Consider the following 72,089-nt stretch of genomic DNA (forward strand, 5'->3'; position numbering starts at 1 on the left):
ATAATCAATGAGGTTTCTATTTTAATTTTACTTAAATAAAACATTTGAGTAGTTTTTCCACCACTGTAGATTGGATAATGTTCCCTGGTTGGAATTATAGTTCTCAAATGGTTGTGTAATGTGTATACATTCTTGAGTTGTTGTCCAGCAGGTGACAGTAAACTTTACTGTCACCTGCTAACTTTTGAGCACACGGAGGACTTCCTCAGTGAGGAAATGGAATCTAGTGAAACAAGTTAACACACAGTGAACAGTTTGGTGGCAGCGACACTATTCTAGTCTAGACTCTCTAGTACTCTCTCTACAAAACCTTTCAACAAGACGTTTTACACATACTGACAAGTACAACTTAAACATTGGTAAGTACTTTAATGATTTATTATCCTAACAAGGAAACCTGCTTCAGTCAGTCTGTCTGTCTCTAATTCTGATTTATTTTTCTCTCACACAGTACATGACCATCATAAACCTGTATTTCATATTCCTCAAATATAAGCAGTCTATTTGCGTGCGTGTGTGTGTGTGTGTGTGTGTGTGTGTGTGTGTGTGTGTGTGTGTGTGTGTGTGTGTGTGTGTGTGTGTTTTGTAGGGCGCATCCAGCTATCTGAATAGGTGACAGGTAGTCTGTGTGCTTAAATATGAAAGTGAATGAACAGGTGTGAGATCTGTGAGAGTCTGTAATCCTTCTAAAAGTCATGTAGTGATTATTTTGTTGCTATTTTCTTGTAGTGTCTTAATGTTGATCTTGCGTCCTTTTAATTTGTTCTTGATCATGTTTTTTTTTTAATCTGGTTTAATATTATGAATGTTATTTTTCTTTTGTTCTCTATTTTATGTAAAGCACTTTGGGCTGCATTTGATGTCATTATAAAACTGCTATACAAAAAGAAAAATCTTCTTTGGCCTATTGATAATCACCTGTCAGGAGAAGTGATCATTTCCTCTCCCTGTGGCTGAAAGGTGGATTTTCAGGTCTGTTTTAAAAGACAGTGATCTGCATTCTGCCTATTTGCGGGAAGGGCTCAGGACATTCCACGTCTGGGTGGCAGTGCTGTAGAAGGAGAATTAACCCATGTTTGTTTTTATAAGTGGGTGGTACCAGATTGTTGTTCTAGCCCACTCTAGTATTGTGGCTGTGGGTGTCGCTCACTTTTTTGAGGTACAGTCAGATACTCGGATACCTGTGAAAAGTAGCATCCAACTAAATTTGTTTCACTTTTATTTTCAGTGTGTAGAAATGGCGTCTGCCAGCAGCAGTCTCCTGTCTGAAGAGCAGTTCCTGTGTTCTATCTGTCTGGATGTGTTCACTGATCCAATCACCACTCCATGTGGACACAACTACTGCAACATCTGTATCACAGATTACTGGAACAGCAGTTATGTGTGTCAGTGTCCACTGTGTAACAAAACCTTCTGTAATAGACCAGAATTCTCTGTTAATAAAGTCCTCTCTGAGATGGCCGATCAGTTCAGGAAGTCAAAGCAGCAGAGACAAACTTCCAGCACAAACCCAGAACCTGCTGAACCAGATGAAGTCTCCTGTGACGTCTGTACTGAGACCAAACCCAAAGCCCTGAAGTCCTGCCTGGTGTGTCTGACCTCCTACTGTGACACTCACCTGGAGCCTCACCTGAGACTCGCAGGGTTAAAACGACACAAGCTAATCGACCCTGTGAAGAACCTGGAAGATATTCTGTGTAAGAAACACGACAGACCTCTGGAGCTGTTCTGTAAGACTGACCACATGTGCATCTGTCACTTCTGCACTGAGCCAGACCACAAGTTACATCAGATTGTATCTCTGAAAGAGGCCTATGAAGGAAAGAAGGCTGAGCTGGGAAAGACAGAAGCTGAAGTTCAGCAGATGATCCAGGAGAGACAAGTGAAGATTCAGGTTGTGAGACACTCAGTAGAGCTCAGCAGGAAAGATGCAGACAGAGAGACAGCAGACAGTGTGCAGGTCTTCACTGCTCTGATCAGCTGTATTGATAGAAGCCAGGCTGAGCTAATTGATGTGATCGAAGAGAAGCAGAAAACAACAGAGAAACAGGCTGAAGGCTTCATCAAAGATCTCCAACAAGAAATCACAGAGTTAGAGAAGAGAAGCTCTGAGCTGAAGCAGCTCTTACACACTGAAGACCACCTCCACCTCCTCCAGAACTTCACATCCATCAACTCCCCTCCACCCACCAAGGACTGGACAACGGTCAATGTCCATCAGTCTTCATATGTGGGGACATTGAGGACAGCTGTGGCTCAGCTGGAGAACACACTCAGTGAAGAAATAAAGAAGAACCTGCATCATGCTGAGCTGAGGAGGATCCAGCAATATGAGGTGGATGTAACTCTGGACCCTGATACAGCACACCCTCAACTCATCCTGTCTGAGGATGGAAAACAAGTGAGTTGTGGAAACATGAAGAAGAATCTCCCAGACAACCCAGAGAGATTCTCTTACTATGCCAATGTCTTAGGAAAACAAAGCTTCTCCTCTGGAAGGTTTTACTATGAGGTTCAGGTTGGAGGAAAGATTGCCTGGGATGTAGGAGTGGCCAGAGAGTCCATCAAGAGGAACAGAGGCATCACACTGAGTCCCAACAATGGTTACTGGTCTGTACGGTTGAGGAATGGAAATGAGTACAAGGCTGGTGCTGACCCTGATGTCGTCCTCCCTGTAAGAGAGGAGCTCCAGAAAGTGGGAGTGTTTGTTGATTATGAGGAGGGTCTGATCTCCTTTTATGACGTGGAGACCAGAGTTCATCTCTACTCCTTCACTGGCTGCACCTTCACTGAGAAACTCTATCCATACTTCAATCCATGTAATAATAGTAATGGTAAAAACTCTGCTCCTCTGATCATATCTCCTGTCAATCACACAGATTAGACTAATCCAGATGAAAAGTTTTTTTTTTCTTCATTTAAAACAAATGTGTGTATACTGTTACAGTATACACATTTCTTTTTTGCGGCTTTCGCCTTTATTTTATATTTTTTATGGAGGGACAGACAGTAGGCTGACAGGAAATGGGTAGAGAGATGGGGGATCGGGAGTCGAACCCGCGGCACACTGCCAGACTGGATTACCAGCCAAGGTGCCTGGACCACTGAGCCACGGCCCAGGCCAGTATACACATTTCTATACAGTATTACTGTATAGAAGGGTTCATTCTGGTTTGCCAGTCAACTTTAATTTCAAATAAATCCATTGTTTGTGGTTCGTAACGTAATGAATTCTATCAAAACACACTTTATTTACCAGCCTTGGTAAATAACGTTTTTGGGGAGCAAAACGGTGTGCAGAATTATTCACTTAATTTTATTATAGCCAAATACTTTCCCCCATTTTCTTTTTTCTGCTTAAAATATATTCCTGACTGTTTAGAATTGTCTATTTCTTTCTCGGTACAAGACTAGATAATTATTCCATTATTCATTATTTTATGGCATTCAGGTTTAAGTTTAACTCTACATTGTTGTTCATTAATTGGCAAGATTGATATCTACCAGGAATAAAAGATAATGTTATTGTCAGTCTTGTACTAATATTCTAGAACATTTAAGTGCAAATAGGAATGCAGTGATTCTGCAATGATTATGTCATGATGTTATCGTCTCTCATGTACAGTAGTAATGATGTTATCAATCATAGCAGACAGACAACATAAATCAGTTATTGTACATAATGTTCATATGACTGTAAACTCTGTGAATTGTTCTCTCAATGCAGACATTATAACCACTTGAACCCTAGTATCCTTATTCTGGGGGAACGTTCACCGAAGACAGCTTACAACACGTAGATCTGCTATTTCTGCTTTTTTTTTTTTTTTTTTTTTTTTTTAATGTTTGCACATTTTTCAACATGGAAACCATTGATGATTATGCAAACATAATTGCGATTAGGCTTAGATCATGTTATAATTGTGACAGGACTAGCAATGCTACGCGTTGTGAGCTTGTAGAGCTGCTATTTTTGGTGAAGTGATTTTGTGTAGAGGGTGTGAAAAAGGGCGTACCAAGTACAGTGCCAACTCGGGTCTGTTTTAAGACTTGTGATTTGGGGGTTCTGGGGTACAACATGTCACATTGATGACTTTCATATAGTATATGTTGGTGTTCATCTCATGTGGAATTCTGACAGCATGTTTTGCATGTATGGGATTTGCTAGTGAGGAAGATTTTTATGTTAGAAACAATGGAAAATACAATATTGTTATTTGGTGGATTTACAATAAATGTTCATGGGGAGATTATCCAGTCTTAGTGCTTTTTCTGGTTTTGTCTTCGTAGCAGATTTTGTACTGACCTGTACTTTTGAACTGTTTTTCATAACATTTTCTGCTAGTGAGGAAGATTTTGATGTTTGAAACAATGGAAAATACAATATTGTTGTTTGGTGGATTTACAATAAATGTTCATGGGGAGATTATCCAGTCTTAGTGCTTTTTCTGGTTTTATCCTCGTAGCAGATTTTGTACTGACCTGTACTTTTGAACTGTTTTTAATAACATTTTCAGTCAATCAATCTGCCTCACACTGTGACAGACGATAGCCTTCACTGACCACCAGCGGTCCCGATAGGCCTATCCTTATAGCCTCCACCTGTTCAGAATCAACTTTATTGTCACATCACAGACAGACAGTTTACAGATGTAAAAAGTAGGTGGACATTTATCCAGAATATCAAAATATCTACATAGACCTACATTATCTACATAGACCTGTGGTCATTCAGGGCTACTCTAGCTCTTTGTGGCACACTTTGACAGAAACGTCCACCACAAACCAGCATGGTGATGACCCCTGCCTTGAGGCATCAGGTTAGGGTGACACAATTTGACTGATTAAAAGTCACTGGAAATGTTTTACAATACAAACATGTACCCTAGTGTCACCACTGAGTGTTTCTCCTGCAGCACAGTTATGACAACGGGAGCTAAATAATTTTACTATGGGGGTCACAGGACAATCAGGACATAATCATTACTATAATGAGGACCACCTGTCTAATAAAAGTTTAGGCCCTCGGAGTCCATGACGTCGAAAGGGATTCAGGATAGATGGGCACTAGGGACACCTGGGTACCTTGGCTAGCCTCTGTTGTCGTTAAATGTTATGTAAAGTAGGCATGATGTGAACATGCACCGTACATCATTATCAGACTTAGTTTTATCCTTCAACTTCTTGTTTATGCCCCAACATGTTTGGATATACAGATGTAGCTTATAATCATACATAGACTAAAAAAGTCCCCTTTTTACATTTTGGGAATAAATAGCCAATTTAACACAGAGGTGCCCACTCTTCCTTGGTGCCCAATCTGCCCACCTATCCTCTTACCGTACTGTAACTAAACTGTGCCCATGATATGAATAACTAAATGTCTAGCGGCAGATAGATTTATTTCATCTTTCTATAGAGCAAATATAATGTTCCCAGCTAGGAGGTCAGGGCCAGGCTTTTACACTTAATAGCAAACTGGAACTGAGTTGAGTCTGTATTGAGTATTTCCAATTTCCAATACTTTTACTTCTACTCCACTACATCTGGGATCCAAATATTGTACTTTTACTCCACTACATTTATTTGAAAACTTTAGTTACTAGTTAATTTGTAGATTCAGATTATTATAACTAAACATACAGTAACCACTTCAGTCTTCAACCCTAGGCTATACATTTTTGCCATTTGAAAATAGCCGATCTACAAGCTCACAATGCGTCGGATGTGACGTATTGTGACTATCGACTATTGACTATTTTCAAATATGTTTATACATTTGAAATCTTGAAATGGGACTCACAATGACTAGCCTACTTTTACTTTTGGTACTTTAAGTACATGTTTTGATGCCAATACTTGTGTACTGTTACTCAAGTACATTTTGAATTCCGGACTTATACTTGTAACAGAGTAGTTCTCCATTGCAGTATTGATACTTTTACTTAATATAAACATGTGAGTAGTTTTTCCACCACTGTAGATTGGATAATGTTCCCTGGCTGGAATTTTAGATGCTGGAGTTCTGAAATGGTTGTGTATACATTCTGAGTCGTTGTTGTCCAGCAGGTGGCAGTAAAGGGTTAACAGCTACAGTTCCTCAGTCAGGAAATGGAATGAAATGAAATCTGGAGAAACGAAAGTTAACAGATAAAAGTTTGGTGGCAGCGACACTCTCTATAGTATAGAGTCTCTAGTAGGCTTACTAGGCTATACTCTCCGAGTCTACAGAAGACAGAACCTTTCAACAAAAGTCTACAAAACCTTTCAACAAGACGTTTTACACACATACCGACAACTTAAACACTGGTAAGTACTGCATTTAGTTAATGATTTAAGGAAACCTGCCTCTGTCAGTCCGTCTGTCTATTAAACTCTAATCCTGATCCCTCACATGACAACCCATCATAAGCCCGTTTTTCACTTTCCCAAATTATTTAGCCTAAATTTAATTAATTAAGCTATATTAGTCCGTTTTTATGATTTCAGCTGAGCTGCTGTGTGCAGTGTGTGTGTGTGTGTGTGTGTGTGTGAGAGAGACGTGTGTGCGTGTGCGTCTGTCATGCGCGCGGCTGCGTGTGTGCGATTGATTACTTTGCATGGACAAGCACAGCACTCACACACAGACATTGATCCCTGTGCAGTGTGTGTGTGTGTGTGTGTGTGTGTGTGTGTGTCTGTCTGTCTGTCTGCCCGCCCCTCTGCCTTACTCAAATAACACATTCCTCCAGTTTTAACATATTTAAGATCACTGGCTCCCGGTAACCTTTAGGATTAAAAAATACGAGGTATAAATTGTGTAGCACCTTAATTAATTCCTATGTTTCTTGTTGCCTGCCCAAATATGTTCCAACACAGTTTTATGTTTATTCAACCTTTCAGCCTGATCACAGGTTTAAACAGACAGGGTGCCATTAAAACACTGCATTATTTTGTTGATTTATATAAAACTTCTAATCTAAAATGCAATAGCCTATCCAAGAATCCAATAACGTAAAAAGCGAATCTAAAATCTACTATCATTTAAGAGTCTGCACAACCCGTCTCCTTAGGTCATCTAAGTGCCGCTGGCCTCCTCGAGGTGCCAACAATGAATTATAAAAAACATGTGGAAGTATCTTTCTGCTTTTATAGACCAATTTGGCTTGGAACAAGCTCCCATTACGTGATGACCACATATAGCTTTAAAAGCAAAGACCCACTTTTTACTCTAGCTTTACCTGTAAATGTACATTAGTATATTATCTTTCAATAGGTAAAGTATGTGTGGTTCCTTATTGAGGTAGTCTGTGTGGTTAAATGTGAAAGTGAATGAACAGGTGTGAGATTTGTGAGTCTGTAATTCTTCTAAAAGTGTATTTCATTTTTTACCCCTCTATCACACAGAACTATGTTTTTTGTGTCCATATCACTACGCCCAAAAAATAGTTCCATGTGATAGAGGGGTCAAAGTTGAACGAAAGTTGCGCTAATATTTTAGAAATAGGTCAACAATACAAATTATGTTAGTTTTGTGAATTAATTTACTTTTACTGCGTGGCCCCAGTGCCCCACACAAAATGACCGGAACTACTTAATATTGACCAAAACCAGAGCAGAACTCCCACCACGGGACTCGGGCAATCGATTAATACAGTTGCAACCACTATATTAATGGCAAGTATTTCATACAGCTTAAGTTAAAACAAATCTGAACTATCCCTTTAAATTGTGTTCTTGATCATGTTTTTGATCTTATTGTTTTTAATCTGGTTTAATATTATTAACGTTATTTTTCTTTTATTGATCTCTTTTTTATGTAAAGCACTTTGGACTGCATTTGATGTCATTAAATGTGCTATACAAAAGAAAATAATCTTTGGCCTATTGATAATCACCTGTCTAAAGGAGAAGTGATCCTTTCCTCTCCCTTTGGCCTGCTGAAAGGTGGATTTTCACTTTTTCAGGCCTGTTTTAAAGGACGCCCAGTGATCTGGATTTTTTAGGGAGGACGTCAGGGCATTCCACACTTGGGTGGCAGTGCTGTAGAAGGAGAATTTACCTACCTAAGTGTGTGGTACCAGATCGTTGTTCTAGCTCCCTCTAGTATTGTGGCTGTGGGTGTCAATCACTTTTTTTTAGGTAATTAGTCAGAGACTCGGATACCTGTGAGAAGTAGCATCCAACTAAAATTGTTTCACTTTTTATTTTCAGTGTGTAGAAATGGCGTCTGCCAGCAGTCTCCTGTCTGAAGAGCAGTTCCTGTGTTCTATCTGTCTGGACGTGTTCACTGATCCAATCACCACTCCATGTGGACACAACTACTGCAACACCTGCATCACACATTACTGGAACACTAGTGATGTGTGTCAGTGTCCACTTTGTAACAAAACCTTCTGTAATAGACCAGAATTCTCTGTTAATAAAGTCCTCTCTGAGATGGCCGATCAGTTCAGGAAGTCAAAGCAGCAGAGACAAACTTCCAGCACAAACCCAGAACCTGCTGAACCAGAAGTCTCCTGTGACGTCTGTACTGAGACCAAACTCAAAGCCCTGAAGTCCTGCCTGGTGTGTCTGACCTCCTACTGTGACACTCACCTGGAGCCTCACCTGAAACTCCCGGGGTTAAAACGACACAAACTAATCGACCCTGTGAAGAACCTGGAAGACATTCTGTGTAAGAAACATGACAGACCTCTGGAGCTGTTCTGTAAGACTGACCACATGTGCATCTGTCAGTTCTGCACTGAGTCAGACCACAAGTTACATAGAACTGTATCTCTGAAAGAGGCCTATGGAGGAAAGAAGGCTGAGCTGGGAAAGACAGAGGCTGAAGTTCAGCAGATGATCCAGGAGAGACAAGTGAAGATTCAGGAGGTCAGACGCTCAGTGGAGCTCGGTAAGAAAGATGCGGATACAGTCGTAGCTGTCAGTGTGCAGGTCTTCACTGCTCTGATCAGCTGTATTGAGAGAAGCCAGGCTGAGCTCATTGATGTGATTGAAGAGAAGCAGAAAACAACAGAGAAACAGGCTGAAGGCTTCATCAAAGAGCTGCAACAAGAAATCACAGAGTTAGAGAAGAGAAGCTCTGAGCTGAAGCAGCTCTTACACACTGAAGACCACCTCCACCTCCTCCAGAACTTCACATCCATCAACATCCCTCCACCCACCAAGGACTGGACAAAGGTCAATGTACATCAGTCTTCACATGCAGGGACTGTGAGGACAGCTGTGGGGACTGTGAAGACAGCTGTGGCTCAGCTGGAGAAGACACTCAGTCAGGAGATGGAGAAGAACCTGCATGATGCTGAGCTGAGGAGGATCCAGCTATATGAGGTGGATGTAACTCTGGATGCTGATACAGCAAACCCCTCCCTTTTTTCTTCTTCCACTCTGTACATAGTGGGTTTTTTTGTGATATTGAATTTTGTTATTATTTTTTCATATGAATTGAATACATAAACGAAAGGTGCGTTCAGACTTGAATTTAAATATTCGCCTTGATTCGTCCAGTTCAGCAGCTAGAATAGACTTATCTACAGTTCCATTTGAATCAGGACAGAATGTTTATGTAGATGGATCCTGCTCAAAGCCAGATGACGGAGTTTATCTTTGTGGATATGCAGTTTGCCAGCTCCCAGACACTGTCCTTGAAGCGCATTCCTTGCCATTTATATCAGCGCAGCTCTGCTGTAGCCAAATACTTTTTTCTTAAGATTATTTAGTTTAAAATATATTCCTGTCTGTTTAGCATGTCTTATTTTCTTTCTCGGTACAAGGACTAGATTATTATTGTCTCCACCAGGCCGAAGGCATGGGGAGAGAGTATGTTTTGCACTCCGTCCGTCCGTCCGTCCGTGTGTGTGTGTGTGTGTGTGTGTGTGTGTGTAGGCCGAAGGCATGGGGAGAGAGTATGTTTTGCACTCCGTCCGTCCGTCCGTGTGTGTGTGTGTGTGTCCGTCCGTCCTTCCGTCCTTCCGTCTGTGAACAGCTAATCTCCGGCACCGTTAACCCGGTCAATGCCACATTTTGCACACACACTCCCTGGATGCCAACGATGAACCTCTGCCCAAAAATTTCCACAACGGCCTGTTATAGCGCCACCAGGAGGCCGCTTTGTGCAAAACAAGTTTTTGGACAGTACACCTACAGATTTTGTCCAAACATCACGCAAATTGGTACACAGTCTCTCTATAGCCATTCAACGAAACGGGTCTTTCAGATTTCTCCGACTCCATCCTGATTGGCTAAGATTGGCTTCCAAAGTTCGCAGGAGTGCTCATTTTCAAACAAAATGCTGCAAATCATGAACACATCGTGTTATTTCCGTGAAATTGTGCACGCACATTCCCACTAGGCAGAGGAGGAAATGCCACATGAACATTTTCAACTCAGCCTCATGGTGGTGCTATAACTGGCCGAAAAGTGTTTTTACCTCTAACTGCACGGATCTGTGGATAACTTTGTATGCCAACTCCCTAGAGGCCAAGGAAAAACCTTTGCCTGGAATTTTTCACATCTGCTCTTTATAGCGCCACCAGGAGGCCGACATATGTAAAACACATTTTCTAATATTACTCCTTCAGATTTTATCCAAATTTCACGCAAATCGGTACACATGCTCTCCATAGTCATGTGATCAAGACGGGTTTGTTTGATTTCTCATAATCCACCCTCATTGGCTACGATTGACTTCTAAACTTTTCAGGAGTAGCCCGCTTTGTACCCGTTTTGTACAAATCGCCACAACTACTCAACGCAGCGTCCGATTGTGGTGAAACTGTGCATGCATATTCCCACTAGGCTTTGGAAGAAATGCCACAGACAGTTTTCAAATCAGCCTCATGGTGGCGCTACAACAGGCCAAGCCGCGTCACACACACACACACACACACACACACACACACACACACATACACACAGGTCTCCTGGTGGAGACCTGTGCCCAGAAGGGCACTTTTTCTAGTCTTTGGACTTATTTTACTTACTTGACTGCCAAATGATTGAAGGTAGGGGTGTAACGATACATTTTAACAGCAATACGATAAGTATCATGATACATGGTTGATAATACGATACATGATGATGGATGATATTGGTTGATTATGGACATACGATACAATGATTTAAAATCAATACAGTGACTATTTAGCAAAGAAATTAAATCTGTGTGAAACATGTGGATAGTGCAGGTTTTATAAGGGAAAATGTATGGATATAAATAAGCAAACAGTGATTCACTGGCAAACATAGACATTATATTTGAACACGTTATGGACAAACCCCTCCCTCTCTTAGACCACAGGTCAAGCTTGCCTTGACGACGTGAACCCCCCGCCCGCCCATCCCTACGTGGAGCATGCAGCCATGAGCTCGTCGTCGCTGTGGAGCCAGGAGAAGCCCAGCGGGGGCTTCCGGGAGGACTGGCGCTTCTTCATGGTGGTGAAGGAGTGCACGGTGGAGAAGCCCCCCCAGAAGACCCTGCGGGTCCCGCGCGGCAGCCTGGGCCAGGCCTGCCAGAAGCGCAACAACCTGGGACGCACACTGCCACCCAGCAAGGTTGCCCCTCATCTTCTGTTATTACTATTGTACAAAAGCATTATTCAACCTGCTCCATTGTACTCTTCTGCATGTGTGTATATATATAATATATATATATAAAATACAAACAACTTACAAAGACATACCATACTTTACAACAGAGGTTCCCAACCACCGGACATGTGTCACTGGTACGCGAGAAGGGAATCCCAAGTTTTCACGACCGTCACCAGGATTTTCCAAACTGCGGTGAAAAGTTGACTGTCCGGTCGAATGAAAATACCAAGGATTCGTCAGCAGACGCGTCAGTGACTGATTTATAAAGGGCTTCGAGTCCGTGTTACTTCCGTGTTGCGTAGCATAACAGTGTCATCACTGTCCAATCCTTGGTATCTTTAGCGTTCATGTGTAATCAGCCTCAGCAAACAGCAGCAGCGGACAACAGCTGCAGCCTATTTTATAAAGATCGTAATTCGTGCTAAATGAAACAAAACACTACACGGTGACGGTACAGGATTATTATTTCATGTCAAAACATTCAAGTACTGTATCAGAAGATGATGTTACCCAGGTAAAGCAATGCGTCACTCTGCATGTTTAACTAAAGTTTTCCACATTCCAAAGTAATTTCTGAAAAAAGACATAAGCCTAATCCTTTTTTAAATACTATCATACTATCATTGTTGAAATAATGCCATTTAGGTCAATGATATAACATTATGTTGTGATATAATAATATAGCAGCGGGTAAACTGTCTTCCGTGAGAACGTTAGGTTTTGGTACGATGACCTCATGCCATCTCGAGTTTTGTCCCCTCAGCCATTGCGGCAATAAACAAACTGTAAGCTGATAAGATGGTTCTGTATACAGTGGGGGCCTCATGTTTTTGTATTGTCTTGGTGTTGTGTTGTTTTGATGTGGGTGTTTGAACAGACCTGTGAAGACGAATATCCTTCTGGACAATAAAGATTCTTATTATTATTAAGGGCAAGCGGAGCCTCCGCATCCTCAACAAGACCAACGTGGTGCTCAGCCTGGACGAGCGCGACGTTCTGGAGCTGGACGAGAAGCTGGCCGAGCTGCTCTTCCCCATCACCAACTGCGAGGAGCGCTATGCCCTGCTGCGCAACAAGCCGCGGCTGGAACGCGCACGTGACATCGACTGCGGCTCCAAGGTGCGTGTGCAGCTGCGGTCCGGTGACGAGCCGCTGCCTGGGGTGGTTCGCTTCAAGGGCTCACTGCTTCCCGACAGGGCTCTCTCTGGGATCTGGTTTGGCGTGGAGCTGCTGGTGAGTGAGAACCCTCTCTTGTCACGCGTACTGTACCTGTGTTGTTTGTTTATGTCATTCACATTAGGGCTGGGTATTGCCAACAACCTCACGATTGATACGTATCACGTATCATACACAAACAGCTGTGGGTGCGGCTTCAGTTCAGGTGGATCACCACCCATCACCCACCAGGCAAACCAGGCATACTTAATGGTGGGCGTGTCCACATAAAAATGACATTTTAACAAATAATGTATAATAATAATACCTGATGATCATGTTTTAGGGTGGAAAAAAATCACGGCACTCCATCTTTAAATGATTTGTGAGTCGTGAAGGTCGTAAAAGTTTGAGAACCTCCGGTATTGTAATTGTATACTGTAGCAGACGTGAAGTCCACCTCTCTGACAGTGTGATAAAACTGGTTCCAAAAACAGTTCCAAATGTGATGGAACCGATTCCTGTTCCTCAATGTCGAAGCTGCTTCTTCTGATGCCTCCGGTTCCGGATCTCATCATCCCAATCAGACTTGTTGGATGCATATATTAATTTGTATCATGCCATCCAGCTGTCTTTTGTCACAGTGCAAACTGTCATCATTCAAGTCTGTCATGCAACATACTATGCAGACGGGGGTAAAGCTCTGACATAACAAAGCGTTGCTTATTGTAGCACAATGTTGGGTTTCTCTCACAGAATGGAGGCTGTAGGCTCCATGAGTGGGCTGCTGCTTGGACACATGCAACTCAACTCTTGCTCAGTATAATCGGCACTGCACATTCTTCTTCTCCAACTGCTGATTTATGTGATGATAATTGAGCAATGCCCTGGCATTTAACTTTAGTCATTTTTCATAATCTAAATCAGGGGTTCTCAACCCGTTGGTCGCGACCCCTCGGGGGGTCGCCAAATTATTTTAGGGGGTCCCCAAATTATTTTAAAAAAAAAAGAAAAAAAAATGTTTGTTTTTTTTTCACGATTTTTCAAAAATAGCAGACCTACAAGCTCGTAGTGCGCCACTCGGTGGCGCGCTATGAGCTAGATCTGCTATTTTTCAATAGCTAAATTATAACATAATGCTTAAAACACCAAAAGGGGTTCCCGCCCAAAATGGGTTAAGGTTATTGTAGCAGTCAATTTATATTGGGGGTCGGGAGGGGGCGGGGCGGGGGTCCCGAGACATTGCCAAAGCATTTCTGGGGGTCCCCGGCCAAAAACGTTGAGAACCCCTGATCTAAATGTCTGGTGTGGGCCATATAATGTGGGTAGTTATATAATGTGCGCTGAGCTGACCAGCACTTACAACTCATAAGTTGTTATTCATGATTATAAACATTATAACGAGTGTTATAAATGCCTAATGGAATTATAATGCATTATAAATACTCTTATAATGCATTATAGACACAACCTTAATAATATACAGTGTTATTACATTTTGTTTTTTAACAACCTCACAACGTGTCATATTGCATCGTGTTGTGATATTGTAAAAGCTGTTAATTTAGCTGTTTTTGAAAATGTTTGTAATATCAAAGTATACAATAAGGCATATGTGATTAACACCAGGAAAAGACAAACCTATGATACGGTATGCCATATAACAATATCCCCAATCCCAGAAGACATCCAGGGGTTTGACACTAACACCTGCCCGCCTGCAGGTAAATACAATGGTAGAGCAGGTGAAGTTTGCTAGCAGGTTGCCCGACCGGGCAGGTGCACATTTAGCCTGGTTAATAAACCAGACCGAAGCAGCCGTTGGCAAAAAAAAAATTGCCTGCCAGCGGATTAGGGTCTGGCGAGGCTCAGTAGCACGCCTCTTTCCTACAACCGAGAACAGGTCGGGCCAATCGGGACACGGTATGCAATATGGGCGGGCTTTGGTACAGTGACGTTCAATGCTTGAGACCTTTGACTGACAGTAGCTCTGACCAATTGCGTCAAAGAGAAAATGTTTGAACCCGCCCCCCGGGAAATGAAATCCAAGTGGAGCCAGCCCAGACTAATATACCGCGACAGTGTTGTGTGATATTAGTCTGGCTTATTAGCCAGGCTAGTGCACATTATGAGTGGGGATGCAACCGTCTTCAGTTCACTATAAACACAACACAAGATATAACTGTATTGAACATGGTCAGAGCGCTCTGCGTCTCTCCCTATCTCTCTACCAAGTCCCTCCCCCCCCCCCACCACACACACTGAGCGTGAAGTGGCTACGGCACGTGCTCCAGTGAAAACAGCTACAAGCTCACAATATCACCACGTTGCAAAAGCCATGAGTTTTCTCAAGCCAGGGCTCAAAGTTGCTGGTCGCAAATGCACCTGAAATTTTTATCTGTGCGACTTAAAAATATATTTGGGAGCACCTGTGCGGCTGTCCATGTGGTGCATGTCAAACTGGGGGTCCTTGAAATTATCTTATCTTTTCAAATTGGGGTCTGTGGGCTAATAAGTGTACATTTCGGGGTCCTTGCCATGAAAATGTTTCCCTACCATGCATTTGCATTTGTAAGGCTATACTTTCATGTTATAGTGCTGTTTTTATTCAGTAAAAAAATCCTTACAAAAAAGCATTAATATATTCTAAAAGTTAAAATGAACGGTAATTAACAATATTTTTGGGGGGCAAGTGGCCATGACCTGAGGGCAAGTACTGTATACCATGTACTTGCCCGACGGGCAAGTGCTTCTGAGACCTTGGTGTCAACCCCCATCTCGTCTCATATCACAATATCCATCGATATATTGCCCAGCCCTATCCTCTTTCCTCTTTGGACTGAACTGAGTCTATTCTATTCAACCAATGTTTCCAAGTGAAACACAGATTTGTGCACGCACGCACGCACGCACGCACGCACGCACGCACACAGTTTCCTCTTTCATGGTCATTATAGGATCTATACAAAATGCAATATTGCAGCTATTGCAATCGCAGATTGCACTTTTAAGGTGCTGTGGATAAGAGCATAAGCTAAATGCCTAACTATTTATATAAAGCACAGTAGTTTCGGTCCTGTCTGTGAACATCCCTTAAATGGTTATTATTACTTTGTGTCTGGCACGTATGGTCACATTGGTCAGGTACAGCTACACATGCAGCAAGTTGTGCGATGCCAACTGCATGAATCAACCCTTGTACTCATAGACCAGACCTGTGGGCGGCAGTGGCTCAGGAGGTAGAGCAGCCGTCTGGGAAGTTGGAACGGGAAGGTTTCTGGTTCGATTCCTGGCTTCATGTCAAAGTGTCCTTGACTGAGACACTGAACCCTTAACTGCTCCCGGTGAGCAAGTGAGAATGGATGAATGTGACGCACTGTAAAGCTCTTTGAGATAGATAAGGTAAGATAAACAAAGATAATCATTTTATTGATCCTGACACTGACAGTACTATTGGCTCAAGTGTGCAAGTGTGTCATAGTAGCAGCAGTAAGACTGAAACACGGTAACAGATAAAACAAATAATTAATAATAATTTATCAAATAAATGGGCTTAGACAAGGCACTTGCACGGTCTATGACTATTGTATGTAGTCTTTAGTCTGTCCATAAATAGAAGTTTAAATGTACAATTGTTACCAGGCAGTGAAGAAATTGATGAATATACAATGTTCAATTTAGGCATTTAGCAGACACTCTTAATCCAGAGCAATTTATCAGTGCTCTGTTGCTGGCGGCCCTGGGCTCCTACCAGGGCCACTAGCAAGGTAAACACGAGGTAATTATACCATTTCTATACATCAAATGCATAGAAATGGTAATCTAAGATCATAGGTGTATATAAGAACCTATCATCATCATATCGTCATATGAAATAAATAATCTGTACGTTGAAACTATACAGTGAATTGCATCGTATCACTCCAAAAGTCACTATTATACAGTAGCATGTTCCTGTTATGACAGCAATCTGGCAGGTGTCACTGTTTGTTAATGACAATAACTCTTTCACTTGTCGTCTCTTTCACAATCACACTGTTCGAATAGTTCGACCACCTAATCCCCACGGCCCATGGTCACTGTTGCTGCGTTATGGGAATGCATTTTATATCGTATTAATGCATTTGTGTATTTTCTGTAATGTTGTTTTTATTATTGTTGTAAACTGACTGCCGGTGTGCCACAAATGTCCATTTTATTTCAAATGTAATGTAAAATGCATTTAGCTTTGTCTTTGTTTTGCTTTCCCCCTTGTCTTATCACCTTGTGCCATCGTTTTTCATCTCATCTCTTCACTCTTCACATTGGTATCATGTCCATCACCAGGAGGAGGGCCGGGGCCAGGGCTTCACGGAGGGCTCCTACCAGGGCCGCCAGCTCTTCCGCTGCGAGGAGGAGTGCGGCGTGTTCGTGGCCCTGGACAAGCTGGAGCTGTGGGAGGACGAGGAGGACGAGGAGGAGGAGCTGGGCGAGCTGGAGGTGGACCATGTCAATCTGGTGGATCAGGAGGAGCAGGACTTCCCACGGCTGGAGATCAACTCGCGGGTGCTGGTGCAGACCCGTGAGGGCCCCGAGAGGGGCACCATCATCTTCTGTGACCTGCTGCCCGGCAACGAGAGCCTGGGCTACTACTGTGTATAACCAACATTTGAAGTGAACAGACCTCCTGACCTGTCTAGTTGAGTAAGTAGCATTATTCTGTATTTTAGCAAACTGCTGTTAGTGTAACTCTAAGTGCTTTTGTATTAGTAGTATATTATTAGCTTGTGTAGTAGTCAGTAGTTTATAGTTGTATTGTTTGTGTTCAAACAGTAGGCTAGTAGACTAGTTTAATTAGTTTCACCCTGTAATAGGCCACTTGATAAGTAGTATAGGCCACTTGATTTCCTTGGGAAGTGTGAAGTGAGTGCTTTAGCCAGCACTCCTGGCAGACGATTAGCAATCAGTTGGATTGGCCTTATACCACCAGGTGAAAGCGTCAGCTGTTAAGCGGCGTCCAGCAAACGAAGGCCAGGCGAACAAAGGCGACAGGCGACTTTGTCAAAGTCCGACTCTGAACGACAAGCTGTAGCATTGATTAGTGACATATATAGTAGTGTGATAGATATAGTAGTGTATTGTAGTATATGTTTAGTGATCTACAATGTGTTTTCTTCCTATTCCTGTCCTCTCTTCTTCCTGGCGGTCGCACAAACACTGGGTTACACCCAGATGTCGCGACACAACTAATCTCATCTATCCTACTCTTTCAACTCACGTCGAGCAAGTGGTAACGGGAGGGCTTTGGAATTGCCACTCGGCTGTGGTGGAAGGCAAATCTGCTTTCATCTCAGCTTACGCATCCTTGCTCTCCCTTAACTTTCTTGCTCTGACTGAGACCTGGATCAGACCAGAAAACACTGCTACGCCCGCGGCTCTGTCAGATGTGTACGCTTTCTCTCACACTCCCAGAGCCGTGCGGACAGGTGGTGGGGTTGGTCTGCTCATTTCCAGAAAATGGAAATACTCCCCTGTTTCACTGTCACTATTCTCTCCTACCTCATTTGAATTTCATGTGGTCACTGTTTCTCATCCAGTCAAGCTCACCATTGCAGCTGTTTATCGCCCACCGGGCCCTGCTGGTGGCTTCCTGGAGGAGCTGGACCATCTAGTCTCCCACTTCCCTGTCGATGGCTCTGGATTCATCCTTCTGGGTGACTTCAACCTCCCGACTGAGAAGCAGCTAGACCCACTACTTTCGTTTCTCGCCGCCTTTGACCTAGTTCTTTCCCCATCTCCTCCTACCCATGAGGCGGGCAACCAACTGGACCTGATCTTCACCAGAGGCTGCTCTATTGCTAACCTGTCTGTCACTCCTCTTTCCAGTGAAAAGGGTAAGAAACTCTCTGATCACTACTTCATGTCCTACTCTCTCTCTCTCTCCTCTCCCCCCTCACAGCCCCTCCCTACCCACATGATTTCCTCACGTCACAATCTTCGCTCACTTTCCTCCACTGATCTTTCCTCTTCTGTTCTCTCTGCTCTCCCTGCCCCTGAATCCTTTGCTCTTCTATCCCCTGATACCGCCACAGATCTTCTTTTCTCTACTCTATCCTCTTCTCTCGACCATCTCTGTCCCCTCACCACCAGGCCTGCACGCCAAACTCCACCTGCCCCCTGGTTGTCGGACTCAGTGCGGACTGAGAGACGGAGCCTGAGAGCGGCTGAGCGCAAATGGAGAAAGGGCAACCTCCCGGAGGACCTTCTCACCTTCCAATCTCTCATTTCTACTTTTTCCTCCTCTCTATCAGCTGCTAAAGCTGCTTTTTTCTGCACTAAAATTCAGGCTTCTGCTTCCAACCCTAAAAAACTCTTTGAAACTTTCTCCTCTCTCCTACAACCACCACCCCCTCCTCCCTCCTCGTCCCTCCTCCCTGACGATTTCGCCAACTTCTTTGACAAGAAGGTGAACGATATCCGATCCTCCTTCCCTCCTCCCCCGGCTGGTGCCCTGCGCACTGCCCACACCCGTCTGCCTGCCACCCCCCCCTCTCTACCTTCATCTACTCCTCTTCCCCCCCCCATCCCCTCTCTATCCCACTTCTCTCCCCTCTCCCCTAACGAGGTCCTTCTCCTTGTTACCTCTAGTCGCCCCACCTCATGCTCTCTGGACCCGGTCCCAACCACTCTGTTGCAGTCTATTGCACCTGAACTTCTTCCCTTCTTAACCCACCTTATTAACACCTCTCTGACATCTGGCTACTTTCCCTCTACTTTCAAGACTGCCAGAGTCACCCCCCTCCTGAAGAAACCGACACTTGACCCCTCTGAGATCAAGAACTACAGACCGGTTTCCCTTCTATCCTTCCTATCTAAAACTCTCGAACGTGCTGTCTTTAAACAACTGTCCTCCTATCTCCACCAGAACAACCTCCTGGACTCCAACCAGTCTGGTTTCAAAGTGGGTCACTCGACAGAGACTGCCCTGCTGGCAGTGACGGAGTCGCTCCATGCCGCTAGAGCGAACTCTCTCTCCTCCGTCCTGATACTCCTGGACCTGTCTGCAGCGTTCGACACGGTGAACCATCAGATCCTCCTCTCCACCCTCGAGGGGATGGGTGTCTCAGGCTCTGCACTCTCCCTGTTTGCATCCTACCTGACGGGTCGCTCCTACCAGGTGATGCTGAGAGGGTCTGTGTCAGAACCACACAGGCTCACAACTGGGGTTCCCCAAGGCTCGGTTCTGGGTCCTCTTCTTTTCTCTCTCTACACTACATCTCTGGGTGCTGTCATCCACTCCCATGGCTTTTCCTACCACTGCTATGCCGATGACACCCAGCTGATCCTCTCATTCCCCCCCTCTGATACCCAAGTGGAGGCACGCATTGCTGCTTGTCTGGCTGACATCTCGGCGTGGATGTCGACAAACCACCTGAAGCTCAACCTGGACAAGACCGAGCTGATGTTCCTCCCGGGGAAGGGCTGTCCGCACCGAGACATGGCCATCACCATTGATAATGCTGTGGTGACCTCAACTCGGACTGCGAAAAATCTGGGTGTGACCCTGGACGATCAACTGACGTTCTCGGCAAACATCGCATCAGTGACAAGGTCCTGCAGATTCCTCCTCTACAACATCAGGAGGATTCGCCCCTTCCTCACGGAGAAGGCAGCCCAGGTGCTCATCCAGGCTCTCGTCATCTCCCGCCTGGACTACTGCAACTCCCTCCTTGCTGGTGCTCCGGCATCTGCCATCAGACCTCTGGAGCTTGTTCAGAAAGCTGCGGCTCGTCTGGTGTTCAACCGCCCCAAGTTCTCCCACACAACCATCCTTCTCCGTTCTCTACACTGGCTCCCCGTAGCGGCCCGCATCCAGTTCAAAACCCTGGTGTTAGCCTATAGGGCAGTGAAAGGAACAGCTCCTTCCTATCTCCGGGCTATGGTCGATGCCTACACCCCTGCCCGACCACTTCGGTCTGCCACCTCGGGGCGACTGATTGCCTCGTCACTCAAGGGTCCTTCTGGCCGATCCACACGGTCACGACTCTTTTCTGTTCTGGCCCCACAGTGGTGGAATGAACTCCCCACTGATGTTAGGACAGCAGAGTCACTGCCCATATTTCGCCGCAGGTTGAAAACCCACCTCTTCAGGAAACACTACCCTTCCTCTCTGCCTGACCTACTTGTTGTTAACTAGTTGTACGAACGTTTGTTTTCTATTGTTGTATTGTTTATTGGATCTTGTTTAGTCGATACACTTAATTGTTTTAGCTCATGCTCATTTGATTTAGCTATTTTGTCTCATCCGGTTAAGGAAATAGGTAGCTGATATATTGCACTTTTACCTTAGCGCTAGGTATACTCTTGGTTGCTTGTTTTTGCAGAAAATGCACTAAAGACTTCTGGTGATTAGTAGTTTTTGTTCCCTACCTATGTTGAATACACTTATTGTAAGTCGCTTTGGATAAAAGCGTCTGCTAAATGACTGTAATGTAATGTAATGTACGTAGGCGTCGACATGGTGAGAGGAGGGATTAAGAGACGAGCAGGAGAGAAGTGGTGACACAGAAAACGTGTCGGGGAGAGCGAGAGAGAAAGGGAGGAAGAGAGAATGGGAAAGTGGTAGAGATGGGGGAGTCACCTCTAATTGTTAGTTTTGACCACATTGCTGAAGTCCAAGTCAGCGCTGTAAGGTTTTTGATGAAGTTCTTTCGCTAGCACCAAGTGAACAGTTTTAAAAGCTGCTACGGTTAATTGTGTCAAATAATTGCGATTAACAATTTGATTGTGTTTCTGTAGTTGAACGTTATTCTGTTTCACTTTTAAGCTTTGTAAAAAAGGTGCATACAGGGTAGAGGGCAGCACGGGTCCACCCGGAACTGAATACCAAGAACCGAGCCGGTTCGGGCCCAGACTTGTCCCTCGGGCAGGGTCGGATCCATTCCAAATTGCCACGGGTCTCGTTTGGATCGTCTGAAATGCAGTTACTCGAAATTATCCGTGAGGATCCGAGCTTTATAACCCCCTTCAACTTTAAAAATAGGTTTAAAAAATAGACATGCGTGTGTTGTAATTATTACATTCTAAAGTCCATGTCTGTTGAACAGAGTTAAAGATGAGGGCTGGGTCTCGTCTCTCTCGCTCTCTCTTTCTCTCGTCATGCTTCTCGATGTGCCGTCTCTCTCTCTCTCTCTCTCTACTCTCACCCCAATCCCGACAGCACACACACACACACACACACACACACACACACACACCCCTTGAGCGAGCGAGGTAAAACGCAAAGCAAAAAACCTCTCCCCATGCCTTCGGCTGGTGGAGACGACTACAAATCAAAGCGAGCAATGTGGGACAGTTTTGTTGCTCTGGTAAGAATGTCGGTGCGCTAAAATGCATTAATATTATGCAACCCTCTGCTGCGCTGTCTCGAGATGCGGGGTGCACGTCGCTCATAGAGAGCAGTCTCATGTCATGTAACTCAGGGGTTCTCAACCCGTGGGTCGCGACCCCTCGGGGGGTCGCCAAATTATTTAGGGGGTCCCCAAATTATTTTCAAAAAAAAAAAAAGAAAAAAAGAAAAAAAAAAGGGGTTTTTTAAATTTTATTTTCACGATTTTTCAAAAATAGCAGACCTACAAGTTCATAGCGCGCCACTCGGTGGCGCGCTATGAGCTTGTAGATCTGCTATTTTTCAATAGCTAAATTATAACAATGCTTAAAACACCAAAAGGGGTTCCCGCCCAAAATGGTTTAAGGTTATTGTAGCAGTCAATTTATATTGGGGGTCGGGAGGGGGCGGGGCGGGGGTCCCGAGACATTGCCAAAGCATTTCCGGGGGTCCCCGGCCAAAAACGTTGAGAACCCCTGATGTAACTGACGAAGCCGGTCCCGTTTCGGACCGGGTCCAATTTTATGGACCCCTGCTACCCTCTAATACAGGGCAGATGTGACAAATAACTTACATCATTTCATAACTTTGTAGTTCATATGAATTGTGTAACTAGCTGATCTACAAGCTCAAAACATGTCACGGTGTGATGCGTTTTGAGGTTGCAGATCTGCTATTTCCACTATTTTTGAAAATGTTAGAAGATATATGAACGTTTTTCAACATGGAAATGATGCGATTATCTCAAATAATTGGCGATTAGGCGATTATGTAATAATTGTGACAGGCCTAATCCCAGATGTAATTCCATGCAGGTGTTGTGCCTAGTAAAACCTAACTTGAGTCAAGTCAATGTTCTATAGCAATCTCACTGCAGTCAATGTATACAGGATATGTGCATGCATTAAGTGAGGGACAAATCGAGTTGCAAATCGAGTGGCAAAGTGAGTTTAACATTGTTTATTGCAATCAGATAGGACTTTTCTGTTTGCTTGTATGTGCTGTCAAGGCCAGAAAGTATTTTTTTTGCCACTCAATAGGCGTTCTCACATAACTTCCGGGTATTATGATGATGTCATGTGCATACCCTCTATTAGTTGAGCCAAAAGAGTGATTGTACAACTCTTGTAATGAGGTTGTCTCTATGTCACCTTTTCTGTAATACCTATATCACTGTCAAATTACAACACAAGGCCATAAAACCTAATGTTCTGCCATGCAGAATCCTGGCAGAAATGTCCTAAACATAATTATGTATATGTATCTTGGACCACGGTGAAGACAGTACAATGAGTACAGTACAGTATACGAATACAAAACGAGACAACAAAGGTGACAAAACTGAGAGTCTGTCTGGGGGACCAGTAACAAGGCACAATACATGGTATACAGGCTATATATTTACCAACTCAAAATGTTATAAAGTGCACTTTGGTATTCAAAAGTGAAGGTCAAGAAGTTCAGTTATTGATCAATGCAGGATCGTACATCACTTCTAAACTATTCATCATAGAAGGATCAGACTAGCATTTGAAGGCTTGCCCTTAGCCATTACCCTTTCCTTATTCTTTCCTTGACGTACCGGTAATGATGTAAATTGATGTTAAAGTTACTGCTGTTGGCTCATCTTTAGTATCTTGTTAGCACAAGAATCTGAGGTTACAGAATACATTGACTGTAGCCAGAGTCTTAGCATTTGTGAAATCCCAAGCCCTGATATTATTACAAATAAAATATTTCTCATCAGACAGGTTATTGTCCAGCCTGGGTGAAGAAAGCACATATTGGTAGTCCAGGCATTTTTGTTTCTTCACAAATTCATGGAAAGCGAACTCAACATCAAAGCAGAGTGAATCTGTTTTGTTCGATTGGATTGGAGTATCGAGCTAATCCACGCACCTGCTTAGACCAAAGGGTTCCGGTGCAGAGAAGTTGGTAGCGGTACACCGGTGAAAAGGTTAGAAGTGTTTTGCGGGCATGTGCAGCTGGCATTTACGCTTGCTTAGTTTTTCCAGGCTGGAGTTTTAAGATGAGAGGAAGAGAAACTGCAGAAGCAGAAAACCTGTAACACTCCACATTAGAAGAGTATTCTTATAGGTGCAAGTGGAAATAAAGGAATTGCCAGCAAACAATATATGTCCTTTTCACATGGTTTATTACCTCTGGCGAACAGACAACGGACACAGATGGGCCATCCTCAGCGCTCAGTGCAGTGCTGAAATGCTGGCTATTCCTTTATTTCCAGTTTTAAGATGCCTAGTCATAGCAAAAAGATTCACAATATACAGTACATATAAGTGAGACATTTGACTGCTGGCCGTTCGCAGCTGAAATCAGCAGCAGCAGCAGCAGCTTCTGCCCACTCGCAGCATCTGAGCCTCCCTCCCACACGGAGGCAAGGCAAGTCACGCGGGGAGTGAGGTAAAGACTTGAGCACTGTATGACCCAACGATGTGGCAGGGGGCCAGCGGGCAGCCTAGGAGGAGAGCCCACTGCTCTGCTTCACTCCACAGCTCCCCATCCTCGCCCTGCCTTTTCTAGATAGCTACTACTACAGCAGCAGCACCGGCCAGCCTCGTACACACACACACACACAAGCGTGGTCCCAGTGGAGAGAGGAGCCTCAAACTAGGAGAGCGGTAAACTGTGGTAGCTGCGTTTGCAGAGGGAGAGGTGCATGTTGGGTGGCATGAGGTTCCATCGCTTACGTGGAGTGGATAAGAGGAGCTGGGATGTTTTGGCAGTGCTAGGAATCTAGCCAATACACCATGTTTGAATAGATGGGTAGAGAGACAGCATTATCTTTTACTGATTTTTTTTTTAAGCCTGGGGGAGGAACTGAGTAATGATGGTGCCATGGCAGGCTGACACTAGTGCTGAGCGATCTTGATCAGACTTGTATACATGTTTTTTGTGGGGGGGGGGGGGGGGGGTAGCGAGATGAGGAACGCCTGCTGCGAGGGTCACACTACGTCTCTTTCTCCAACTCTTCCAGGACAATCCAATCGGGGACTGGGACGGTGTGTTCGACGGGAAACTGCTGTGTAACTTCGCCAGCTTGGAGCACACTCGCCTCGTCCCCATCTGTGACGTTATGCCAGGTGAGTTTGTGGCACTGTTTAATTCACTACAACACATTGGTCGCTTGAATCTGTGCATTTCTGAGCGTTGGGGAATTGTGAGGGCTGTGATCCCAGCCCCACAGTGAGATGAGACTCATCTAACCCACACTCACATTTGCATTGTACTCTAACCTCTAGTATTGACATTTGCAATGATTATATTATATTATAATGCATAAAACACAATCAGTATTAGGCTTGGTGACAATATGCACTGTTGTACTAATTCTGTTCTTTATTTAGTTCCTGAAATGGCAACATATGGGGCAGGGGGTGGAGTCAGCTGTGATGCAGAGGACCATACCAACATACGGGATTGAGAAGGGGGGAAGTGGGATTGTTTAGTGATTCCAGTTGGCTCTGATTGCTGTGCACCCCTTTGTGTGTTTATTGGTTTGGTCCACCACTATATAAGTCTCCATGTCATGTCATTTGAGCAGGTCTGTTAGTGGAGTTCATTTCCTGTTTGGTTCCACGTTATTTTCATTTGAGTTATATTATGTTGACCTCTTATGGGCCCTACAACTTTTGTTGAAATCTTTTGTTAATGATTTGTCACTTTTTGAAATTAAACCAACTTTGAGTTTGGAAACCTGTGTTATCCTTAAGCTTTGACTGCTCGATCCCTCACAGGAATCAACAGCGAGCCACAGTGTTTTCTGGTCGCAGCAGCGCTGAGCCGAATCTGAACGCTCCCGGGTTTGTGTTTGGCTTGCAAGCGGCGAACAGGGGGCCTTTTGTGTCCATGGCTCACTTGTTTTTGAAAGTCAAGTGAGATACTCAGGGTCTTTGTTCTCCGCGTCAGCTTGTTGATTTGTTTGTGTTCCGCCATGTCCTCTCCTGACGAAGCCCTAACTTCAAGCAAAATTAGATTGTTTATTATTTTTTACTAATATACTGCCTACTTAAAACTCTTTACTTTGAAACCCAAATGCATTGTACAATCGATGGCAGGCCTCATGAAGTGTACTTAATCATAGTGCAAAGAGACAAATCTAACCCCAAACAGAAATAATTATTTATTTTGCAAGTTGCTATTCCTGCCTTATTGGACAGCTCAATGTTTATTTGTGAATCTTAATGTCTACAGGGATACTCTTGGCTGCCTTGCTTCTGTCTTGCTTGTTAGGGATGTGTAATGAAATTCTCATAAGTTGTCTCTGACCTTAAGACATAAGACTTAAGACTGAAAAGTGACTTTAATGCGACTTGCAAACAATCATGGGAAAACTTGGGAATGACTTCGTAAAACAAAGGCTTGATCTCAATTACTGGCCAGACCAGCTAAGACATTTCTACACACACACACACACACACACACACACACACACACACACACACACGCAGGATTGGCCCGTTTTGAACAAAAAGCCTCAAATCATGAACGCAGCGTGCAATTTACTTGAAATCTTTCACGGACTTTCCTACTAGGCTGAGGAATATATCCCACCCTTTTCACATTGGCCTGTTATAGCGCCACCAACAGGTGGATTTTTGCAAAACACATTTTTTGAACAAAATGCCTCAAATCATCCAATTGCCATCCAAGGCGTAAGAAGAAATGGCACCCTTTTCACATTGGCCTATTATAGCGCCACCAGGAGGCCACAACCTGACCTGGCCTGGTGGAGACCTGTGCCCTGAGGGGCACTTTTTCTAGTTATATTTGATTTTATGGCATTCAGTTTTAAGTTTAACTCTACATTGTTGTTCATGTGCAAGTTTGATATCTACCAGGACTAAAACATAATGTTGTCACTTGTCAAGTCTTGTACTAATATACTATAACATTTAAGTGCAAACAGGAATACAGTGATTATGTTATTGTCTCTTATGTACAGTAGTAATCTATGATGTTATCAATCATAGCAGACAGACAAAATACATCAGTTATTGTACATAATGTTCATATGACTGTAAAATCTGTGAATTGTTCTCTCAATGCAGACATTATAACCACTTGAACCCTAGCATCCTTATTCTGGGGGAATGTTCACCGAAGACAGCTTACAACATGTCACGTGTTGCAAGCTGGTAGATCTGCTATTTCTGCTATTTTAGAAAATAAATCAACAAGGAAACCATTGATTATGCAAAAAAATTGGTGGAGGTATTTTGTGTAGAAGGGGTGAAAAAGAGTGCACCAAGTACAGTGCCAACTCAGGTCTGTTTTCAAGTATAGAGGGTATACGTTAAGACTTTGGGGGTTCTGGGGTACAACATGTTGCAAAAAAATTGCGATTAGGCACATTGATGACCTTCATATAATTAGTATACATTTTATGTTGGTGTTCATCTCATGTGGAATTGTGACAGCATGTCTGGGATTTTCTAGTGAGGAAAATTTTGATGTTTGAAACAATGGAAAATACAATATTGTTATATTTGGTGGATTTTACAATAAATGTTCATGGGGAGATTATCCAGTGTCCAGACTGTTCTTTATTTATTATTGTTGTGCAGAGACCTCAGGCTCCATTTTCGTCACCGCTAAACCCCTTATCCCTAAACTGCTTTGCCTTTTTCTTTTTTACTATTTTGGAAAAACATTTTTTAATAGTTAAACTAGCCAATCTACATTGACACGTGAGCTTGTAGACTGGCCATTTTAACTATTCAAAAATGTTTTGCAAAATAGTAAAAAAAAAAAAAAAAAGGTAAAGAAGTTTAGGGATAAGGGGTTTAGCGGTGACGAAAATGGAGCCCCTCGTGTCTCACAGACTGACACAGTGTATTCCTAGAACTTGAAATGTCCTTCCTGGTAACACTTGGGTCATTAAACCATCTAAGCTACCAACAGCCGTTAAGAGATGTGAATCCCTAGACTCCTTCAAGACCGCTCTGCTCTCAAAGAGCACCTATGGGTTGCTGCAATTTGAAACTGGCCCCTGTTAAAAAGTTAAAGTCCCCCCCCCACCACTTTCCCATACTGTACATACTGTACACTTCACCGTACATCATTATCAGACTTAATTTTATCCTTGAACTTATTGTTTAAGCCCCAACATGACTGGATATACAGGTTTTGTAGCAGCTGTAGAAATATTAGACCTTAATTGTCTAATGTTAAAGCATGTTCTTCTAATCATGCAAAGTATACTTTTCTTAAAAACAAACTTTTTATATATTTTGGGGAAAAATAGCCAATTTAACAGAGAGGTGCCCACTCTTCCTTGGTGCCCAATCTGCCCACCTATCCTGTTACCGTACTGTAACTAAACTGTGCCCATGATATGAATAATTAAATATGTCTAGCGGCAGATACATTTATTTCATCTTTCTATAGAGCAAATATAATGTTCCCAGCTAGGAGGTCAGGGCCAGGCTTTTACACTTAGCAAACTGGAACTGAGTTGAGTCTGTATTGAGTATTTCCAATTTCCAATACTTTAACTTCTACTCCACGACATCTCGGATCCAAATATTGTACTTTTACTCCACTACATTCATTTGAAAACTTTAGTTACTAGTTACTTTGTAGATTCAGATTATTATAACAAAACATACAGTAACCACTTCAGTCTTCAACCCTAGACGGTAGACCAAACATTTTGGCCATTTGAAAATAGCCGATCTACAAGCTCACGTCGGGATGTGACGCATTGTGAGCTTTTAGATCGACTATTTTCAATTTTGAAATCTTATAATGGGACATTCTTCACAACGAGTAGCCTACTTTTACTTTTGGTACTTTAAGTACACGTTGATGCCAATACTTTTGTACTTTAACTCATGTAACTTTGGAATTCTGGACTTATACTCACTTGTAACAGAGTAGTTCTCCATTGCAGTATTGATACTTTTACTTAATATAAACATGTGAGTAGTTTTTCCACCACTGTAGATTGGATAATGTTCCCTGGCTGGAATTTTAGATGCTGGGGTTCTGAAATGGTTGTGTACACATTCTGAGTTGTTGTCCAGCAGGTGGCAGTAAAGGGTTAACAGCTACAGTTCCTCAGTGAGGAAATGGAATGAAATGAAATCTGGAGAAACGAAAGTTAACAGATAAAAGTTTGGTGGCAGCGACACTCTCTAATAGTATAGAGTCTCTAGTAGGCTTACTAGGCTATACTCTCTGAGTCTACAGAAGACAGAACCTTTCAACAAAAGTCTACAAAACCTTTCAACAAGACGTTTTACACACATACCGACAACTTAAACATTGGTAAGTAGGCCTACTGCATTTAGTTCATGATTTATCCTAACAAGGAAACCTGCCTCTGTCAGTCAGTCTGTCTATTAAACTCTAATCCTGATTTCCTCACATGACCATCATAAGCCCGTTTTTCACTTTCCCAAATTATTTCCTAAATTTAATTAATTAAGCTATATTAGTCCGTTTTTATGATTTCAGCTGAGCTGCTGTGCGTGTGACGTGTGTGCGTGTGCGTCTGTCATGCGCATGCGTGCGCACTGCGTGCGGCTGCGTGTGTGCGATTGATTACTTTGCATGGACAAGCACAGCACTCACGCTAGGTGCTGCCACACGGTCAAAAGAGCTGCGCACGTTCTCGGCTGCGCGTAGCTTAAAGCTTGAGTTTTTAGACAGCTGGTGGATGGAAATTAAGCTCCACCTCCGCCGAATACTTGCGCGACGGCCAGATTCCCGGAAACGCTCTCCTCCGCTCAAGTCTTCCGCGGAGGTGGAGCTTAATTTCCATCCACCAGCTGTCTAAAAACTCAAGCTTTAAGCTGCGCGCAGCTTAAGAAGTGCGCAGCTTAAGAAAGTTTTGCGCTATGGTGTGGAGACGGTGACACAAGGTGCTGCCACACGGTCAAAAGAGCTGCGCACGTTCTCGGCTGCGCGTAGCTTAAAGCTTGAGTTTTTAGACAGCTGGTGGATGGAAATTAAGCTCCACCTCCGCCGAATACTTGCGCGACGGCCAGATTCCCGGAAACGCTCTCCTCCGCTCAAGTCTTCCGCGGAGGTGGAGCTTAATTTCCATCTACCAGCTGTCTAAAAACTCAAGCTTTAAGCTGCGCGCAGCTTAAGAAGTGCGCAGCTTAAGAAAGTTTTGCGCTATGGTGTGGAGACGGTGACACCGTCTCCACACCATAGCGCAAAACTTTCTTAAGCTGCGCACTTCTTAAGCTGCGCGCAGCTTAAATTCCGAGTTTTTAGACAGCTGGTGGATGGAAAAGAAGCTCCACCTCCGCCGAAGACTTGAGCGGAGGAGAGCGTTTCCGGGAATCTGGCCGTCGCGCAAGAATTCCGCGGAGGTGGAGCTTAATTTCCATCCACCAGCTGTCTAAAAACTCAAGCTTTAAGCTACGCGCAGCCGAGAACGTGCGCAGCTCTTTTGACCGTGTGGCAGCACCTACAGTCATTGATCCCTGTGCAGTGTGTGTAAGTGTGTGTGTGTAAGTGTGTGTGTGTGTGTGTGTGTGTGTGTGTGTGTGTGTGTGTGTGTGTGTGTGCGTGTGTGTGTGTGTGTGTGTGTGTGTGTGACTGTGACTGTGTGTGTGTGTGTGTGTGTGTGTGTGTGTGTGTGTGTGTGTGTGTGTGTGTGTGTGTGTGTCTGTCTGTCTGTCTGTCTGTCTGTCTGTCTCTGCCTTACTCAAATAACACATTCCTCCAGTTTTAACATATTTAAGATCACTGGCTCCCGGTAACCTTTAGGATTAAAAAATACCTTTAATTGTTTTTGAGGTATAAATTGTGTAGCACCTTAATTAATTCCTATGTTTCTTGTTGCCTGCCCAAATATGTTCCAACACAGTTTTATGTTTATTCAACCTTTCAGTCTGATCACAGGTTTAAACAGACAGGGCGCCATTAAAAACACTGAATTATTATTTTGTTGATTTATATAAAACTTATAATCTAAAATGCAATAGCCTATCCAAGAATCCAATAACGTAAAAAGCAAATCTAAAATCTACTATCATTTAGTCTGCACAACCCGTCTCCTTAGGTCATCTAAGTGCTGCTGGCCTCCTCGAGGTGCCAACAATGAATTATAAAAAACATGCGGAAGCATCTTTCTGCTTTTATAGACCAATTTGGCCTGGAACAAGCTCCCATTACGTGAGACAGGTAACGAGTCACGACCACATATAGCTTTAAAAGCAAAGACCCACGTTTTACTCTAGCTTTACCTGTAAATGTACATTAGTATATTATCTTTCAATAGGTAGAGTATGTGTGGTTCCTTATTGAAGTGTGTATCTACTATCTATCTAAATAGGTGACAGCTAGTCTGTGTGGTTAAATGTGAAAGTGAATGAACAGGTGTGAGATTTGTGAGTCTGTAATTATTTTAAAAGTGTATTTAATTTTTTACCCCTCTATCACACGGAACTATGTTTTTTGTGTCCATATCAATACGCCCAAAAATTAGTTCCATGTGATAGAGGGGTCAAAGTTGAACGAAAGTTGCGCTAATATTTTAGAAATAGGTCAGCAATACAAATTATGTTAGTTTTGTGAATTAATTTACTTTTACTGCGTGGCCCCAGTGCCCCACACAAAATGACCGGAACTACTTAATATTGACCAAAACCAGAGCAGAACTCCCACCACGGGACTCGGGCAATCAATTAATACAGTTGCAACCACTATATTAATGGCAAGTATTTCATACAGATTAAGTTAAAACAAATCTGAACTATCCCTTTAAATTGTGTTCTTGATCATGTTTTTGATCTTATTGTTTTTAATGGTTTAATATTATTAACGTTATTTTTCTTTTATTGATCTCTTTTTTATGTAAAGCACTTTGGACTGCATTTGATGTCATTAAAGGTGCTATACAAAAGAAAATAATCTTTGGCCTATTGATAATCACCTGTCTAAAGGAGAAGTGATCATTTCCTCTCCCTTTGGCCTGCTGGATTTTCAAATTTTCAGGCCTGTTTTAAAGGACGCCCAGTGATCTGCATTTTTGAGGGAGGGGGTCAGGGCATTCCACACTTGGGTGTCAGTGCTGTAGAAGGAGAATTTACCTATTTTTAAGTGTGTGGTACCAGATCGTTGTTCTAGCTCCCTCTAGTATTGTGGCTGTGGGTGTCAATCACTTTTTTTAGGTAATTAGTCAGATACTCGGATACCTGTGAGAAGTAGCATCTAACTAAAATTGTTTCACTTTTTATTTTCAGTGTGTAGAAATGGCGTCTGCCAGCATTCTCCTGTCTGAAGAGCAGTTCCTGTGTTCTATCTGTCTGGATGTGTTCACTGATCCAATCAGCACTCCATGTGGACACAACTACTGCAACACCTGTATCACACATTACTGGGACACTAGTGATGTGTATCAGTGTCCTCTATGTAAAGAAACCTTCAATATGAGACCAAAATTGTCTGTTAATAAAGTCCTCTCTGAGATGGCCGATCAGTTCAGGAAGTCAAAGCAGCAGAGACAAACTTCCAGCACAAACCCAGAACCTGCTGAACCAGATGAAGTCTCCTGTGACGTCTGTACTGAGACCAAACCCAAAGCCCTGAAGTCCTGCCTGGTGTGTCTGACCTCCTACTGTGACGCTCACCTGGAGCCTCACCTGAGACTCGCAGGGTTAAAACGACACAAACTAATCGACCCTGTGAAGAACCTGGAAGACATTCTGTGTAAGAAACATGACAGACCTCTGGAGCTGTTCTGTAAGACTGACCACATGTGCATCTGTCAGTTCTGCACTGAGTCAGACCACAAGTTACATATAACTGTATCTCTGAAAGAGGCCTATGAAGGAAAGAAGGCTGAGCTGGGAAAGACAAAGGCTGAAGTTCAGCAGATGATCCAGGAGAGACAAGTGAGGATTCAGGAGGTCAGACACTCAGTAGAGCTCAGTAAGAAAGATGCAGACAGAGAGACAGCAGACAGTGTGCAGGTCTTCACTGCTCTGATCAGCTGTATTGAGAGAAGCCAGGCTGAGCTCATTGATGGGATCGAAGAGAAGCAGAAAACAACAGAGAAACAGGCTGAAGGCTTCATCAAAGAGCTGCAACAAGAAATCACAGAGTTAGAGAAGAGAAGCTCTGAGCTGAAGCAGCTCTTACACACTGAAGACCACCTCCACCTCCTCCAGAACTTCACATCCATCAACTCCCCTCCACCCACCAAGGACTGGACAAAGGTCAATGTCCATCAGTCTTCACATGTGGGGACATTGAGGACAGCTGTGGCTCAGCTTGAGAAGACACTCAGTCAAGAGATACAGAAGAACCTGCATGATGCTGAGCTGAGGAGGATCCAGCAATATGAGGTGGATGTAACTCTGGACCCTGATACAGCACATCCTAAACTCATCCTGTCTGAGGATGGAAAACAAGTGACTTGTGGAAACATAAAGAAGAAACTCCCAGACAACCCAGAGAGATTCTCTCTATATGCCGATGTCTTAGGAAAACAAAGCTTCTCCTCAGGAAGGTTTTACCATGAAGTTCAGGTTGGAGGGAAGACTGCCTGGACAATAGGAGTGGCCAGAGAGTCCATCAACAGGAAGGGAGGCACACCAAGTCCAAACGATGGTTACTGGACTATATGGTTGAGGAATGGAAATGAGTACAAGGCTCTTGCTGGCCCTGCTGACCTCCTCCCTGTAAGAGAGGAGCTCCAGAAAGTGGGAGTGTTTGTGGATTATGAGGAGGGTCTGGTCTCCTTTTATGACGTGGAGACCAGAGTTCACCTCTACTCTTTCACTGGCTGCACCTTCACTGAGAAACTCTATCCATACTTCAGTCCATGTTTTAGTAGAAATGGTGAAAACTCTGCTCCTCTGATCATATCTCCTGTCAATCACACAGATTAGACTAATCCGCAGCGAAAGGTTGTCTTTCATGTAAAACAAATGTGTGTATAGAAGAATTCATACAGGTTTGTCAGTCAACTTTAATTTCAAATAAATCCATTGTTGTTCGTAACAGATGTATAAATATATATTATATTAATCTATCGAAACACAAATCTGTATGTGTTGTAGCCAAATAAGCAAAACATGTTTAGAATTGGGACTAGATTGTATTTGATTTTATGGCATTCAGGTTTAAGTTTTACTCAACATTGGCAAGATTGATATCTACCAGGAATAAAGGAATTTAATAGTGCAAATAGGAATGCAGTGATTCTGCAATGATTATTTTATTGTCTCTTATGTACAGTAGTAATCTAATATGATGTTATCAATCATAGAAGATGGACAAAATAATCAGTTAATAATCATAATGTTCATATGACTGTAAACAACCACTTGATCCCTAGCATCCTTACAGTATTCTGGGGGAACGTTCATCGAGCTCACAACGCATTGCAATGTGTATCGCTGTCACGATTACAAACTTAAATTGACGATTAATTCTCACACAAATATTTGAGATTAATGATTTAATTGTGTTTTTTGCATTGAACATTGGAACATTATAATTTGTATTTCTGTTTCCCTTTTAGGCTTCTAAATTGCAGAGGGCAGATATGATGAATAACTTAAATATACAAAGAAATCACAGACATTTCATATTTTAGAATTCAACATGGAAACCATTGACAATATGCAAAAATAATTGCGTTTGGGCCATCATGTAATAATAATTGACAGGCCTATTAATGCTACGCGTTGTGAGCTTGTAGATCTGCTATTTTTGGTGAAGAGATTTTGTGTAGAAAGGGTGAAAAAAGAGTGCACCAAGTACAGTGCCAACTCAGGTCTGTTTTAAGTATAGAGGGTATAAGTTAAGACTTGTGATTTGGGGGTTCTGGGGTACAACATGTCACATTGATGACCTTCATATAGTATATGTTGGTGTTCATCTCATGTGGAATTCTGACAGCATGTTTTGCATGTCTGGGATTTGCTAGTGATGTATATTTAGCACCAAGTTACCCAAATTGTGTCTTTAGCAGTGATGGTCGTCGAGTGAAGAAAGGAGTCGAGGAGCAGGTTGTCGTCACATTCTGATCAGTTTTATTGAACAGAATAACTCAGTACAAGGCTTTCCACGGGCGGAAGGCCCCGTGGAATACATGAAGTCACATCATAGCTAATCAGTGTGGACTCTGCTAGTTTCACAGCGTCTGCAGTATTTACTAGCTTCTAAGTCCCGCCTCCCTAGAAACTCACAGGATCTTCCGGTGGAGGGGGAGGAGGGACACAGAGCATACAGCTCATGTAACACTCTATAAGTTTTATACCAACTAAGACTAATTCAATATCTATACTATATATGAAGTATGCCGAACACATGTAATGAAATTGTTCAAACTATATTGTTAACCAGTCTAAATGATTAAGCACAAATACACAGTGTAGATTCATCAATTCTGGAGCAGAGAGCAGGAAGCTCTCTGCAACACACACACAGCTGTTGGTTTAACAGTTGGAGATAGGAGCTGTTCCTATCATTAGGTCAGAAACAGAACCCCCGTCCCTCCTGGGGTGTTTTAGCTGATTGTAAATAACTAAGCAAGATTAGAAACAGCACCCAGACCCCCTGGGGTGCCTGGCCGCATTCTTAACTGTGTTAGTCACCACAGTATCGCATTGTCTCAACTTAGTTCCTGTGCCTTGTGCAAACTGACACTGTGTGTCAACTGTCTATTAAAATATCAACTGATTGATATATACGTGTCCATGTCTATAAAATATCCATCACATCCTCCCTCAACAGGCTCTTACGCCTGTTGCAATACCATAACAGCATCATAAGTCATAATCTGCCTAATTAATTTTTCCAAAAATAAATTGCCAAATTAATCATTTTAACCATAGTACAACGTGATAGACCTCCCTGGACACAGAAGCATCTTGTTAACTACCTAAATTGTATCAAATTAGAACCGAACAAGCATGGGGCTTGTTCTGTTGTATCTCTTATACAGACCTGAAACTGAACCATATTTAAAACAGAAATTAAACTCCTTATTTAACTGAAATCCTATTTAGACTAAATCAAATTCCTATATTGATTACATTCAAATACCTGTCCTTTAACTGAAATCCTATTTTAGACTAAATCAAATTCCTATATTGGTTACATCCTGTAATTGAAAAGTTAACACTCATAGCATGACAAAATGGTTAATCATAAAAACAAACATCCCTTTAACAGTACTATTTCAGTACCTTGTTATATCTACTTTGACCTATGTCAGCACAGAATACAACATACAAACATTAGAACAACATTTTCCAACATTAATCACAATGCAGATGAACCACGATTTTTTCTTTCCATGACGCAAATTGTTCAGACGTTCAACGCGCAGTAGGAAACGGTTCCCACAATTATTTTTTTCGCCTATAGAATAAAAACGCTTGGAACCTCCTTCTTGATTCTCAGAGCTCGCACATAGCTCTCAGATCTGTAGGTTTGAAGCAGACCGTTGTCACCATATGCTTGTTGTCACAGCACACACGTGAACCACAGCTTAACTGCAGTCAGCAGTAGAACTCAGTAGAACTCACTTTGAGCATCACAAGGCTCGAGTGGACTGCAGATTCTCCTTGAGCAATCACAAGGCTCTTAGTGGACAGCTTATTGCTTAGTCATGTCAATCATGACAGCAAAAGCAGTGAAACGCTCCTTTCCTCCATTGTAACATGAACTTTGGAACGGTCTCCCTTGGACCTCTCCTCCCTCCTAGTGCAGAAGGAGAACCAGTTGGCACCGGCCCGTGGGCCGTAGCCTCCCTTGGACCTCTCCTCCCTCCTAGTGCAGAAGGAGAACCAGTTGGCACCGGCCCGTGGGCCTGTAGCGAACACAGGTCTGTGAAAGTCACCTGCTGTTGATTTCCGACGGTAGAAGCTGAGTTAGGAGCTCCTCTTGGAGACCTGGTGGTCTCCCCGTGATCCTTTTGGTGCAGTCAGATGTCACTTTCGACACCTTCAGGAATCCATGGATGGACTCCTCTCCTTCCGTACCTATTAAAGGAAGAAATGCAGGCTCCCACTACAAATATCCCCAATCATTTCTTAGGATATTGATGACACTACAAGCTACTGGTCACTAAGATGACCTCTCTGGCCTTAATCTCATTCTTTTGCTAATCTCCCTAGTTCTGGCATGGCAAAGGAATGTAATAACCATGGTGTTGAGAGATTACAATGAGACTATTAAATGAGCCATAAATAGTGTCACTGAACTATCTAAATTCACTGATGTCATGTCACCAAACGTATTGATGATAGGGCAGGACAGGTGATTAAGCTGAGGGGTACATTGCTTTAACCCTGAAAGGTCCAACCGTGGTTCTCGACTCCTCGGTTAAAACTTCCACTCCTAGCGATGTGGGTCAAATCCCCCTCCGTCATGCTACCAGCTAGTCGTGCTCAGAACACAGGGTTGCGAATTCCTGTGATCACCGTTATGTAGTAAGGCTGTTAGCCGCCGCCTTCATCACCCTACACACAAACAGACACTTTTGACTAAAACCAATACTTAAAATTCACACCATAATACACCCTTACAAATGTAGTCCTTAATTGCGATCTACTTGTTGACATCAGACTCCAAAAGCAGACATCACTTTGTGTACATGTCATTGCATGCCACTGGTCAATCAGTCACTCTTCACTCCTTCTTCAAACACTGTCCCATCTGTTTCTCTAAATAGCACCCCCAATAAATAGCTGCCTGCAGGACAGCTCAGTGGGTCTTTTAAAACAGACAGTGATAGGAGATAAGGAAGGGACAGGATGTCCACACCTGGCCCTAAAGCTCTCTATCTTAAAACTATTTAGGGTGAGAAGGGATTTTAGCTCTCTCCCCCTCTTTCCCTAAAAGCACATTCCGTCAGAGCATGCTAAAATTGTCATTGCAATTCCTCACACGTAGCTCTGTATGTATTTACTCATTTAACTATCACTTTTAGAATGGCTCCTACTAGCAATATTTCACCGGACATAGCTAGAACCTTTTTGAAGTAAGTCTAGTATGAAGTACATTCAATCATTCATTCACTCACACATACATTATTCTCAATCAATTCTCGTGATGTCATTCACACCACAAACACGCTCAGGCTTGTGTGACCTTCTCATTGAAACCCCTGGCTGGTGTCTACCCCAAACTCAAGCTTCATATGGCCTGGCAAACATTGCTGCTTCTCATGACACCTGAGGTGTACCAAACCATAAATCCACCACCAAAATAAAAAAGATCAACCGTAGACAAGTCTACCATTGCTATGCCTTTTTTCAATGAGAAGTTCCCTTGCCTGAGGGGAGAGGGACCCCCCTCGTTTCACTCACTCATGCACTCAAACAAACAAGGTGGAAGTAATATTTGTCTTCCATTGCAATAGGAGAAGGACCCCCCTCGACTCTCTCACTCCGTGACACAATCTCACACACACACACACACACACATGGGGGAATAGTTACCCCATCACCCACACACTCATTTGCATACAACCAACCCCATACTGAGTTCACCCTAAGCAACTGTTTTTGTCCCAGAATCAAATTACTCATGCAGAACTATATATAAATTTTACTAATGAGAACTGTATTTTTAACAATCCCTAATTAACCTATACCTAACTTTTACCTAAATGTAACCATTTCCAATTTGAGATGCATTTGTCATTTACCTTCTAAATTTTATTCGGACCCCCAAATTGAACCCACATTCTTTAAACCTTAATTGTCCCCAATCTCTGAGTTTTCGAGCACAAGACAACAAAAATAGACTGAGCTGTTGTCTCCGTCAAAATTTAAATGAACCTCCCTACTGTAATATCTATATTATTCATTTAAGAAAAAAGTCAATCCACCTTTAAACAGTCACTGATCAAAAATGAGGTAACACCCTATCATTATAGCTACTATGTTCACCCGGGCCTAACCCCACACCATATTCCTACAGTGAAGTTAATAGACTCGCTATCGTGGTTACTATATGCCCAATGGTTACTCTTAGCCCCACATTTTAACACAGAAAATGTCCATAAATGCACTTTAAATAATTTCTCAAATATCATTTCACACTCCTTTATATGTGTACACTCTAATGTACATGAATAGCCATATTATAGTTCCCTTATCTAATTTAGTTCATGCATCCAGTTTATTTGTTAACCTCCTATTAATTTCGTTCATTTATCTAGTTTGTTCATAAATGTATTAACCCATTACTCCCCCCTGAGCCATGACCCATCATGGCTCATGACAAGAATCTGATCATCACAGAAAACAGTGCTACGCCATCCATAACATCACTCTCAGTACAGTCATACAGTCAGTAGAACAGATCAACTGACACACGCATCCATCACGCACCCACGCACAGGCACAGGCACGCACTACACACATTGAGTACAGTCATACATACTCATCACGCACTCATCAGACGCTCCCACGCAAGGCACAGGCACGCACGCACGCACGCCAAAACCATAGGCTTTGTCAAGCCAAAGATAAACTGTCACTCAAAGTCCCCAAAGAAAACAAAACAGCGCCGAAAGAGCGCACACCCACACGCACACGCGCACGCACGCAGCGGGCGTAAGGGAACAACCAGCTCAAGTTTAGAAACAACGCTTCTAGCTCAAGCATTCTACTTCCCCACATTCCCTTGCAATGGAAAGTGAAAAAATAAAAAGCATAAACAGTCCGCATCACATACCGGAAGCCTGAAGAGAGTCTAAAAAGAAACAAGACTCCCCCCCCATCGACCGGGACCAAAAACAGCACGGCCAGAAAAACCGCAAAGGCCTCCTGGGTAAAAACATGGCCGCGACCAAACAATAATAACAAGATCTCAACAAGTCGTCGTGAATCCTGCTACAGATGACAAACATATCGAAAACGAATCAGCACGTCCCCCACATCACAGACATCACAGGGAACGTAACCACAACGCAAACGAAAAACAATATTTAAAGTTTAAACACTTCAGAAAACAGGGGGGGTTCCCCCGGAGAAAACCCCCCGCCACCGGTCCCATAACGAACCACAGACAAAAATAAGAGATCTCATCCTACCTAAACATCAACGCACAACGTGTCCTCCCACAAAACCACCGCGCACGGAGAAAACAGCACAGGCACAAAGGAACCACAATTAATCTAATAAAAATAATCCCCATACGCCCGCACATTTCCCCCAGCAGCAATGTAAGAAAAAACACGTACACGTCGAAGTGCGCGCACATATGCATCGTATATATATATACGTCACAAAATCTCGATTTTGCAATACGCTCGCCGGCTCGTCCTACTGGGCCTTGCGTAATCCAGACAACCTCAGAAGAACAATATTAATAAATATTAATATTAATCATCCAAAATTTCAGATTCCTATTCCATACACCCAATAGCGTGGGGTCTCAGTTACCCACTAAACACTTTCGGCTTGCCCTCAGGAACGCACAAAACCGTCCAAATATTGTGCACTTCCATTTAATATGAGAGCAGCCACGCAAACAGCAAGTGGACATGAAAGACAATCGCACACCAGGCGCGCCTCCCGGTTTCCCCGAAAAACGCGTCTAGTTTGCAACTGCCTTAACCTATAAGGCACGCTACTCTGAACACACGCTTCACATTTGAAGCAGAAGGTAATAATTACATAGATTTAAAAAACCCACATCTTCTGCACATTGGCCAGGAATGCTTCATGACAGCCATCACTTGACGACGGACTATCAAGAAGTAGGAAAGTACTTAATTGTCGTAAAAAATGAATTTCAAAGGGATAAAGACAAGTTTATGACTAGCTCGCCTGGCGTTTACAGAAAAAATAAAACAATGGTGAATGAAAACACGCGTTGTCACTGAGCAGACGACCCCCCTCTTCACCCCAACTCACCTCGATCACCCCATCACCGCCACGACACAGAGCCACAAAAGTGACCCCCAGCAGGTCGCAGGTCCGTTCAGCGTGGCATAGAAACTACACCATCATTCCTCCAGTCCATCGGGCGCCATTTATGATGTATATTTAGCACCAAGTTACCCAAATTGTGTCTTTAGCAGTGATGGTCGTCGAGTGAAGAAAGGAGTCGAGGAGCAGGTTGTCGTCACATTCTGATCAGTTTTATTGAACAGAATAACTCAGTACAAGGCTTTCCACGGGCGGAAGGCCCCGTGGAATACATGAAGTCACATCATAGCTAATCAGTGTGGACTCTGCTAGTTTCACAGCGTCTGCAGTATTTACTAGCTTCTAAGTCCCGCCTCCCTAGAAACTCACAGGATCTTCCGGTGGAGGGGGAGGAGGGACACAGAGCATACAGCTCATGTAACACTCTATAAGTTTTATACCAACTAAGACTAATTCAATATCTATACTATATATGAAGTATGCCGAACACATGTAATGAAATTGTTCAAACTATATTGTTAACCAGTCTAAATGATTAAGCACAAATACACAGTGTAGATTCATCAATTCTGGAGCAGAGAGCAGGAAGCTCTCTGCAACACACACACAGCTGTTGGTTTAACAGTTGGAGATAGGAGCTGTTCCTATCATTAGGTCAGAAACAGAACCCCTCCCTCCTGGGGTGTTTTAGCTGATTGTAAATAACTAAGCAAGATTAGAAACAGCACCCAGACCCCCTGGGGTGCCTGGCCGCATTCTTAACTGTGTTAGTCACCACAGTATCGCATTGTCTCAACTTAGTTCCTGTGCCTTGTGCAAACTGACACTGTGTGTCAACTGTCTATTAAAATATCAACTGATTGATATATACGTGTCCATGTCTATAAAATATCCATCACTAGTGAGGAAGATTTTGATGTTTGAAACAATGGAAAATACAATATTGTTATTTGGTTGGATTTTACAATAAATGTTCATGAGGAGATTATCCAGTGTGCAGACAGTTCTTTATGTATTATATTGTTGTTCAGAGACCTTGTGTCTCACAGACTGACACAGTGTATTCCTAGAACTTGAAATGTCCTTCCTTGTAACACTGGGGTCTTTAAACCACCAAAACTAAAATGTGGAACACCCTACCAACAGCCGTTAAGAGATGTGAATCCCTAGACTCCTTCAAGACCGCTTTCAAAGAGCACCTAAGCGGGTTGCTGCATTTTGAAACTGGCCCCTGTAAAAAAAAAGTTAAAGTCCCCCCCCACCACCACCACTTTCCCATACTGTACATACTGTACACAGTACACTGCACCGTACCGTACATCATTATCAGACTTAATTTTATCATTGAACTTCTTGTTTAAGCCCCAACATGACTGGATATACAGGTTTTGTAGCAGTAATATTAGACCTTAATTGTCTCCACCAGGCCGAAGGAATGGCGAGAGAGTATATGTGTGTGTGTGTGTGTGTGTGTGTGTGTGTGCGCGCGCATGTGTCCATCTGTTACCAGCTAATCTCTGGCACCGTTAACCCGGTCGATGCCAAATTTTCCACACACTCCCTGGATGCCAACGATGAACCTCTGCCCCAAATTTTCCAGAACGGCCTGTTATAGCGCCACCAGGAGGCCACACCTGCCCTGGTGGAGACCTGTGCCCTGAAGGGCACTTTTTCTAGTTGTCTAATGTTAAAGCATGTTCTATTGTTCTTCTAATCATGCAAAGTATACTTTTCTTAAAAACAAACTTTTTTTATATATTTTGGGGAAACATCCTTTGAAAATAGCCAATCTACAAGCTCACAATGCGCCGGGATGTGACCCATTGTGAGCTTGTAGATCGGCTATTTTCAAAGGATGTTTATACATTTGACACCTTGAAATGGGACATTCTTCACAATGACTAGCCTACTTTTACTTTTGGAACTTTAAGTACATGTTGTTTATGCCAATACTTTTGTACTTTTACTCATGTATGAGAAAAGTACACGGGTGTCTAGAAATGGAATTTCATGTTTGCTGAATTCCATATTGAATTTAATGGTAGGTGCCAGATTGTTCAGGTAGGACACAAAACTATGAAGCTCTTCCTCAGTACCTTGCCAGATAAGGATAATATCATCAATACATCTCTTAAATAACAACATATTGTGGGCAAAAGGATTGTTGTGCCACACTGAATTGTGTTCAAGGAAGCCCAAGGCAATGCCTGCATAATCTGGACTGAATACTGAGCCCATTGGTGCCCCCTGCAGTTGGAGATAATAGGAGTTCTCAAATAGAAAATAGTTTTTGTGTAAAATCATGGAAGTCATTTCTACCACTGTGTCAGGCACAGTGTATTCCTAGAACTTGAAATGCCCTTCCTTGTAACACTTTTAAACCATCAAAACTAATGTGGAACACCCTACCAACAGCCGTTAAGAGATGTGAATCCCTAAACTCCTTTGAGACCGTTCTCGAAGGGCACTTACAGGTTGCTGCAATTTGAAACTGCCCCCCCCCCCCTCCCCATTTTTCTATACTGTACACTTTTACCATTTTTTAAAACTGAATATGATGATTTTTCTTTTTTTCATAGAAGTGTATATTTGTAAGTCTTTAAATGTTCTGATGAAATGTAAATGGGGGACCCTGATGTAAACAAGTCTTAGTGCTTTATCTGGTTTTGTCCTCGTGGCAGAATTGGTACTGACCTGTACTTTTGAACTGTTTTTAATAACATGTTCAGTCAATCAATCTGCCTCACAGCTCACACTGAGGCCTAGTTCACACCTACACAACAAATGTTTGGTCCGTGTGTGATGCCTGATTGCTTTTTGATTGCTGCTCCAATTCATTTTCAATGGGAGTCACATGGTTTGACCAAACATTTTTGTTTGATGAGGGGGGAGCAATCATTAATCAGCGATCAAACACAAATGTTTGATCAAACCATGTGACTCCCATTGGAAAAGCATTGTGGTGGCCCAAAAAAACAAAAAAACGACCAAACATTGCTTGATTGGTGTTTGGTACGTGTGAATGAGGCCTGAGGCCTAGTTCACACCTACACAACAAATGTTCGGTCCGTGTGTGATGCCTGATTGCTTTTTGATTGCTGCTCCAATTCATTTTCAATGGGAGTCACATGGTTTGACCAAACATTTTTGTTTGATGAGGGGGGAGCAATCAGCAATCAGCGATCAAACACAAATGTTTGATCAAACCATGTGACTCCCATTGGAAAAGCATTGTGGTGGCCCAAAAAAACAAAAAAACGACCAAACATTGCTTGATTGGTGTTTGGTACGTGTGAATGAGGCCTGACAGATGATAGCCTTCACTGACCACCCGATAGGCCTATCCTTATAGCCTCCTCCTGTTCAGAATCAACTTTATTGTCACATCACAGACAGACAGTTTACAGATGTAAAAAGTAGGTGGACATTTATCCTTATACATGTTGAGAGACAGAATATCAAAATATCTACATAGGCCTACATTATCTACATAGACCTGTGGTCATTCAGGGCTACTGTAGCTAAACCAGCATGGTGATGACCCCTGCCTTGAGGCATCAGGTCAGGGTGACACAATTTGACTGATTAAAAGTAACTGGAAATGTTTTACCATACAAACATGTACCCTAGTGTCACCACTGAGTTTCTCCTGCAGCACATTTATGGGGAGCTAAATCATTTTACTATGGGGGTCACAGCACAATCAGGACATAATCATTACTATAATTAAGGACCACTTGTCTAATAAAAGTTTAGGCCCTCGGAGTCCATGACGTCGAAAGGGATTCAGGATAGATGGGCACTAGGGACACCTGGGTACCTTGGCTCTGTTGTCGTTAAATGTTGAAAAATAAATTATTTGAAAAATGTTCAATGTGATGTAAAGTATACATGATGTGAACATGCACCGTACATCATTATCACACTTAGTTTTATCCTTCAACTTCTTGTTTATGCCCCAACATGACTGGATATACAGATGTAGCTTATAATCATACATAGACTACTTTTTTTTTAAAGTCCCTTTTTTACATTCAATAGCCAATTTAACACAGAGGTGCCCACTCTTCCTTGGTGCCCAGTCTGCCCACCTATCCTCTTACCGTACTGTAGCTAAACTGTGATAAATGGTAAATGGGGCAATTATATAGCACCTTTATCCAAGGCGCTTTACATAGATTGTGCATCAATTCACACACACATTCATACACTGATGGCAGCAGAAACCATGCAAGGCACTAGTCAGCACATCAGGAGCAATTAGGGGTTCAGAGTCTTGCTCAAGGACACTTCGACACTAACTCTGGGGGAGCCCGGGTTCGAACTGGCAACCTTCCAGCCACTCTAACCCTGAGCTACCGCTCCCTGAGCAAACTGTGCCCATGATATGAATAACTAAATATGTCTAGTGTCAGATAGATTTATTTAATCTTTCTTTTTTTCCTTTTTTTAATTCTGTTTATTGATAAGCACACTCATTCATACAGTTGTACAGAACTGGGAGGAGAGTGAACATAAACATTTACAGCATTATTGTTTTTGTTTTTTCTCCATACATTAACTCTCCCCACTCAGTGTTCCATTTCAATTATTTTTTTCACAGTAAATCATGTGCCATTTTTTATTTATTTCATCTTTCTATAGAGCAAATATAATGTTCCCAGCTAGGAGGTCAGGGCCAGGCTTTTACACTTAGCAAACTGGAACTGAGTTGAGTCTGTACTTGAGTATTTCCAATTTCCAATAGTTTTACTTCTACTAAATCTCGGATCCAAATATTGTACTTTTACTCCACTACATTAATTTGAAAACTTTAGTTAATAGTTACTTTGTAGATTCAGATTATTATTATTAACAAAACATACAGTAACCACTTCAGTCCTCAACACTAGACAAAACATTTTGGCCATTTGAAAATAGCCGATCTACAAGCTCACAATGCGTCGGGATGTGACGCATTGTGAGCTTGTTAATGTTAATGTCAGTCTTGTACTAATATACTAGAACATGTAATAGTGAAAATAGGAATGCAGTGATTTTACAATGATTATGTTATGTTATTGTCTCTTATGTACAGTAGTTAATATCTACGATGTTATCAATCATAGAAGACGGACAAAACAAATCCGTTATTGTACGTAATATTCATATATCTGAATTGTTCTCTCAATGTAGACATTATAACAACTTGATCCTTATTCTGGGGGAACGTTCACCGAAGATAGCAGATCTACAAGCTCACAACGCATTGCAATGCATAGCGTAGGGCTGTCGCGATTACAAACTTAAAAGTATACTTTGTTCTTTCCATTATTTCTTTTTACAAAATGGCGCAAATAGTTGATCTGCTATTTTTGAAAACATGTATGGACATTTTTCTACATTTAAACGATTGACGATTATGCAAAAATAATTCAATTAACTCAAATAATTGCAATTAGGCGATAATGTAATAATTGTGACAGGCCTAGCAATGCTATGCGTTGTGAGCTTGTAGATCTGCTTTTTGGTGAAGAGATTTTGTGTAGAGGGGGTGAAAAAGAGAGCACAAAGTACAGTGCCAACTCAGGTCTGTTTTAAGTATAGAGGGTATAAGTTAAGACTTGTGATTTGGGGGTTCTGGGGTACAACATGTTGTCACATTGATGACCTTCATATAGTATATGTTGGTGTTCATTTTATGTTGAATTGTGACAGCATGTTTTGCATGTCTGGGATTTGTGAGGAAGGTTTTTGAGGGCACTAGGGTTGCTGCAATTCGAAACTGCCCCCCCCCCCCCCACACATTTTTCTATACTGTACACGTTTACCCTTTTTTTAAACTGAATATGATGATTTTTTCTTTCTTTCTTTAAATGTTATGATGAATTGTAAATGTAGGACCCTGATGTAAACAAGTCTTAGACTCTTAGTGTTTTTTTTCTGGTTTTGTCCTCGAGTCGTAGCCGATTTTTTATTGACCTGTACTTTCGAACTGTTAATAACATTTTCAGTCAATCAATCTGCCTCACAGCTCACACTGACAGACGACAGCCTTCACTGCCCGCCAGCGGTCCCGATAGGTCTATCCTTAGCCTCCTCCTGTTCAGAATCAACTTTATTGTCACATCACAGTATCACACTGAGTTGAGTCTGTACTTGAGTATTTCCAATTTCCAATACTTTTACTTCTACTCCACTACATCTGGGATCCAAATATTGTACTTTTACTCCACTACATTTATTTGAAAACTTTAGTTACTAGTTAATTTGTAGATTCAGATTATTATAACTAAACATACAGTAACCAGTTCAGTCTTCAACCTTAGGCTGTACATTTTGGCCATTTGAAAATAGCCGATCTACAAGCTCACAATGCGTCGGATGTGACGTATTGTGAGCTTGTAGATCGACTATTTTCAAAGGATGTTTATTCATTTGAAATCTTGAAATTGGACATTCTGCACAATGACTAGCTTACTTTTAAGGTACTTTAAGTAGGCCTACATGTTTTGATGCCAATACTTTTGTATTTACTCAAGTACATTTTGAATTCCGGACTTAGGCTATAGGCAGGGGGGAGGGAGGGCTTTAGCCCCCCTCTGGTGGAGGCTTAGCCCCCCCTCCAAACAAGCCAAATTGACTGACTTCTATGTAAACCAAGATTCATTAGCCCCCCCCTCTAAATAGCCAGCCCCTCCATAGCACACCCAGTCACAATTTTCTGGAGCCGTCACTGCTTATAGGCTACTTGTACTGTAACACTAGTTCTCCAATGCAGTACTGATACTTTTACTTAAATAAAACGTTGTAACCTTTGTAACCTTTTTTCTCTGAGTGAATTGAGATCTCTCCACCCAACATATTTCACTGCACACAAAAAAGAATGTCCCCACCTCACTTGTGACGTGATATCTCTTTAAGACACACCAGTTGTACTGGCAGCACGGGTATATAAGGCCCAGGTGGCAGGTGTGCGTGATTACACTGATTTTTTGATCTCCACCGTCCAAGACGTGGTCTTCTGAAACGAAAGAAAAGTTTGGTGGCAGTGGTCTAGAGTCTATCTCTCTACAAAACCTTTCAACAAGACGTTGTACACACAAAGTCTACAGAACCTTTACACAAATACTGACAACATTGGTAAGTAGGCCTACTGCATTTAGTTAATGATCTATCCTAAACAAGGAAACCTTCCTCTGTCAGTCCTGATTTTTCCTCGTGTGTGTGTGTGTTCACTCACTCAAATAACATATTCCTCCAGTTTTAACATATTTACACTGGCTCCTGCAACCTTTAGGATTAAAAAAAATCTCACAGCCCCATTTCCACGCCCCCTTCCGGTAGATAGTGGTGTCATTTAACATTAGCATTTACATGTTTTTTTTCAGTTTTTTTTCTCTGGAGAAAGTACTTTTCCTAATGTAAAAATGTGACAGACCAATATTATTATGAAGCAAACAAGATGGTAAATCAGCTCGAACAGATAGAACAAACCTTACCTTGAGAAAACAAAAGTTGTAGACTTCTTAAATTACCTCTGTTAACATGTAGCGTCTATGGAGTGACGTCACGCTATCACCACTAGCCCCGAAAGGGGGCGTATTAAGGGGGCGGGGAAATTCTGTGAGATAGGCCTGCACCTTCATATGTTTCTGATTGCCTGACACATATGTTCCAACCGATCACAGGTTTAAACAGACAGTGGTGCCATTAAAAATGATTTAGCTGATTACACTATAACAATTCTAATCTAAAATGCAATAGCCTATCCAAGAATCCAATGTAAAAAAGCAAACCTAAAATCCACTATCATTTAAGAGTCTGCACATCCCGCACAACCCGTCTCCTTAGGTCATCTAAGTGCTGCTGGCCTCCTTGAGGTGCCAAAAATGTATTGTATTTAATCTGGTTTAATATTATAATTTTTTGTTCTCCTATATACAGGTTTAATGTTTTTTTCCTTAAACAATAACAATGCCATTGAAATGGACAGTTTGTTTTGACCACGTTTGTCTGATAATTACATGTAGGCTATACATTGGTAGGGATTGTGTTGGTAGATTTGTGTTGGAAGATAACAGCGCCCCTCACTTCACATGGTTGTGATTTTGTTTTTGAATGTAAAGCACTTTGGACTGCACTTGATGTCATCACGGGTCATGAAAATAATCTTTGGCCTATTGTTATTGGGGCTACCTTTGCATGATCACCTGTCTAAGGGAAGTGATCATTTCCTCTCCCATGGTCCTACAGGCCTGTTTAAAAAGATGCCAGTGATCTGCATGTTTTTAGGGAGGGGGTCAGGGCATTCCACATCTGGGTGGCAGTGCTGTAGAAGGAGAATTTACCCATGTTTGTTTTATAAGTGGTTGGTACCAGATCATTGTTCTAGCTCACTCTAGTAGTGTGGCTGTGGGTGTCGCTCACCTATGTAGCATCCAACTAAGATTGTTTCACTTTTTATTTTCAGTGTGTAGAAATGGCGTCTGCCAGCAGTCTCCTGTCTGAAGAGCAGTTCCTGTGTTCCATCTGTCTGGACCTGTTCACTGATCCAATCACCACTCCATGTGGACACAACTACTGCAACACCTGTATCACACATTACTGGGACACTAGTTATGTGTATCAGTGTCCTCTATGTAAAGAAACCTTCAATATGAGACCAAAATTGTCTGTTAATAAAGTCCTCTCTGAGATGGCCGATCAGTTCAGGAAGTCAAAGCAGCAGAGACAAACTTCCAGCACAAACCCAGAACCTGCTGAACCAGATGAAGTCTCCTGTGACGTCTGCACCGAGACCAAACCCAGAGCCCTGAAGTCTTGCCTGGTGTGTCTGACCTCCTACTGTGACACTCACCTGGAGCCTCACCTGAGACTTGCAGGGTTAAAACGACACAAACTAATCGACCCTGTGAAGAACCTGGAAGATATTCTGTGTAAGAAACATGACAGACCTCTGGAGCTGTTCTGTAAGACTGACCTCATGTGTGTTTGTCAGTTCTGCACTGAGTCAGACCACAAGTTACATAGAATTGTATCTCTGAAAGAGGCCTATGAAGGAAAGATGGCTGAGCTGGGAAAGACAGAGGCTAAAGTTCAGCAGATGATCCAGGAGAGACAAGTGAAGATTCAGGATGTCAGACACTCAGTGGAGTTCAGCATGAAAGATGCAGACAGAGAGACAGCAGACGGTGTGCAGGTCTTCACTGCTCTGATCAGCTGTATTGAGAGAAGCCAGGCTGAGCTCATTGATGTGATTGAAGGGAAGCAGAAAACAACAGAGAAACAAGCTGAGGGCTTCATCAAAGAGCTGCAACAAGAAATCACAGAGTTAGAGATTAGAAGCTCTGAGCTTAGGCAGCTCGCACACACTGAAGACCACCTCCACCTCCTCCAGAACTTCACATCCATCAACTCCCCTCCACCGACCAAGGACTGGACAAAGGTCAATGTACATCAGTCTTCATATGTAGGGACTTTGAAGAAAGCTGTGGCTCAGCTGGAAAAAACACTCAGTGAAGATATGGAGAAGAACCTGCATGATGCTGAGCTGAGGAGGATCCGGCAATATTAGGTGGATGTAACTCTGGACCCTGATACAGCACATCCTAAACTCATCCTGTCGGGGGATGGAAAACAGTGGAAACATAAAGAAGAATCTCCCAAACAACCCAGAGAGATTCTCTTTCTATGCCAATGTCTTTGGAAAACAGAGCTTCTCCTCAGGAAGGTTTTACTATGAGGTTCAGGTTGGAGGGAAGACTGCCTGGGAACTAGGAGTAGCCAGAGCATCCATCCGCAGGAAGGGAGGCTTCACACTGAGTCCCAACAATGGTTTCTGGACTATATGGTTGAGGAATGGAAATGAGTACACGGCTAATGCTTCCCCTCCTGTCCTCCTCCCTGTAAGAGAAGAGCTCCAGAAAGTGGGAGTGTTTGTGGATTATGAGGAGGGTCTGGTCTCCTTTTATGATGTGGAGGCCAGAGATCATCTCTACTCTTACACAGGCTGCACCTTCACTGAGAGACTCTATCCATACTTCGGTCCTGGTCTTAATACAAATGGTAAACTCTGCTACTCTGATCCTATCTCCTGTCAATCACACAGATTAGACTTATCTGCACCAAAAGGATGTTTTTCTCAATTGTTCTCTCAATGTGTGTATAGAACAAACACTTCATTTTCCATGTCTGTAGCCAAATAGTTTAGCTTAAAATATATACACATATAACATTTAATGGTGCAAATAGAAATGCAGTGATTTTTCAATGATTATATTATGTTATCTTTTATCTTATGTACAGCATTTAATATCTACGAATCAATGTTATCAATCATAGCAGACGGACAAAATGAATCAGTTATTGTTATTGTTCATAATGTTCTGTGAATTGTTCTCTCAATGCAGATATTATAACCACTTGAACGGTGAACCCTAGCATCCTTATTCTGGGGGACTGTTCACCGAAGATAGCAGATCTACAAGCTCGCAACGCATTGCAATGCATAGGTCTGTCATGATTACAATGTGTACAATGAGTTATGGTGACGATTAATTGATACACATAATTGCGATTCATGATTTAATTGTTTGTGGCGTTGAACATTGGAACGTTACAACTTTTATTTCTGTTTTCCTTTTAGGCTTCTATTAAATCATAATTTGCACAGAGCAGATATGACATAACTAAATACTTAAATATACAAACAAATCACTGACACATTTAATATTTAGTTCTTTCCAAAAAAAACGTACAAAATAGCAGAAAGTTGATCTACAAGCTTACAACATCACTCACAACATGTAAGCTTGTAGATCTGCTATTTATGCTATTTTTGAAAATGTATGGACAACGATTATGCAATAATAATTTAGATTATCTCAAATAACTACGATTAGGCGATCATGTAATAATTGTGACAGGCCTAGCAATGCTACACGTTGTGAGCTTGTAGATCTGCTAATTTTGGTGAAGAGATTTTTTTGGTCGAGGGGGAAAAGCGCATCAAGTACAGTGCCAACTTAGGGCTCTGGGTTACAACAACATATGCTGTCACATTATAGTATATGTTGGTGTTCATCTTGTGGAATTGTGACAGCATGTTTTGCATGTCTGGGATTTGCTAGTGAGGAAGATTTTGATGTTTCAAACAATGGAAAATACAGTATTGTTATATTTGGTGGATTTACAATAAATGTGGAATGTGGGGAGATTATCCATTGTCCAGACTGTTCTTTATGTATTATATTGTTGTTCAGAAACCTTGTGTCTCACAGACTGAAGCACTGAGAAAACTGTTGCGCCTTTCTTCGTCCTTTTTTTCTTTCCAAACTTGACTACGGTAGCGGTGGTCTCAAAAACATAAGGGAAACTTTGACAGGAAAAGACTCGCTCACCATATAGAAAATAGAAGTAAAACTCCTTAAACTGAGACTTAGGAAAATATTTTGTCTTTATTTTATCATGCTCATAAAGTGCTCTGTGCTCAAAGTGCAATTAAAAAGCAAACGTTTCAGTCCTAGGACCTTCGTCAGTGCTATATGATTTTCACAGACAAAGAACTTGCTCTTAAAGAGCTCCAAAACAATATAGCTCAGGTGCTGAGAATTGCTGATTACTAATTGATGACATCACCAGATGGTGGGGCGTGGACATTACAGAATAGATATACAAATGCACACAGTTATATAGGAAACAAGAATACTGCATACATCACATGTTGACAGACTAATACAATCACTTTTTGAAAATAACTTTTTCCTTATAGGTAGCACTGGAGGGAGAGATCTTCATTCAAGCCACCTGGATTGACAGACTGTAAATAATAAATCCATCTAGATTCAGTTTGGAGGAGTTTAGTGTCTAAATCACCACCTCTTCTAGATTTCTTAATTTGTTCAATAACTGTGTAAGACAGATCTGCTATGGAGTGACCGGCTTCCATGAAATGTCTTGCGACAGGAGATTTGATGTCCTTGCGTCTGATGGCACTCATGTGTTCTATGATGTGTGTGTGGACTGCCCTAGATGTTTTGCCTACATACTGTAGATTGCATTTACATGTAATATGTAGACTACATTAGAAGAACTACAATTCACACATTGTCTGATAGTGTATTGTCTGTTACTGTAGTAACTGTAGTAACTGCACTTGTAAATGTGTTCAGTTTTTACAGGCCACACAATGTAGACAAGGGTAGAAGCCGGAGACTCCATCCAACCGCCCTGTGTGTTGCTGGGGGGGTATGTAGCAGTCTGCTTTCACCATATAGTCTCTGATGCTTTGAGATCTATAATGAGAGAAAAGAGGAGGGTCAGTGAACACTTTGGCACCTTCAGGGTCAGCTGACAAAACATGCCAGTGTTTCTCTAGGATGCTACGTATATCATTGCTCAAAGGATTATAAGTAGTGATGCAGGCACATGAATGTTTCTTTTTAGTCTGTGCAACCTGGTTTGGATTGTTCAATTTAGTTAAAGCAGAGTCAAGCCATTTTTTGGGGTACCCTCTTTCAACAAAGTTTCTCTCTTTTTCAAAATCTGACTGACTGTTACAGATTCGTTTCAGTCTAAGGAATTGAGAATAATGGTAAACCTTTCTTCAAAGCAGGGGGGTGTGCACTAGTGGCATGTAAAAGACTATTCTTGTCTGTGGGTTTGGCGTCCTGAGTGGTGGACAATTTGCCATCCTGAAAAAGTACACGGGTGTCTAGAAATGGAATTTCATGTTTGCTGAATACCATATTGAATTTAATGGTAGGTGCCAGATTGTTCAGGTAGGACACAAAACTATGAAGCTCTTCCTCAGTACCTTGCCAGATAAGGATAATATCATCAATACATCTCTTAAATAACAACATATTGTGGGCAAAAGGATTGTTGTGCCACACTGAATTGTGTTCAAGGAAGCCCAAGGCAATGCCTGCATAATCTGGACTGAATACTGAGCCCATTGGTGCCCCCTGCAGTTGGAGATAATAGGAGTTCTCAAATAGAAAATAGTTTTTGTGTAAAATCATGGATGTCATTTCTACCACTGTGTCAGGCACAGTGTATTCCTAGAACTTGAAATGCCCTTCCTTGTAACACTTTTAAACCATCAAAACTAATGTGGAACACCCTACCAACAGCCGTTAAGAGATGTGAATCCCTAAACTCCTTTGAGACCGTTCTCGAAGGGCACTTACAGGTTGCTGCAATTTGAAACTGCCCCCCCCCCTCCCCATTTTTCTATACTGTACACTTTTACCATTTTTTAAAACTGAATATGATGATTTTTCTTTTTTTCATAGAAGTGTATATTTGTAAGTCTTTAAATGTTCTGATGAAATGTAAATGGGGGACCCTGATGTAAACAAGTCTTAGTGCTTTATCTGGTTTTGTCCTCGTGGCAGAATTGGTACTGACCTGTACTTTTGAACTGTTTTTAATAACATGTTCAGTCAATCAATCTGCCTCACAGCTCACACTGACAGATGATAGCCTTCACTGACCACCCGATAGGCCTATCCTTATAGCCTCCTCCTGTTCAGAATCAACTTTATTGTCACATCACAGACAGACAGTTTACAGATGTAAAAAGTAGGTGGACATTTATCCTTATACATGTTGAGAGACAGAATATCAAAATATCTACATAGGCCTACATTATCTACATAGACCTGTGGTCATTCAGGGCTACTGTAGCTAAACCAGCATGGTGATGACCTCTGCCTTGAGGCATCAGGTCAGGGTGACACAATTTGACTGATTAAAAATCACTGGAAACCTTTACAATACAAACCTGTACCCTAGTGTCACCACTGAGTGTTTCTCCTGCAGCACATTTATGACAACGGGAGCTAAATCATTTTACTATGGGGGTCACAGGACTTCTTGTTTATGCCCCAACATGACTGGATATACAGATGTAGCTTATAATCATACATAGACTAAAAGTCCCTTTTTTACATTCAATAGCCAATTTAACACAGAGGTGCCCACTCTTCCTTGGTGCCCAGTCTGCCCACCTAACCTCTTACCGTACTGTAGCTAAACTGTGATAAATGGTAAATGGGGCAATTATATAGCACCTTTATCCAAGGCGCTTTACATAGATTGTGCATCAATTCACACACACATTCATACACTGATGGCAGCAGAAACCATGCAAGGCACTAGTCAGCACATCAGGAGCAATTAGGGGTTCAGAGTCTTGCTCAAGGACACTTCGACACTAACTCTGGGGGAGCCCGGGTTCGAACTGGCAACCTTCCAGCCACTCTAACCCTGAGCTACCGCTCCCTGAGCAAACTGTGCCCATGATATGAATAACTAAATATGTCTAGTGTCAGATAGATTTATTTAATCTTTCTTTTTTTCCTTTTTTTAATTCTGTTTATTGATAAGCACACTCATTCATACAGTTGTACAGAACTGGGAGGAGAGTGAACATAAACATTTACAGCATTATTGTTTTTGTTTTTTCTCCATACATTAACTCTCCCCACTCAGTGTTCCATTTCAATTATTTTTTTCACAGTAAATCATGTGCCATTTTTTATTTATTTCATCTTTCTATAGAGCAAATATAATGTTCCCAGCTAGGAGGTCAGGGCCAGGCTTTTACACTTAGCAAACTGGAACTGAGTTGAGTCTGTACTTGAGTATTTCCAATTTCCAATAGTTTTACTTCTACTCCACTAAATCTCGGATCCAAATATTGTACTTTTACTCCACTACATTAATTTGAAAACTTTAGTTACTAGTTACTTTGTAGATTCAGATTATTATTATTAACAAAACATACAGTAACCACTTCAGTCCTCAACACTAGACAAAACATTTTGGCCATTTGAAAATAGCCGATCTACAAGCTCACAATGCGTCGGGATGTGACGCATTGTGAGCTTGTTAATGTTAATGTCAGTCTTGTACTAATATACTAGAACATGTAATAGTGAAAATAGGAATGCAGTGATTTTACAATGATTATGTTATGTTATTGTCTCTTATGTACAGTAGTTAATATCTACGATGTTATCAATCATAGAAGACGGACAAAACAAATCCGTTATTGTACGTAATATTCATATATCTGAATTGTTCTCTCAATGTAGACATTATAACAACTTGATCCTTATTCTGGGGGAACGTTCACCGAAGATAGCAGATCTACAAGCTCACAACGCATTGCAATGCATAGCGTAGGGCTGTCGCGATTACAAACTTAAAAGTATACTTTGTTCTTTCCATTATTTCTTTTTACAAAATGGCGCAAATAGTTGATCTGCTATTTTTGAAAACATGTATGGACATTTTTCTACATTTAAACGATTGACGATTATGCAAAAATAATTCAATTAACTCAAATAATTGCAATTAGGCGATAATGTAATAATTGTGACAGGCCTAGCAATGCTATGCGTTGTGAGCTTGTAGATCTGCTTTTTGGTGAAGAGATTTTGTGTAGAGGGGGTGAAAAAGAGAGCACAAAGTACAGTGCCAACTCAGGTCTGTTTTAAGTATAGAGGGTATAAGTTAAGACTTGTGATTTGGGGGTTCTGGGGTACAACATGTTGTCACATTGTGTTCATTTTATGTTGAATTGTGACAGCATGTTTTGCATGTCTGGGATTTGTGAGGAAGGTTTTTGAGGGCACTAGGGTTGCTGCAATTCGAAACTGCCCCCCCCCCCCCCCACATTTTTCTATACTGTACACGTTTACCCTTTTTTTAAACTGAATATGATGATTTTTTCTTTCTTTCTTTAAATGTTATGATGAATTGTAAATGTAGGACCCTGATGTAAACAAGTCTTAGACTCTTAGTGTTTTTTTTCTGGTTTTGTCCTCGAGTCGTAGCCGATTTTTTATTGACCTGTACTTTCGAACTGTTAATAACATTTTCAGTCAATCAATCTGCCTCACAGCTCACACTGACAGACGACAGCCTTCACTGCCCGCCAGCGGTCCCGATAGGTCTATCCTTAGCCTCCTCCTGTTCAGAATCAACTTTATTGTCACATCACAGTATCACACTGAGTTGAGTCTGTACTTGAGTATTTCCAATTTCCAATACTTTTACTTCTACTCCACTACATCTGGGATCCAAATATTGTACTTTTACTCCACTACATTTATTTGAAAACTTTAGTTACTAGTTAATTTGTAGATTCAGATTATTATAACTAAACATACAGTAACCAGTTCAGTCTTCAACCTTAGGCTGTACATTTTGGCCATTTGAAAATAGCCGATCTACAAGCTCACAATGCGTCGGATGTGACGTATTGTGAGCTTGTAGATCGACTATTTTCAAAGGATGTTTATTCATTTGAAATCTTGAAATTGGACATTCTGCACAATGACTAGCTTACTTTTAAGGTACTTTAAGTAGGCCTACATGTTTTGATGCCAATACTTTTGTATTTACTCAAGTACATTTTGAATTCCGGACTTAGGCTATAGGCAGGGGGGAGGGAGGGCTTTAGCCCCCCTCTGGTGGAGGCTTAGCCCCCCCTCCAAACAAGCCAAATTGACTGACTTCTATGTAAACCAAGATTCATTAGCCCCCCCCTCTAAATAGCCAGCCCCTCCATAGCACACCCAGTCACAATTTTCTGGAGCCGTCACTGCTTATAGGCTACTTGTACTGTAACACTAGTTCTCCAATGCAGTACTGATACTTTTACTTAAATAAAACGTTGTAACCTTTGTAACCTTTTTTCTCTGAGTGAATTGAGATCTCTCCACCCAACATATTTCACTGCACACAAAAAAGAATGTCCCCACCTCACTTGTGACGTGATATCTCTTTAAGACACACCAGTTGTACTGGCAGCATGGGTATATAAGGCCCAGGTGGCAGGTGTGCGTGATTACACTGATTTTTTGATCTCCACCGTCCAAGACGTGGTCTTCTGAAACGAAAGAAAAGTTTGGTGGCAGTGGTCTAGAGTCTATCTCTCTACAAAACCTTTCAACAAGACGTTGTACACACAAAGTCTACAGAACCTTTACACAAATACTGACAACATTGGTAAGTAGGCCTACTGCATTTAGTTAATGATCTATCCTAAACAAGGAAACCTTCCTCTGTCAGTCCTGATTTTTCCTCGTGTGTGTGTGTGTGTTCACTCACTCAAATAACATATTCCTCCAGTTTTAACATATTTACACTGGCTCCTGCAACCTTTAGGATTAAAAAAAATCTCACAGCCCCATTTCCACGCCCCCTTCCGGTAGATAGTGGTGTCATTTAACATTAGCATTTACATGTTTTTTTCAGTTTTTTTCTCTGGAGAAAGTACATTTCCTAATGTAAAAATCACACCCGTGTGAACTGAGTGGTGTAAGGTTTTATATAGCATGATCAGCTGTGGTCTGACGTAATGTCTGACGTTAAAGATCTTTGGCTAGGTAGACTCGTCTTCTGATGTGATGATTTGTGACCATGAAGTTGATTCAGCTGGAGTTTTTGTCCGATGTGAGGTATTATATAAGGTAAGGTATTATATAGCCTGATCAGCTCTGATCTGACGTAATGAAATCACACCTGGATGTGATTTCACAACTGGCTTTTTTTGTGCAGAGAAAATGACCATGGTTGCTACGGTCATCCAGTTCACCCGGGTGTGATTTAATTACGTCAGAAATTATTTTGAACATAGCAACCATGCTCATTTTTTTCTGCACACAAAAGCCAGTTGTAGGAGTGGTTTACACCACTCAAAAATGTGACAGACCAATATTATTATGAAGCAAACAAGATGGTAAATCAGCTCGAACAGATAGAACAAACCTTACCTTGAGAAAACAAAAGTTGTAGACTTCTTAAATTACCTCTGTTAACATGTAGCGTCTATGGAGTGACGTCACGCTATCACCACTAGCCCCGAAAGGGGGCGGGTTAAGGGGGCGGGGAAATTCTGTGAGATAGGCCTGCACCTTCATATGTTTCTGATTGCCTGACACATATGTTCCAACCGATCACAGGTTTAAACAGACAGTGGTGCCATTAAAAATGATTTAGCTGATTACACTATAACAATTCTAATCTAAAATGCAATAGCCTATCCAAGAATCCAATGTAAAAAAGCAAACCTAAAATCCACTATCATTTAAGAGTCTGCACATCCCGCACAACCCGTCTCCTTAGGTCATCTAAGTGCTGCTGGCCTCCTCGAGGTGCCAACAATGTATTGTATTTAATCTGGTTTAATATTATAATTTTTTGTTCTCCTATATACAGGTTTAATGTTTTTTTCCTTAAACAATAACAATGCCATTGAAATGGACAGTTTGTTTTGACCACGTTTGTCTGATAATTAAATGTAGGCTATACATTGGTAGGGATTGTGTTGGTAGATTTGTGTTGGAAGATAACAGCGCCCCTCACTTCACATGGTTGTGATTTTGTTTTTGAATGTAAAGCACTTTGGACTGCACTTGATGTCATCACGGGTCATGAAAATAATCTTTGGCCTATTGTTATTGGGGCTACCTTTGCATGATCACCTGTCTAAGGGAAGTGATCATTTCCTCTCCCATGGTCCTACAGGCCTGTTTAAAAAGATGCCAGTGATCTGCATGTTTTTAGGGAGGGGGTCAGGGCATTCCACATCTGGGTGGCAGTGCTGTAGAAGGAGAATTTACCCATGTTTGTTTTATAAGTGGTTGGTACCAGATCATTGTTCTAGCTCACTCTAGTAGTGTGGCTGTGGGTGTCGCTCACCTATGTAGCATCCAACTAAGATTGTTTCACTTTTTATTTTCAGTGTGTAGAAATGGCGTCTGCCAGCAGTCTCCTGTCTGAAGAGCAGTTCCTGTGTTCCATCTGTCTGGACCTGTTCACTGATCCAATCACCACTCCATGTGGACACAACTACTGCAACACCTGTATCACACATTACTGGGACACTAGTTATGTGTATCAGTGTCCTCTATGTAAAGAAACCTTCAATATGAGACCAAAATTGTCTGTTAATAAAGTCCTCTCTGAGATGGCCGATCAGTTCAGGAAGTCAAAGCAGCAGAGACAAACTTCCAGCACAAACCCAGAACCTGCTGAACCAGATGAAGTCTCCTGTGACGTCTGCACCGAGACCAAACCCAGAGCCCTGAAGTCTTGCCTGGTGTGTCTGACCTCCTACTGTGACACTCACCTGGAGCCTCACCTGAGACTTGCAGGGTTAAAACGACACAAACTAATCGACCCTGTGAAGAACCTGGAAGATATTCTGTGTAAGAAACATGACAGACCTCTGGAGCTGTTCTGTAAGACTGACCTCATGTGTGTTTGTCAGTTCTGCACTGAGTCAGACCACAAGTTACATAGAATTGTATCTCTGAAAGAGGCCTATGAAGGAAAGATGGCTGAGCTGGGAAAGACAGAGGCTAAAGTTCAGCAGATGATCCAGGAGAGACAAGTGAAGATTCAGGATGTCAGACACTCAGTGGAGTTCAGCATGAAAGATGCAGACAGAGAGACAGCAGACGGTGTGCAGGTCTTCACTGCTCTGATCAGCTGTATTGAGAGAAGCCAGGCTGAGCTCATTGATGTGATTGAAGGGAAGCAGAAAACAACAGAGAAACAAGCTGAGGGCTTCATCAAAGAGCTGCAACAAGAAATCACAGAGTTAGAGAAGAGAAGCTCTGAGCTGAGGCAGCTCGCACACACTGAAGACCACCTCCACCTCCTCCAGAACTTCACATCCATCAACTCCCCTCCACCGACCAAGGACTGGACAAAGGTCAATGTACATCAGTCTTCATATGTAGGGACTTTGAAGAAAGCTGTGGCTCAGCTGGAAAAAACACTCAGTGAAGATATGGAGAAGAACCTGCATGATGCTGAGCTGAGGAGGATCCGGCAATATTAGGTGGATGTAACTCTGGACCCTGATACAGCACATCCTAAACTCATCCTGTCGGGGGATGGAAAACAAGTGAGTTGTGGAAACATAAAGAAGAATCTCCCAAACAACCCAGAGAGATTCTCTTTCTATGCCAATGTCTTAGGAAAACAGAGCTTCTCCTCAGGAAAGTTTTACTATGAGGTTCAGGTTGGAGGGAAGACTGCCTGGGAACTAGGAGTAGCCAGAGCATCCATCCGCAGGAAGGGAGGCTTCACACTGAGTCCCAACAATGGTTTCTGGACTATATGGTTGAGGAATGGAAATGAGTACACGGCTAATGCTTCCCCTCCTGTCCTCCTCCCTGTAAGAGAAGAGCTCCAGAAAGTGGGAGTGTTTGTGGATTATGAGGAGGGTCTGGTCTCCTTTTATGATGTGGAGGCCAGAGATCATCTCTACTCTTACACAGGCTGCACCTTCACTGAGAGACTCTATCCATACTTCGGTCCTGGTCTTAATACAAATGGTAAACTCTGCTACTCTGATCCTATCTCCTGTCAATCACACAGATTAGACTTATCTGCACCAAAAGGATGTTTTTCTCAATTGTTCTCTCAATGTGTGTATAGAACAAACACTTCATTTTCCATGTCTGTAGCCAAATAGTTTAGCTTAAAATATATACACATATAACATTTAATGGTGCAAAAAGAAATGCAGTGATTTTTCAATGATTATATTATGTTATCTTTTATCTTATGTACAGCATTTAATATCTACGAATCAATGTTATCAATCATAGCAGACGGACAAAATGAATCAGTTATTGTTATTGTTCATAATGTTCTGTGAATTGTTCTCTCAATGCAGATATTATAACCACTTGAACGGTGAACCCTAGCATCCTTATTCTGGGGGACTGTTCACCGAAGATAGCAGATCTACAAGCTCGCAACGCATTGCAATGCATAGGTCTGTCATGATTACAATGTGTACAATGTGTTATGGTGACGATTAATTGATACACATAATTGCGATTCATGATTTAATTGTTTGTGGCGTTGAACATTGGAACGTTACAACTTTTATTTCTGTTTTCCTTTTAGGCTTCTATTAAATCATAATTTGCACAGAGCAGATATGACATAACTAAATACTTAAATATACAAACAAATCACTGACACATTTAATATTTAGTTCTTTCCAAAAAAAACGTACAAAATAGCAGAAAGTTGATCTACAAGCTTACAACATCACTCACAACATGTAAGCTTGTAGATCTGCTATTTATGCTATTTTTGAAAATGTATGGACAACGATTATGCAATAATAATTTAGATTATCTCAAATAACTACGATTAGGCGATCATGTAATAATTGTGACAGGCCTAGCAATGCTACACGTTGTGAGCTTGTAGATCTGCTAATTTTGGTGAAGAGATTTTTTTGGTCGAGGGGGAAAAGCGCATGAAGTACAGTGCCAACTTAGGGTTCTGGGTTACAACAACATATGCTGTCACATTATAGTATATGTTGGTGTTCATCTCATGTGGAATTGTGACAGCATGTTTTGCTAGTGAGGAAGATTTTGATGTTTCAAACAATGGAAAATACAATATTGTTATATTTGGTGGATTTACAATAAATGTGGAATGTGGGGAGATTATCCATTGTCCAGACTGTTCTTTATGTATTATATTGTTGTTCAGAAACCTTGTGTCTCACAGACTGAAGCACTGAGAAAACTGTTGCGCCTTTCTTCGTCCTTTTTTTCTTTCCAAACTTTACTACGGTAGCGGTGGTCTCAAAAACACAAGGGAAACTTTGACAGGAAAAGACTTGCTCACCGTATAGAAAATAGAAGTAAAACTCCTTAAACTGAGACTTAGGAAAATATTTTTTCTTTATTTTATCATGCTCAAAGTGCAATTAAAAAGCAAACGTTTCAGTCCTAGGACCTTCGTCAGTGCTATATGATTTTCACAGACAAAGAACTTGCTCTTAAAGAGCTCCAAAACAATATAGCTCAGGTGCTGAGAATTGCTGATTACTAATTGATGACATCACCAGATGGTGGGGCATGGACATTACAGAATAGATATACAAATTCACACAGTTATATAGGAAACAAGAATACTGCATACATCACATGTTGACAGACTAATACAATCACTTTTTGAAAATACCTTTTTCCTTATAGGTAGCACTGGAGGGAGAGATCTTCATTCAAGCCACCTGGATTGACAGACTGTAAATAATAAAATCCATCTAGATTCAGTTTGGAGGAGTTTAGTGTCTAAATCACCACCTTCTAGATTTCTTAATTTGTTCAATAACTGTAAGACAGATCTGCTATGGAGTGACTGGCTTCCATGAAATGTCTTGCGACAGGAGATTTGATGTCCTTGCGTCTGATGGCACTCATGTGTTCTATGATGCGTGTGCGGACTGCCCTAGATGTTTTGCCTAAATACTGTAGATTGCATTTACATGTAATCATGTAGACTACATTAGAAGAACTACAATTCACAAATTGTCTGATAGTGTATTGTCTGTTACTGTAGTAACTGTAGTAACTGCACTTGTAAATGTGTTCATTTTCTTGGAGTTTTTACAGGCCACACAATGTAGACAAGGGTAGAAGCCGGAGACTCCATCCAACCGCCCTGTGTGTTGCTGGGGGGGTATGTAGCAGTCTGCTTTCACCATATAGTCTCTGATGCTTTGAGATCTATAATGAGAGAAAAGAGGAGGGTCAGTGAACACTTTGGCACCTTCAGGGTCAGCTGACAAAACATGCCAGTGTTTCTCTAGGATGCTACGTATATCATTGCTCAAAGGATTATAGGTAGTGATGCAGGCACAATGTTTCTTTTTAGTCTGTGTGACCTGGTTTGGATTGTTCAATTTAGTTAAAGCAGAGTCAAGCCATTTTTTGGGGTACCCTCTTTCAACAAAGTTTCTGTACATGATGTCTCTCTCTTTTTCAAAATCTGACTGACGGTTACAGATTCGTTTCAGTCTAAGGAATTGAGAATATGGTAAACCTTTCTTCAAAGCAGGGGGGTGTGCACTGGTGGCATGTAAAAGACTATTCTTGTCTGTGGGTTTGGTGTACAGAGTACAGATTTGCCATCCTGAAAAAGTACACGGGTGTCTAGAAATGGAATTTCATGTTTGCTGAATTCCATATTGAATTTAATGGTAGGTGCCAGATTGTTCAGGTAGGACACAAAACTATGAAGCTCTTCCTCAGTACCTTGCCAGATAAGGATAATATCATCAATACATCTCTTAAATAACAACATATTGTGGGCAAAAGGATTGTTGTGCCACACTGAATTGTGTTCAAGGAAGCCCAAGGCAATGCCTGCATAATCTGGACTGAATACTGAGCCCATTGGTGCCCCCTGCAGTTGGAGATAATAGGAGTTCTCAAATAGAAAATAGTTTTTGTGTAAAATCATGGAAGTCATTTCTACCACTGTGTCAGTCTCACAGACTGGCACAGTGTATTCCTAGAACTTGAAATGCCCTTCCTTGTAACACTTGGGTCTTTTAAACCATCAAAACTAAAATGTGGAACACCCTACCAACAGCCGTTAAGAGATGTGAATCCCTAAACTCCTTTGAGACCGTTCTCGAAGGGCACTTACAGGTTGCTGCAATTGGAAACTGCCCCCCCCCCTCCCCATTTTTCTATACTGTACACTTTTACCATTTTTTAAAACTGAATATGATGATTTTTCTTTTGTTCATAGAAGTGTATATTTGTAAGTCTTTAAATGTTCTGATGAAATGTAAATGGGGGACCCTGGTGTAAACAAGTCTTAGTGCTTTATCTGGTTTTGTCCAGAATTTGTACTGACCTGTACTTTTGAACTGTTTTTAATAACATTTTCAGTCAATCAATCTGCCTCACAGCTCACAGTGACAGACGATAGCCTTCACTGACCACCCGATAGGCCTATCCTTATAGCCTCCTCCTGTTCAGAATCAACTTTATTGTCACATCACAGACAGACAGTTTACAGATGTAAAAAGTAGGTGGACATTTATCCTTATACTGTACTGTATTCGAGAGACAGAATATCAAAATGTCTACATAGGCCTACATTATCTACATAGACCTGTGGTCATTCAGGGCTACTGTAGCTAAACCATCATGGTGATGACCTCTGCCTTGAGGCATCAGGTCAGGGTGACACAATTTGACTGATTAAAAATCGCTGGAAACTTTTACAATACAAACATGTACCCTAGTGTCACCACTGAGTGTTTCTCCTGCAGCACAGTTATGACAACATGAGCTAAATTATTTTACTATGGGGTCACAGGACAATCAGGACATAATCATTACTATAATGAGGACCACCTCACCCCAAAGTTTAGGCCCTCGGAGTCCATGACGTCGAAAAGAGATTCAGGATAGATGGGCACTAGGGTCACCTGGGCTCTTTTGTCAAATGTTAAAAAATAAATTATTTGAAAAATGTAGGCATGATGTGAACATGCACGGTACATCATTATCAGACTTAGTTTTATCCTTCAACTTCTTGTTCATGCCCCAACATGACTGTATAAAGTGGATATACAGGTGTTGTTGCAATTGTAGAAATATTAGTCCTTAATTGTCTAATGTTAAAGCATGTTCTTCTAATCATGCAAAGTATACCTTTCTTAAAAAGAAACTTTTTTTTATATATTTTGGCGATATATATATGGTGGCGAGCTCACACCAACCGACTCATTGGAGGCAATGTAGGGTTCAGTGTCTTGCCCAAGGACACTTCGACATGTGGACAGGAGGAGCCGGGATTCGAACCGCCGACCCAGGGATCATTGGACGACCTGCTCTACCTCCTGAGCCACAGCCGCCCTGGGATGTGACGCATTGTGAGCTTGTAGATCGGCTATTTTCAATTTTCACTATTTGAAATCTTATAATGGGACATTCTTCACAATTAGTAGCCTACTTTTACTTTTGGTACTTTAAGTACACGTTGATGCCAATACTTTTGTACTTTCACTAATGTAACTTTGGAATTCTGGACTTACTCACTTAACAGAGCGAGTTCTCCATTGCAGTATTGATACTTTAAGTAAAATATTTGAGTAGTTTTTCCACCACTGTAGATTGGATAATGTTCCCTGGCTGGAATTTTAGATGCTGGGGTTCTCAAATGGTTGTGTACACATTCTGAGTTGTTGTCCAGCAGGTGGCAGTAAAGGGTTAACAGCTACAGTTCGTCAATGAGGAAATGAAATCTGGTGCAACGAACGAAAAGTTTGGTCGCAGCGACACTCTCTAGTCTACAGTCTAGTACTCTCTACAGAACCTTTTTACAAGACGTTATACAAAGTCTCTACAGAACCTTTCTACAAGACTTTTTACACAAATACTGACAAAATCATTGGTGAGTAGCTACTGCATTTAGTTAATGATTTATACTAACAAGGAAACCTGCCTCTCAGTCAGTCTGTCTATTAAACTCTAATCCTGATTTTTCCTCACGTATGACTATCATAGCGTTTTTCACTTCCCCAAAATGTGTGTGTGTGTTTTGTAGGCCGCATCCAGCTATCTAAATAGGTGACAGGTAGTTTGTGTGCTTAAATATGAAAGTGAATGAACAGGTGTGAGATCTGTGATCCTTCTAAAAGTCATGTAGTGATTATTTTCGTGTAGTGTCTTAATGTTGATCTTGCCTACTTTTAATTTGTTCTTGATCATGTGTTTTTATCTTGTTTTTAATCTGGTTTAATATAGTGATGGGAGATTAATCGGCAAACACATCGGTATCGGCCGATATTTGCCTTAAACCAATTAATCGGTATCGGTAAAATATATAATATAATATATATTTATATAATAAAAATATATTGGATAGTTACGTTTAATTGTATTATAATAAATTAAAAATAATAATTAACAAATGCCTGAAAAAGCCTTTTGTGATGATGAAGGCTGCAAATCAGTGTTTTCTGGGGAAGCTTTCGAAAGAGTCAATAGTTGGAACATTTAAAAGAAAAATACTACATTCAAGCTGTTTATGTTGGGATATGAGCCAACATTTCAATAACGGTGCATCCCTAGTTTTGGAATAAAGAGGCATTGCTTTTATCAAATTCAGCCTTTTTTCAGAATGGCCAAAATAATTATATTTTTTAAATACAGAATGAGATCATATCGACATTGTTTATATCGGTTATCTGCCATACTAGCAATTCATTATATCGGATATCGATATCGGCCAAATTGTCTCATCGGTACATCCCTAGTTTAATATTATGAATGTTATTTTTCTTTTGTTCTCTATTTTATGTAAAGCACTTTGGGCTGCATTTGATGTCATTATAAAACTGCGATACAAAAAGAAAATCTTCTTTGGCCTATTGATAATCACCTGTCAGGAGAAGTGATCATTTCCTCTCCCTGTGGCCTGCTGAAAGGTGGATTTTCAGGCCTGTTTTGAAAAACAGTGATCTGCATTTTTTAGGGAAGGGGTCAGGACATTCCACACTTGGGTGGCAGTGCTGTAGAAGGAGAATTTACCCAAGTGTGTAAGTGTTATAAGTGTTTTTATAAGATAGTCATTCTAGGGCACTGTAGTATTGTGGATGTGGGTGCCGCTCAATTTATTTTTAGGTAATTAGTCAGATACTCAGATATCTGTGAGAAGTAACATCAAAAACTAAAATTGTTTCACTTTTTATTTTCTGTGTGTAGAAATGGCGTCTGCCAGCAGCAGTCTCCTGTCTGAAGAGCAGTTCCTGTGTTCTATCTGTCTGGATGTGTTCACTGATCCAATCACCACTCCATGTGGACACAACTACTGCAACACCTGTATCACACATTACTGGAACATCAGTGATGTGTGTCAGTGTCCACTGTGTAACAAAACCTTCTGTAATAGACCAGAATTCTCTGTTAATAAAGTCCTCTCTGAGATGGCCGATCAGTTCAGGAAGTCAAAGCAGCAGAGACAAACTTCCAGCACAAACCCAGAACCTGCTGAACCAGATGAAGTCTCCTGTGACGTCTGTACTGAGACCAAACCCAGAGCCCTGAAGTCCTGCCTGGTGTGTCTGACCTCCTACTGTGACACTCACCTGGAGCCTCACCTGAGACTCGCAGGGTTAAAACGACACAAACTAATCGACCCTGTGAAGAACCTGGAAGACATTCTGTGTAAGAAACATGACAGACCTCTGGAGCTGTTCTGTAAGACTGACCTCATGTGCGTTTGTCGGTTCTGCACTGAGTCAGACCACAAGTTACATAGAATTGTATCTCTGAAAGAGGCCTATGAAGGAAAGAAGGATGAGCTGGGAAAGACGGAGGCTGAAGTTCAGCAGATGATCCGGGAGAGACAAGTGAAGATTCAGGATGTCAGACACTCAGTAGAGCTCAGCAGGAAAGATGCAGACAGAGAGACAGCAGGCAGTGTGCAGGTCTTCACTGCTCTGATCAGCTGTATTGAGAGAAGCCAGGCTGAGCTCATTGATGTGATCGAAGTGGAGCAGAAAACTACAGAGAAACAGGCTGAAGGCTTCATCAAAGATCTGCAACAAGAAATCACAGAGTTAGAGAAGAGAAGCTCTGAGCTGAAGCAGCTCTTATACACTGAAGACCACCTCCACCTCCTCCAGAGCTTCACATCCATCAACTCCCCTCCACCCACCAAGGACTGGACAAAGGTCAATGTCCATCAGTCTTCATATGCAGGGACTGTGAAGACAGCTGTGGCTCAGCTGGAGAAGACACTCAGTCAGGAGATGGAGAAGTACCTGCATGATGCTGAGCTGAGGAGGATCCAGCAATATGAGGTGGATGTAACTCTGGACCCTGATACAGCATATCCTAATCTCATGCTGTCTGAGGATGGAAAACAAGTGAGTCATGGAAACATAAAGAAGAATCTCCCAGACAACCCAAAGAGATTCTCATCTCGTGCCAATGTCTTAGGAAAACAAAGCTTCTCCTCAGGAAGGTTTTACTATGAGGTTCAGGTTGGAGGAAAGATTGCCTGGGATGTAGGAGTGGCCAGAGAGTCCATCAACAGGAAGGGATCAATCACACTGACCCCCAACGATGGCTACTGGACTATATGGTTGAGGAATGGAAATGAGTACAAGGCTCTTGCTGCCCCTTCTTTCCTCCTCCCTGTAAGAGAGGAAGTCCAGAAAGTAGGAGTGTTTGTGGATTATGAGGAGGGTCTGGTCTCCTTTTATGATGTGGAGGCCAGAGTTCATCTGTACTCTTACACTGGCTGCACCTTCACTGAGAAACTCTATCCATATTTCAGTCCATGTTTTAATAACAATAGTAAAAACTCTGCTCCTCTGATCATATCTCCTGTCAATCACACAGATTAGACTAATCTGCACCAAAAGGTGTTTTTTTTCTCAATTGTTCTCTCAATGTGTGTAATATAGAACAAACACTTAATTTTCCATGTCTGAGTTGTAGTCAAATAGTTTTCTTATTTTTTTTGTTTGCTTAAAATATATTCCTGTCTGTTTATAATTGGGACTAGATTATATTAATATTCTATGGCAGAATTGATATCTACCAGGAACAGTACAGTAGTTAATATCTATGATGTTATCAATCATAGAAGACGGACAAAACAAATCCGTTATTGTACGTAATATTCATATATCTGAATTGTTCTCTCAATGTAGACATTATAACAACTTGATCCTTATTCTGGGGGAATGTTCACCGAAGATAGCAGATCTACAAGCTCACAACGCATTACAATGCGTAGCGCTGTCACGATTACAAACTTAAGTTGACGATTCATTGATACACGAATAATTGAGATTAACGATTTAATTGTGTTTGTGGCATTACAACTTGTATTTTCCTTTTAGGCTTCTAATCATAACTTGCACAGAGCAGATATAATGAATAACTTAAATATACAAAGAATTCACTGACACCAGTGTTGTTTTTGGCAGCAAATTTCTATTCTAGTTTTAGTCAAAGTCTTTTGAATAGATTCCATTTAGTTTTAGTCATATTTTAGTCACCTGGAATGTTTTAGTGTTAGTCTAGTTTTAGTCGACTAAATATCATAGGATTTTAGTCAACTAAATCTACAGTTGATTTAGTCGACTAAAATGTATTTTGGCGGGCCTTGATCAGTAATGACTGATTTTACACTCGCTGAAAATTGCCGATCTACGCGTTGTGAGCTTGTGAGCTTTCAGCATGCAACCAAGTGGAAAATGACTTGGATCTCTTGTCCACTAGTCCCTTCCTAACATTTTAGTCTAGTTTTTAGCTGTTGACGAAATTGTCAATATATTTAGTCTTAGTTTTAGTCATCATAGCTTAGTTTTCATTTAGTTTCCGACGAACAAGTTTCGTTTTAGTTTTTAGTTGACGAAATCAACACTGACTGACACATTTTATACTTTGTTCTTTCCATTTTTTGTTTTTACAAAATAGCGCACATAGTTGATCTACAAGCTTTATTACGACACAACGTGTAGATCTGCTATTTTTGAAAAATGTTTGAAAATGTATGGACATTTTTCTACATTTAAACGATTGACGATTAGGCGATAATGTAATAATTGTGACAGGCCTAGCAATGCTATGCGTTGTGAGCTTGTAGATCTGCTATTTTTGGTGAATAGATTTTGTGTAGAGGGGGTGAAAAAGAGCGCACCAAGTACAGTGCCAACTCAGGTCTGTTTTAAGTATAGAGGGTATAAATTAAGACTTGTGATTTGGGGGTTCTAGGGTACAACATGTTGTCACATTGATGACCTTCATATAGTATATGTTGGTGTTCATCTTATGTGGAATTGTGACAGCATGTTTTGCATGTCTGGGATTTGCTAGTGAGGAAGATTTTGATGTTTGAAACAATGGAAAATACAATGCTGTTATTTGGTGGATTTTACAATAAATGTTCATGGGGAGATTATCCAGTGTCCAGACTGTTCTTTATGTATTATATTGTTGTTCAGAAACCTCGTGTCTCACAGTCTGACAGTGTATTCCTAGAACTTGAAATGTCCTTCCTTGTAACACTTGGGTCTTTTAAACCATCAAAACTAAAATGTGGAACGCCCTACCAACAGCCGTTAAGAGATGTGAATCCCTAGACTCCTTCGAGACTGCTCTTGAAGGGCACTAGGGTTGCTGCAATTCGAAACTGCCCCCCCCCCCCCCATTTTTCTATACTGTACACGTTTACCCTTTTTTTAAACAGCCTTCACTGACCACCAGCGGTCCCGATAGGTCAATCCTTATAGCCTCCTCCTGTTCAGAATCAACTTTATTGTCACATGACAGACAGACAGTTTACAGATGTAAAAAGTAGGTGGACATTTATCCTTATAATGTACATGTTCGAGAGACAGAATATCAAAATGTCTACATAGACCTACATTATCTACATAGACCTGTGGTCATGGGGCGACTGTGGCTCAAGAGGTAGAGCAGGTCGTCCAATGATCCATGGGTCGGTGGATCGAATCCCGGCTCCTCCTGTCTACATGTCGAAGTGTCCTTGGGCAAGACACTGAACCCCAAATTGCTCCCGATGTGCTGGTTGGTACCTTGCATGGCTTCCGCCGCAATCGGTGTATGAATGTGTGTGTGAATCAATGGGTGAATGTAATGCACAATCTATGTAAAGCGCCTTGGATAAAGGCGCTATATAAATGCACCATTTACCATTTACCATTTTGTCATTCAGGGCTATTGTAGCTCTTTGTGGCACATTTTGACAGAAACGTCCAACACAAACCAGCATGGTGATGACTCCTGCCTTGAGGCATCAGGTCAGGGTGACACAATTTGACTGATTCAAAGTCACTGGAAATGTTTTACAATACAAACATGTACCCTAGTGTCACCACTGAGTGTTTCTCCTGCAGCACAGTTATGACAACGTGAGCTAAATTATTTTACTATGGGGGTCACAGGACAATCAGGACATAATCATTACTATAATGAGGACCACCTGTCTAATAAAAGTTTAGGCCCTCGGAGTCCATGACGTCGAAAGGGATTCAGAATAGATGGGCAGTTGGGCACTAGGGACACCTGGGTGGGTACCTTGGCTCTTTTGTCTAAAATGTTAAAAAATACATTATTTGAAAAATGTTCAATGTGATGTAAAGTATACATGATGTGAACATGCACCGTACATCATTATCAGACTTAGTTTTATCCTTCAACTTCTTGTTCATGCCCCAACATGACTGGATATACAAGTTTTGTAGCAATTGTAGAAATATTAGACCATTGTCTAATATTAAAGCA

The 72,089-nt window shown here is 41.7% G+C and overlaps 3 protein-coding genes and 2 pseudogenes across 5 annotated transcripts in view; all 5 read left to right on the forward strand.

The window, feature by feature from the left end:
* Positions 1–2,887, forward strand: part of LOC306934044 (uncharacterized protein) — a 15,524-nt gene extending 12,637 nt beyond the window's left edge. Inside the window, exons 3-4 of the mRNA XM_079516477.1 lie at positions 152–208; positions 1,236–2,887. Coding sequence (XP_079372603.1) covers positions 152–208; positions 1,236–2,884 — 1,706 coding nt within the window. The 3' untranslated portion in view covers positions 2,885–2,887. The remainder of the gene's footprint in view (positions 1–151; positions 209–1,235) is intronic.
* A 3,336-nt stretch (positions 2,888–6,223) lies between these two features.
* On the forward strand, positions 6,224–33,977 carry LOC306934051 (uncharacterized protein). The gene is made up of 8 exons (XM_079516490.1): positions 6,224–6,309; positions 8,194–9,315; positions 11,278–11,538; positions 12,508–12,673; positions 24,427–24,494; positions 25,095–25,200; positions 25,855–25,883; positions 32,323–33,977. Exons 2-8 carry the CDS (start codon positions 8,203–8,205, stop codon positions 33,970–33,972), a joined length of 3,393 nt encoding a protein of 1,130 aa, XP_079372616.1. The 5' UTR covers positions 6,224–6,309; positions 8,194–8,202; the 3' UTR covers positions 33,973–33,977.
* Positions 33,978–47,954: 13,977 nt separating this feature from the next.
* LOC306940410 (E3 ubiquitin-protein ligase TRIM21-like) lies at positions 47,955–52,180 on the forward strand (annotated as a pseudogene). Its single transcript, XR_013792499.1, has 2 exons — positions 47,955–48,102; positions 49,433–52,180. The product of XR_013792499.1 is annotated as an E3 ubiquitin-protein ligase TRIM21-like (transcript).
* A 5,655-nt stretch (positions 52,181–57,835) lies between these two features.
* Positions 57,836–62,465, forward strand: LOC306940449 (E3 ubiquitin-protein ligase TRIM21-like; annotated as a pseudogene). The gene is made up of 2 exons (XR_013792500.1): positions 57,836–57,984; positions 59,723–62,465. The product of XR_013792500.1 is annotated as an E3 ubiquitin-protein ligase TRIM21-like (transcript).
* Positions 62,466–66,060: 3,595 nt separating this feature from the next.
* LOC306934055 (uncharacterized protein) overlaps positions 66,061–72,089 on the forward strand; it is a gene marked incomplete at its 3' end in the record, with an annotated part of 10,797 nt that continues 4,768 nt past the window's right edge. The window contains exons 1-2 of the mRNA XM_079516505.1: positions 66,061–66,216; positions 67,530–69,166. Coding sequence (XP_079372631.1) covers positions 67,532–69,166 — 1,635 coding nt within the window. The 5' untranslated portion in view covers positions 66,061–66,216; positions 67,530–67,531. The remainder of the gene's footprint in view (positions 66,217–67,529; positions 69,167–72,089) is intronic.

Source organism: Electrona antarctica, assembly GCF_951216825.1.
Source record: "Electrona antarctica genome assembly, chromosome: 2".
In the NCBI taxonomy this organism is placed as follows: Eukaryota; Metazoa; Chordata; class Actinopteri; order Myctophiformes; family Myctophidae; genus Electrona; species Electrona antarctica.

Coding starts and splice junctions, on each gene's coding strand:
- LOC306934051 (XM_079516490.1), top strand. CDS start 8,203: ATGGCGTCTGCCAGCAGTCTCCTGTCTGAAGAGCAGTTCCTGTGTTCT. Junction 11,539..12,507: donor GCACACTGCCACCCAGCAAG/GTTGCCCCTCAT, acceptor ATTATTATTAAG/GGCAAGCGGAGCCTCCGCAT. Junction 12,674..24,426: donor GCCGCGGCTGGAACGCGCAC/GTGACATCGACT, acceptor GGCCGTTCGCAG/CTGAAATCAGCAGCAGCAGC.